Source organism: Chiloscyllium plagiosum, unplaced genomic scaffold, assembly GCF_037043375.1.
Source record: "Chiloscyllium plagiosum isolate Xiang-an unplaced genomic scaffold, Cpla_swu_hap1 HiC_scaffold_19, whole genome shotgun sequence".
NCBI classification, from domain to species: Eukaryota; Metazoa; Chordata; class Chondrichthyes; order Orectolobiformes; family Hemiscylliidae; genus Chiloscyllium; species Chiloscyllium plagiosum.
Genome location: NW_028270157.1, coordinates 65,355,332 through 65,427,420, shown reverse-complemented (window position 1 = coordinate 65,427,420; position 72,089 = coordinate 65,355,332). Strand labels below are relative to the sequence as shown.

The 72,089-nt window shown below is 46.3% G+C and overlaps 1 protein-coding gene across 1 annotated transcript; it reads left to right on the top strand.

Moving 5' to 3' along the window:
• The first annotated feature begins 21,779 nt into the window (after positions 1-21,779).
• Positions 21,780-62,905, top strand: LOC122559488 (uncharacterized). The gene is made up of 3 exons (XM_043708990.2): positions 21,780-21,848; positions 48,390-54,418; positions 62,754-62,905. The coding sequence occupies exons 2-3, from the start codon at positions 48,451-48,453 to the stop codon at positions 62,765-62,767; spliced, it is 5,982 nt and encodes a 1,993-aa protein (XP_043564925.2). The 5' UTR covers positions 21,780-21,848; positions 48,390-48,450; the 3' UTR covers positions 62,768-62,905.
• The last annotated feature ends 9,184 nt before the right edge of the window (positions 62,906-72,089 follow it).

Below are 72,089 nucleotides of genomic sequence, written 5' to 3'. Positions count from 1 at the left end.
CTGTGAGAGGGCACTGTACAGAGAGCAGCTTTCTGTGAGGGATACAGTACAGAGAGCAGCTTTCTGTGAGGGGGCACGGTACAGAGAGCAGCTTTCTGTGAGGGGCACTGTACAGGGGGCAGCTTTCTGTGAGGGGTACTGAACAGAGAGCAGCTTTCTGTGACGGAGCACTGTAGAGAGAGCAGCTTTCTGTGAGGGGGCACGGTACAGAGAGCAGCTTTCTGTGAGGGGACACTGTACAGGGGGCAGCTTTCTGTGAGGGGTTCTGTACCGAGAGCAGCTTTCTGTGTGGGGTACTGTACAGAGAGCAGCTTTCTGTGAGGGGGCACTGTACAGAGAGCAGCTTTCTGTGAGGGATACTGTACAGGGAGCAGCTTTCTGTGAGGGGTACTGTACAGAGAGCAGCTTTCTGTGAGGGATACTGTACAGGGAGCAGCTTTCTGTGAGGGATACTGTACAGAGAGCAGCTTTCTGTGAGGGGGCACTGTACAGAGAGCAGCATTTTCTGTGAGGGATACTGTACAGAGAGCAGCTTTCTGTGAGGGAGCACTGTAGAGAGAGCAGCTTTCTGTGAGGGATACTGAACAGAGAGCAGCTTTCTGTGAGGGGATACTGTACAGAGAGCAGCTTTCTGTGAGGGAGCACTGTAGAGAGAGCAGCTTTCTGTGTGGGGTACTGTACAGAGAGCAGCTTTCTGTGGGGGGGCACTGTACAGAGAGCAGTTTTCTGTGGGGGGTACTGTACAGAGAGCAGCTTTCTGTGAGGGATACTGTACAGAGAGCAGCTTTCTGTGGGGGGGGCACTGTACAGAGAGCAGCTTTCTGTGAGGGATACTGTACAGAGAGCAGCTTTCTGTGAGGGGATACTGTACAGAGAGCAGCTTTCTGTGAGGGAGTACTGTATACGGAACAGCTTTCTGTGAGGGATACTGTACAGGGAACAGCTTTCTGTGAGGGATACTGTACAGAGAGCAGCTTTCTGTGAGGGAGCACTGTACAGGGAGCAGCTTTCTGTGAGAGATACTGTACAGGGAGCACCTTTCTGTGAGGGGTTACTGTAGAGAGCAGCTTTACTGTGAAGGGGTACTGTACAGGGAACAGCTTCCTGTAAAAGGTTCTGTAGAGAGAGCAGCTTTCTGTGAAAGGTTCTGTAGAGAGAGCAGCTTTCTGTGAGGGGTACTGTACAGAGAGCAGTTTTCGGTGAGGGGGCACTGAACAGAGAGCAGCTTTCTGTGTGGGATACTGTATAGAGAGCAGCCTTCTGTGAAAGGTACTGTAGAGAGAGCAGCTTTCTGTGATGGGCACTGTACAGAGAGCAGCTTTCTGTGAGGGGTACTGTACAGAGAGCAGCTTTCGGTGAGGGATACGGTGCCGAGAGCAGCTTTCGGAGAGGGATACTGAACAGAGCAGCTTTCTGTGAGGGGGTACTGTACAGGGAACAGCTTTGTGTGAAAGGTACTGTAAAGAGAGCAGCTTTCTGTGAGGGGATACTGTACAGAGAGCAGCTTTCTGTAAGGGATACTGTACAGAGAGCAGCTTTCTGTGAGGGATACTGTACAGAGAGCAGCTTTCTGTGAGGGATACTGTACAGAGAGCAGATTTCGGTGAGGGAGTACTGTACAGAGAGCAGCTTTCTGTGAGGGGGCACTGTACAGAGAACAGCTTTCTGTGAAAGGTACTGTAGAGAGAGCAGCTTTCTGTGAGGGATACTGTACAGAGAGCAGATTTCGGTGAGGGAGTACTGTACAGAGAGCAGCTTTCTGTGAGGGGGCACTGTACAGAGAACAGCTTTCTGTGAAAGGTACTGTACAGAGAACAGCTTTCTGTGTGGGATACTGTACAGAGAGCAGCTTTCTGTGAGGGATACTGTACAGAGAGCAGCTTTCTGTGGGGGGGGGGCACTGTACAGAGAGCAGCTTTCTGTGAGGGATACTGTACAGAGAGCAGCTTTCTGTGAGGGGATACTGTACAGAGAGCAGCTTTCTGTGTGGGATACTGTACAGAGCGCAGTTTTCGGTGAGGGATACGGTGCCGAGAGCAGCTTTCGGTGAGGGATACTGAACAGAGCAGCTTTCTGTGAGGGGGTACTGTACAGGGAACAGCTTTGTGTGAAAGGTACTGTAAAGAGAGCAGCTTTCTGTGAGGGGATACTGTAAAGAGAGCAGCTTTCTGTGAGGGGATACTGTACAGAGAGCAGCTTTCTGTGAGGGGTACTGTACAGACAGCAGCTTTCGGTGAGGGGTACTGTACAGAGAGCAGCTTTCTGTGAGGGGTTACTGTAGAGAGCAGCTTTCTGTGAGGGGGTACTGTACAGGGAACAGCTTTCTGTGAAAGGTACTGTAGAGAGAGCAGCTTTCTGTGAAAGGTTCTGTAGAGAGAGCAGTTTTCTGTAAGGGGTACTGTACAGAGAGCAGTTTTCGGTGAGGGGGCACTGAACAGAGAGCAGCTTTCTGTGTGGGATACTGTACAGAGAGCAGCTTTCTGTGAAAGGTACTGTAGAGAGAGCAGCTTTCTGTGAGGGGGCACTGTACAGAGAGCAGTTTTCGGTGAGGGATACGGTGCCGAGAGCAGCTTTCGGTGAGGGATACTGAACAGAGCAGCTTTCTGTGAGGGGGTACTGTACAGGGAACAGCTTTGTGTGAGGGATACTGTACAGAGAGCAGCTTTCTGTGGGGGGGGCACTGTACAGAGAGCAGCTTTCTGTGAGGGATACTGTACAGAGAGCAGCTTTCTGTGAGGGGATACTGTACAGAGAGCAGCTTTCTGTGTGGGATACTGTACAGAGAGCAGCTTTCTGTGAGGGGATACTGTACAGAGAGCAGCTTTTGGTGAGGTACTGTACAGAGAGCAGCTTTCTGCAAGGGATACTGTACAGAGAGCAGCTTTCGGTGAGGGGTACTGTACAGAGAGCAGCTTTCTGTGAGGGGGTACTGTACAGAGAGCAGCTTTCTGTGAGGGATACTGTACAGAGAGCAGCTTTCTGTGAGGGGATACTGTACAGAGAGCAGCTTTCTGTGAGGGATACTGTGCAGAGAGCAGCTTTCTGTGGGGGGGGGCACTGTACAGAGAGCAGCTTTCTGTGAGGGATACAGTACAGAGAGCAGCTTTCTGTGAGGGAATACTGTACAGAGAGCAGCTTTCTGTGTGGGATACTGTACAGAGAGCAGCTTTCTGTGAGGGATACTGTACAGAGAGCAGCTTTCGGTGAGGGGTACTGTACAGAGAGCAGCTTTCTGTGAGGGGGTACTGTACAGAGAACAGCTTTCTGTGTGGGATACTGTACAGAGAGCAGCTTTCTGTGAGGGATACTGTACAGAGAGCAGCTTTCTGTGGGGGGGGCACTGTACAGAGAGCAGCTTTCTGTGAGGGATACTGTACAGAGAGCAGCTTTCTATGAGGGGATACTGTACAGAGAGCAGCTTTCTGTGTGGGATACTGTACAGAGAGCAGCTTTCTGTGCGGGATACTGTACAGAGTGCAGCTTTCTGTGAGGGGTACTGTACAGAGAGCAGCTTTCTGTAAGGGATACTGTACAGAGAGCAGCTTTCGGTGAGGGGTACTGTACAGAGAGCAGCTTTCTGTGAGGGGGCACTGTACAGAGAACAGCTTTCTGTGTGGGATACTGTACAGAGAGCAGCTTTCTGTGAGGGATACTGTACAGAGAGCAGCTTTCTGTGGGGGGGGCACTGTACAGAGAGCAGCTTTCTGTGAGGGATACTGTACAGAGAGCAGCTTTCTGTGAGGGGATACTGTACAGAGAGCAGCTTTCTGTGTGGGATACTGTACAGAGAGCAGCTTTCTGTGCGGGATACTGTACAGACAGCAGCTTTCTGTGAGGGGTACTGTACAGAGAGCAGCTTTCTGTGAGGGGGTACTGTACAGGGAACAGCTTTCTGTGAAAGGTACTGTAGAGAGAGCAGCTTTCTGTGAAAGGTTCTGTAGAGAGAGCAGTTTTCTGTAAGGGGTACTGTACAGAGAGCAGTTTTCGGTGAGGGGGCACTGAACAGAGAGCAGCTTTCTGTGTGGGATACTGTACAGAGAGCAGCTTTCTGTGAAAGGTACTGTAGAGAGAGCAGCTTTCTGTGAGGGGGCACTGTACAGAGAGCAGCTTTCTGTGAGGGGTACTGTACAGAGAGCAGTTTTCGGTGAGGGATACGGTGCCGAGAGCAGCTTTCGGTGAGGGATACTGAACAGAGCAGCTTTCTGTGAGGGGGTACTGTACAGGGAACAGCTTTGTGTGAAAGGTACTGTAAAGAGAGCAGCTTTCTGTGAGGGGATACTGTACAGAGAATAGCTTTCTGTAAGGGATGCTGTACAGAGAGCAGCTTTCTGTGAAAGGTACTGTAGAGAGAGCAGCTTTCTGAGAGGGGGCACTGTACAGTGAGCAGCTTTCTGTGAAAGGTACTGTACAGGGAACAGCTTTCTGTGAAGGGTACTGTACAGAGAGCAGCTTTCTGTGAGGGATACTGTACAGAGAGCAGCTTTCTGTGAGGGATACTGTACAGAGAACAGCTTTCTGTGAAGGGTATTGTACAGAGAGCAGCTTTCGGTGAGGGATACGGTGCAGCGAGCAGCTTTCAGTGAGGGATACGGTGCAGAGAGCAGCTTTCTGTGAGGGGTACGGTGCAGAGAGCAACTTTCTGTGAGGGGGTACTGTACAGGAAGCAGCTTTCTGTGAAAGATACTGTAGAGAGAGCAGCTTTCTGTAAGGGGGTACTGTACAGGGAGCAGCTTTCTGTGAAAGATACTGTACAGAGAGCAGCTTTCTGTGAGGGGTACTGTACAGAGAGCAGTTTTCGGTGAGGGGGCACTGAACAGAGAGCAGCTTTCTGTGTGGGATACTGTACAGAGAGCAGCTTTCTGTGAAAGGTACTGTAGAGAGAGCAGCTTTCTGTGATGGGCACTGTACAGAGAGCAGCTTTCTGTGAGGGGTACTGTACAGAGAGCAGCTTTCGGTGAGGGATACGGTGCCGAGAGCAGCTTTCGGTGAGGGATACTGAACAGAGCAGCTTTCTGTGAGGGGGTACTGTACAGGGAACAGCTTTGTGTGAAAGGTACTGTAAAGAGAGCAGCTTTCTGTGAGGGGATACTGTACAGAGAGCAGCTTTCTGTAAGGGATACTGTACAGAGAGCAGCTTTCTGTGAAAGGTACTGTAGAGAGAGCAGCTTTCTGAGAGGGGGCAATGTACAGTGAGCAGCTTTCTGTGAAAGGTACTGTACAGGGAACAGCTTTCTGTGAAGGGGACTGTACAGAGAGCAGCTTTCTGTAAGGGATACTGTACAGAGAGCAGCTTTCTGTGAGGGATACTGTACAGAGAGCAGCTTTCTGTGAGGGATACTGTACAGAGAGCAGCTTTCTGTGGGGGAGCACTGTACAGAGAGCAGCTTTCTGTGAGGGATACTGTACAGAGAGCAGCTTTCGGTGAGGGGTACTGTACAGCGAACAGCATTCTGTAAGGGATACTGTACAGAGAGCAGCTTTCGGTGAGGGGTACTGTACAGAGAGCAGCTTTCTGTGAGGGGGTACTGTACAGAGAACAGCTTTCTGTGTGGGATACTGTACAGAGAGCAGCTTTCTGTGAGGGATACTGTACAGAGAGCAGCTTTCTGTGGGGGGGGGCACTGTACAGAGAGCAGCTTTCTGTGAGGGATACTGTACAGAGAGCAGCTTTCTGTGAGGGGATACTGTACAGAGAGCAGCTTTCTGTGCGGGATACTGTACAGAGAGCAGCTTTCTGTGAGGAGTACTGTACAGAGAGCAGCTTTCTGTAAGGGATACTGTACAGAGAGCAGCTTTCGGTGAGGGGTACTGTACAGAGAGCAGCTTTCTGTGAGGGGGCACTGTACAGAGAACAGCTTTCTGTGTGGGATACTGTACAGAGAGCAGCTTTCTGTGAGGGATACTGTACAGAGAGCAGCTTTCTGTGGGGGGGGGCACTGTACAGAGAGCAGCTTTCTGTGAGGGATACTGTACAGAGAGCAGCTTTCTGTGGGGGGGGCACTGTACAGAGAGCAGCTTTCTGTGTGGGATACTGTACAGAGAGCAGCTTTCTGTGAGGGATACTGTACAGAGAGCAGCTTTCTGTGAGGGGTTACTGTAGAGAGCAGCTTTCTGTGAGGGGTACTGTACAGAGAGCAGTTTTCTGTGTGGGATACTGTACAGAGAGCAGCTTTCTGTGAGGGATACTGTACAGAGAGCAGCTTTTGGTGAGGGGTACTGTACAGAGAGCAGCTTTCTGTAAGGGATACTGTACAGACAGCAGCTTTCGGTGAGGGGTACTGTACAGAAAGCAGCTTTCTGTGAGGGGGCACTGTACAGAGAGCAGCTTTCTGTGAGGGGGCACTGTACAGAGAGCAGCTTTCTGTGAGGGATACTGTACAGAGAGCAGCTTTCTGTGAGGGGATACTGTACAGAGAGCAGCTTTCTGTGAGGGATACTGTACAGAGAGCAGCTTTCTGTGACTGGGTACTGTACAGAGAGCAGCTTTCTGTGAGGGGGCACTGTACAGAGAGCAGCTTTCTGTGAGGGGGCACTGTACAGAGAGCAGCTTTCTGTGAGGGATACTGTCAGAGAGCAGCTTTCTGTGAGGGATACTGTACAGAGAGCAGCTTTCTGTGAGGGGATACTGTACAGAGAGCAGCTTTCTGTGAGGGATACTGTACAGAGAGCAGCTTTCTGTGAGGGATACTGGACAGAGAGCAGCTTTCTGTGGGGGGGGGGGGGGCACTGTACAGAGAGCAGCTTTCTGTGAGGGATACTGTACAGAGAGCAGCTTTTGGTGAGGGGTACTGTACAGAGAGCAGCTTTCTGTGAGGGAGTACTGTATAGGGAACAGCTTTCTGTGAGGGATACTGTACAGGGAACAGCTTTCTGTGAGGGATACTGTACAGAGAGCAGCTTTCTGTGAGGGAGCACTGTACAGGGAGCAGCTTTCTGTGAGAGATACTGTACAGGGAGCACCTTTCTGTGAGGGGTTACTGTAGAGAGCAGCTTTACTGTGAAGGGGTACTGTACAGAGAGCAGCTTTCTGTGAAAGGTACTGTAGAGAGAGCAGCTTTCTGTGATGGGCACTGTACAGAGAGCAGCTTTCTGTGAGGGGTACTGTACAGAGAGCAGCTTTCGGTGAGGGATACGGTGCCGAGAGCAGCTTTCGGAGAGGGATACTGAACAGAGCAGCTTTCTGTGAGGGGGTACTGTACAGGGAACAGCTTTGTGTGAAAGGTACTGTAAAGAGAGCAGCTTTCTGTGAGGGGATACTGTACAGAGAGCAGCTTTCTGTAAGGGATACTGTACAGAGAGCAGCTTTCTGTGAAAGGTACTGTAGAGAGAGCAGCTTTCTGTGAGGGGGCAATGTACAGTGAGCAGCTTTCTGTGAAAGGTACTGTACAGGGAACAGCTTTCTGTGAAGGGTACTGTACAGAGAGCAGCTTTCTGTAAGGGATACTGTACAGAGAGCAGCTTTCTGTGAGGGATACTGTACAGAGAGCAGCTTTCTGTGAGGGATACTGTACAGAGAGCAGATTTCGGTGAGGGGTACTGTACAGAGAGCAGCTTTCTGTGGGGGAGCACTGTACAGAGAGCAGCTTTCGGTGAGGGGTACTGTACAGAGAGCAGCTTTCTGTGAGGGATACTGTACAGAGAGCAGCTTTCGGTGAGGGGTACTGTACACCGAACAGCTTTCTGTAAGGGATACTGTACAGAGAGCAGCTTTCGGTGAGGGGTACTGTACAGAGAGCAGCTTTCTGTGAGGGGGCACTGTACAGAGCACAGCTTTCTGTGTGGGATACTGTACAGAGAGCAGCTTTCTGTGAGGGATACTGTACAGAGAGCAGCTTTCTGTGGGGGGGGCACTGTACAGAGAGCAGCTTTCTGTGAGGGATACTGTACAGAGAGCAGCTTTCGGTGAGGGGTACTGTACAGAGAGCAGCTTTCTGTGAGGGGGCACTGTACAGAGAACAGCTTTCTGTGTGGGATACTGTACAGAGAGCAGCTTTCTGTGAGGGATACTGTACAGAGAGCAGCTTTCTGTGGGGGGGGGGCACTGTACAGAGAGCAGCTTTCTGTGAGGGATACTGTACAGAGAGCAGCTTTCTGTGAGGGGTTACTGTAGAGAGCAGCTTTCTGTGAGGGGTACTGTACAGAGAGCAGTTTTCTGTGTGGGATACTGTACAGAGAGCAGCTTTCTGTGAGGGATACTGTACAGAGAGCAGCTTTTGGTGAGGGGTACTGTACAGAGAGCAGCTTTCTGTAAGGGATACTGTACAGACAGCAGCTTTCGGTGAGGGGTACTGTACAGAAAGCAGCTTTCTGTGAGGGGGCACTGTACAGAGAGCAGCTTTCTGTGAGGGGGCACTGTACAGAGAGCAGCTTTCTGTGAGGGATACTGTACAGAGAGCAGCTTTCTGTGAGGGGATACTGTACAGAGAGCAGCTTTCTGTGAGGGATACTGTACAGAGAGCAGCTTTCTGTGACTGGGTACTGTACAGAGAGCAGCTTTCTGTGAGGGGGCACTGTACAGAGAGCAGCTTTCTGTGAGGGGGCACTGTACAGAGAGCAGCTTTCTGTGAGGGATACTGTCAGAGAGCAGCTTTCTGTGAGGGATACTGTACAGAGAGCAGCTTTCTGTGAGGGGATACTGTACAGAGAGCAGCTTTCTGTGAGGGATACTGTACAGAGAGCAGCTTTCTGTGAGGGATACTGTACAGAGAGCAGCTTTCTGTGGGGCGGGGGGGGGGCACTGTACAGAGAGCAGCTTTCTGTGAGGGATACTGTACAGAGAGCAGCTTTTGGTGAGGGGTACTGTACAGAGAGCAGCTTTCTGTGAGGGAGTACTGTATAGGGAACAGCTTTCTGTGAGGGATACTGTACAGGGAACAGCTTTCTGTGAGGGATACTGTACAGAGAGCAGCTTTCTGTGAGGGAGCACTGTACAGGGAGCAGCTTTCTGTGAGAGATACTGTACAGGGAGCACCTTTCTGTGAGGGGTTACTGTAGAGAGCAGCTTTACTGTGAAGGGGTACTGTACAGAGAGCAGCTTTCTGTGAAAGGTACTGTAGAGAGAGCAGCTTTCTGTGATGGGCACTGTACAGAGAGCAGCTTTCTGTGAGGGGTACTGTACAGAGAGCAGCTTTCGGTGAGGGATACGGTGCCGAGAGCAGCTTTCGGAGAGGGATACTGAACAGAGCAGCTTTCTGTGAGGGGGTACTGTACAGGGAACAGCTTTGTGTGAAAGGTACTGTAAAGAGAGCAGCTTTCTGTGAGGGGATACTGTACAGAGAGCAGCTTTCTGTAAGGGATACTGTACAGAGAGCAGCTTTCTGTGAAAGGTACTGTAGAGAGAGCAGCTTTCTGTGAGGGGGCAATGTACAGTGAGCAGCTTTCTGTGAAAGGTACTGTACAGGGAACAGCTTTCTGTGAAGGGTACTGTACAGAGAGCAGCTTTCTGTAAGGGATACTGTACAGAGAGCAGCTTTCTGTGAGGGATACTGTACAGAGAGCAGCTTTCTGTGAGGGATACTGTACAGAGAGCAGATTTCGGTGAGGGGTACTGTACAGAGAGCAGCTTTCTGTGGGGGAGCACTGTACAGAGAGCAGCTTTCGGTGAGGGGTACTGTACAGAGAGCAGCTTTCTGTGAGGGATACTGTACAGAGAGCAGCTTTCGGTGAGGGGTACTGTACACCGAACAGCTTTCTGTAAGGGATACTGTACAGAGAGCAGCTTTCGGTGAGGGGTACTGTACAGAGAGCAGCTTTCTGTGAGGGGGCACTGTACAGAGCACAGCTTTCTGTGTGGGATACTGTACAGAGAGCAGCTTTCTGTGAGGGATACTGTACAGAGAGCAGCTTTCTGTGGGGGGGGCACTGTACAGAGAGCAGCTTTCTGTGAGGGATACTGTACAGAGAGCAGCTTTCGGTGAGGGGTACTGTACAGAGAGCAGCTTTCTGTGAGGGGGCACTGTACAGAGAACAGCTTTCTGTGTGGGATACTGTACAGAGAGCAGCTTTCTGTGAGGGATACTGTACAGAGAGCAGCTTTCTGTGGGGGGGGGGCACTGTACAGAGAGCAGCTTTCTGTGAGGGATACTGTACAGAGAGCAGCTTTCTGTGAGGGGATACTGTACAGAGAGCAGCTTTCTGTGTGGGATACTGTACAGAGAGCAGTTTTCGGTGAGGGATACGGTGCCGAGAGCAGCTTTCGGTGAGGGATACTGAACAGAGCAGCTTTCTGTGAGGGGGTACTGTACAGGGAACAGCTTTGTGTGAAAGGTACTGTAAAGAGAGCAGCTTTCTGTGAGGGGATACTGTAAAGAGAGCAGCTTTCTGTGAGGGGATACTGTACAGAGAGCAGCTTTCTGTGAGGGGATACTGTACAGAGAGCAGCCTTCTGTGAGGGATACTGTGCAGAGAGCAGCTTTCTGTGAGGGATACTGTACAGAGAGCAGCTTTCTGTGAGGGGATACTGTACAGAGAGCAGCTTTCTGTGTGGGATACTGTACAGAGAGCAGCTTTCTGTGCGGGATACTGTACAGACAGCAGCTTTCTGTGAGGGGTACTGTACAGAGAGCAGCTTTCTGTGAGGGGGTACTGTACAGGGAACAGCTTTCTGTGAAAGGTACTGTAGAGAGAGCAGCTTTCTGTGAAAGGTTCTGTAGAGAGAGCAGTTTTCTGTAAGGGGTACTGTACAGAGAGCAGTTTTCGGTGAGGGGGCACTGAACAGAGAGCAGCTTTCTGTGTGGGATACTGTACAGAGAGCAGCTTTCTGTGAAAGGTACTGTAGAGAGAGCAGCTTTCTGTGAGGGGGCACTGTACAGAGAGCAGCTTTCTGTGAGGGGTACTGTACAGAGAGCAGTTTTCGGTGAGGGATACGGTGCCGAGAGCAGCTTTCGGTGAGGGATACTGAACAGAGCAGCTTTCTGTGAGGGGGTACTGTACAGGGAACAGCTTTGTGTGAAAGGTACTGTAAAGAGAGCAGCTTTCTGTGAGGGGATACTGTACAGAGAGCAGCTTTCTGTAAGGGATGCTGTACAGAGAACAGCTTTCTGTGAGGGGTACTGTACAGAGAGCAGCTTTCGGTGAGAGATACGGTGCAGAGAGCAGCTTTCTGTGAGGGATACGGTGCAGAGAGCAGCTTTCTGTGAGGGATACTGAACAGAGCAGCTTTCTGTGAGAGATACTGTACAGAGAGCAGCTTTCTGTGAGGGGGCACTGTACAGAGAGCAGCTTTCTGTGAGGGGTACTGTACAGAGAGCAGTTTTCGGTGAGGGATACGGTGCCGAGAGCAGCTTTCGGTGAGGGATACTGAACAGAGCAGCTTTCTGTGAGGGGGTACTGTACAGGGAACAGCTTTGTGTGAAAGGTACTGTAAAGAGAGCAGCTTTCTGTGAGGGGATACTGTACAGAGAGCAGCTTTCTGTAAGGGATGCTGTACAGAGAGCAGCTTTCTGTGAAAGGTACTGTACAGGGAACAGCTTTCTGTGAAGGGTACTGTACAGAGAGCAGCTTTCTGTGAGGGATACTGTACAGAGAGCAGCTTTCTGTGAGGGATACTGTACAGAGAACAGCTTTCTGTGAAGGGTATTGTACAGAGAGCAGCTTTCGGTGAGGGATACGGTGCAGCGAGCAGCTTTCAGTGAGGGATACGGTGCAGAGAGCAGCTTTCTGTGAGGGGTACGGTGCAGAGAGCAGCTTTCTGTGAGGGGGTACTGTACAGGGAGCAGCTTTCTGTGAAAGATACTGTAGAGAGAGCAGCTTTCTGTGAGGGGGTACTGTACAGAGAGCAGCTTTCTGTGAGGGAGCACTGTACAGAGAGCAACTTTCTGTGAGGGGTTACTGTAGAGAGCAGCTTTACTGTGAGGGGTACTGTACAGAGAGCAGCTTTCTGTGAGGGATACTGTACAGAGGACAGCTTTCTGTGAGGGATACTGTACAGAGAGCAGCTTTCTTTGAGGGGGCACTATACAGGGAGCAGCTTTCTGTGAGAGATACTGTACAGAGAGCAGCTTTCTGTGAGGCGGTGAGCAGCTTTCTGTGAGAGATACTGTACAGAGAACAGCTTTCTGTGAGAGAGTACTGTACAGGGAACAGCTTTGTGTGGGGCGGTACTGTACAGAGAGCAGCTTTCTGTGAAAGGTACTGTAGAGAGAGCAGCTTTCTGTGAGGGGTACTGTACAGAGAGCAGCTTTCTGTGAGGGGTTACTGTACAGGGAACAGCTTTCTGTGAGGGATACTGTACAGAGAGCAGCTTTCTGTGAGGGGTTACTGTACAGGGAACAGCTTTCTGTGAGGGGTACTGTACAGAGAGCAGCTTTCTGTGAGGGGTTACTGTACAGGGAACAGCTTTCTGTGAGGGATACTGTACAGAGAGCTGCTTTCTGTAAGGGATACTGTACAGAGAGCAGCTTTCTGTGAAAGGTACTGTAGAGAGAGCAGCTTTCTGTGAGGGGTACTGTACAGAGAGCAGCTTTCTGTGAGGGGTTACTGTACAGGGAACAGCTTTCTGTGAGGGGTACTGTACAGAGAGCAGCTTTCTGTGAGGGGTTACTGTACAGGAACAGCTTTCTGTGAGGGATACTGTACAGAGAGCTGCTTTCTGTAAGGGATACTGTACAGAGAGCAGCTTTCTGTGAAAGGTACTGTAGAGAGAGCAGCTCTCTGTGAGGGAGCACTGTACAGGGAGCAGCTTTCTGTGAGAGATACTGTACAGAGAACAGCTTTCTGTGAGGGGTACTGTACAGAGAACAGCTTTCTGTGAGGGGTACTGTACAGAGAGCAGCCTTCTGTGAGAGATACTGTACAGAGAACAGCTTTCTGTGAGGGGTACTGTACAGAGAGCAGCTTTCGGTGAGAGATACGGTGCAGAGAGCAGCTTTCGGTGAGGGATACGGTGCAGAGAGCAGCTTTCTGTGAGGGATACTGAACAGAGCAGCTTTCTGTGAGAGATACTGTACAGAGAGCAGCTTTCTGTGAGGGGGTACTGTACAGAGAACAGCTTTCTGTGAAAGGTACTGTAGAGAGAGCAGCTTTCTGTGAGGGGATACTGTACAGAGAGCAGCTTTCTGTGAGGGATACTGTACAGAGAGCAGCTTTCTGTGAGGGGGTACTGTACAGAGAGCAGCTTTCGGTGAGAGATACTGTACAGAGAGCAGCTTTCTGTGAGGGGTACTGTACAGGGAGCAGCTTTCTGTGAAAGGTACACTATTCCTAAATGATCCTTTTTTTTAAAAAAAGGAGGGTCATAGTGACAAAAATGTTAGCAAGAAATGCCCTGGTGATAAAATTGTGGGAGGTGAAGATAGGATATAACACTGGAAGAGAAGCTCGATATTATAAAACCTTTGGAGCATAAGGAGAGAATATGTGATACAGATCACTTAACAGGAATGAGGGAGTCTAACTAATGCAAATGATAACCCTCTGTCTCTGCGTGAACAATATTTGTTAAATGTACTGTGTTAAATTTACTTTTGTTTCATTGATAAATATGATACATACCTTCATTCGGGTTGTGCAGTTCTTTGTGTTAGGCGTTTAGGTGATTTTTGAGCAATTGTGAATGATATATTTTCGTGGTCTGACCCTAACCCCACTTTTCCTACAAGCCCGATTATGTATATTAAGCAATCTTCTATTAAGCAAGGTTACGCTGGAATGCAACTGCAGCATTGTAGCAGAACTACCTGTACTTTTGTTCATCTACAAAGTGACATAAGGTGTCATTGACAGTGCTATCAAATGGCAATTATTCAGCAATGGCATTTGCCCTGATGCTCAGCTTGGATTCCACATGGGCCATTGGATTCCACACCTCAATCTAGCCTTGATTCAAAGATGAACCAAAGAGTTGAATTTTGTGGATGCATTGAGAATTTTAGCATTGAGTTGTGATGTAAAGGAATCCTGGAGTCAATAGGTACCAGGAGGGAAGCTTGTCACTGATTGTATTCATTCCCAATACAATGGAAAATGGTTGAAGCTGTATCCGTAGCACTCACACAGCAGTAGTTTAAGAAGGCAGCTCACAACCCACATTCTCAAGAATTATTAAGGATAGGCAATCAGCATTAATATACCCTGAACAAAACAAAAAGTTACAGGTTGGTACATGAATTATAATGCTGCCATTTGTGAATATGCAGTCGGGTACCCTCATCCAACTGGCTGTTTCCCTTTGAAATTGACATTTTATGCGCGAAACAGCCATTTCCTACTGAAGGGAGCATGGCTCTTAGAATGTATACAAAAACAAAAATTGCTGGTAAAAGCTCAGCAGGTCTGGCAGCATCTGTGGAGAGAAAACAGAGTAAACCTTTCGAGCTAACCCAAAACCATTGAGCTTTTCCAGCAATTGTTTCTGATTTACATTATATAGTTCTAGTCTCCAGGATACCTCTCACATGAAGTGTTAAAAGAGATAGCATGGATAGATTTAAGAAACTTAATGCCAATATGCAGGAGAAAGGAATGGTGGGGTATGTGGCTAAGGGTAGGGGTAGGGGTGGGTGTCATAGAGTCTAGGGATGTACAATACGGAAACAGACCCTTCGGTCCAACCCATCCATGTCGACCAGATATCCCAACCCAATCTAGTCCCTCCTGCCAGCACCTGGCCCATTTCCCTCCAAACCCATCCTATTCATATACCCATCCAGATGCCTTTTAAACGTTGCAATTGTACCAGACTCCACCACTTCCTCTGGCAGCTCATTCATAACAATGCAACAGCATATAAAACAGTAATTGCTGCTCCTGGAATTTGAAGAAATCACCTCCAACACCTAAAATACCTCAGAACAGGAGCAGCTGTTACAGCCAGAAATGTTTCCCATCCTCCATCTTGGATTACCCAGAATCCTTAGTTCATGGATCACAAATAGTTGAGCCAAATAGCTTTTTATCTGTGCAGATGAATTTCTGTAAAATTTTATGTAAATTCTTTGAAGGTGACAATGAACTGATTGCTTCTTGCCAACATTAAACCTCCCTCATGGCGATTTTCAACAATGCACTGAATTCCCTTGTCCTGGAGTTTGATTACTCAGTCCAAGCCTCTTCACTCAGTTTGCAGTTGAAGCTGTACTTGGCCTGTTAAACAATCAGGACCACCCAGGCCATTTTAAACAAAAAAAAGCACATGAACTTTCACCCTCATGGGTATTTTCTCCACATACAGAAGAGACAAAGCAGTGAAATGTTGCTTATACAAGGGAGGCTCAGAAGGCAGCATCTGTGCAAGTGATCTTAACAGAAGGAATGTAAGGTCTGGAATACTGTGAAGAGGACAATCAGTGTTTGGATACACATCTTTGTGCTCTACTGCTTTCCACAGTCATATGTCCTCTGATAATGTAGGATAGGTAAAGGCTGTAAGATGGTGCAAATTTCTTAAATCACATGAAATGTGTAACAAATACAAAGTGCTGGGGAAAACACTGCAGATCGGGGAGCATCTGTACAGAGTACATCAGAGTTAACATTTTGAGTCTAGTGACCCTTCGTTGGAACTGAAAATAGCTGGGAAAGGGTAGGACAACAAACTTTTGATTAATCGGTACCTATGGGACCAAGAGTGGACCTGATTGGTCAAATAATCTGGTTGATCAAGAGTCATAGAATTTTGTATAGCATGGAAACAGACCCTTCAGTCCAACTCATCCACGCTGACTAGATATTCTAAAGAAATCTAGTCCCACTTGACCAGTATTTGACCCATATCCATCCAAACCCTTCTTATTCATATACCCATCCAGATGCCTTTTAAATGTTGCAATTGTACCAGCCTCTACCACCTCCTCTAGCAGCTCATTCTATACGCGCACCATCCTCTGTATGAAAAGGTTTCCCCTTATGTCCCTTTTAAATCTTACCCCTCTCACCTTAAACCTATGCTTTCTAGTTCTGGACTCCCCCACCCCAGGGAAACGACTTTGTCTATTTATCCTATCCATGCCCCTCATGATTTTATAAAGGTCACCGCTCAGCCTCCAATGCTCCAGGGAAAACAGCCCCAGCCTATTCAGCCTCTCCCTATAGCAAGGAGACCAGAATTGCACACAATATTCCAAAAGTGGTTTAAACAATGTCCGCAACATGACCCCCCAACTCCTAATCAATATAAAACTCACACCAAGTTAATAGAAACGTAATGCGGTAGTATGCATATTCATTTTATATCTTACATACAAATAAACCACTTAAATAATAATGCAACTTTGCCTCAAATAAAACTTACCGGCAGAGAGCTTTCTCATTGACACCCTCAACTGACTACTCGGACATCACAGAGATTGCGATACAGTAAACGTCCGGTATTTGAATCGTATAATTTTCGCCAGTTTATCGAAAAGCTCAGTTCATTAAGGTGCCAGTTAAAACAAAGTTGGCTGTATTTATGCTGATGATGGGGTTGGGAGAGAGACTGAATAGAGTGCATGGAAACAGACTCCAGAGAGAGAAAAACAGAGGGCAAAACAAGGATAACCAAACAAAGAGATAACTGATGATAAGCCAAGGGAGCGAGAAATGCTACACAAGTTAAGTGTAAGTGTAAAGTAATTGAAAACGGGTTTGCCTGTACTGGAGTAACCCATGCAGGACAAGACCTGGGGCCACAGGGGGAGGGTAACAGACATGGAGCAGGATGATCACATTCTGAAATTGTTAAATCCAATATTGAATCCTGAAGGCTCTAAGATACCGAGATGGAAGATGAGATTTTGCTCTTCCAGCTTGCACTGATCCTCACTGGAGCCCTACAGCAGGCCTGAGACAGAAATGTTGATCAGGGAACACAGTGGTGTGTGGAAGTGAAAGCTCAGGGTCATTTTTCCAGACAACATATTCTACAAAGTAGTCACCCAGTCTGTGTTTGGTCTGCCCAGTATACAGAAGGTCACATTGTGAGCAGCGAATACAATAGGCTAGATTGAGTGAAGTAAATCACTGCTTCACCTGTTAAAGAGGTAAACAGGCAAGTATTGCACTTTCTGTGATTGCATGGGTCAATGCCTTGGGGAGATGTTGAGAATGGAGGAAGAGTGGACCAGAATGTCCCAGAGGGAACAGTCCCTGCGGAAGGCTGTTAAGGAGGGGAGGGGAATATGTGTCTGGTGGTGGCTTATGGTCCTTTGGATGTTGATACTGATGATAGGTGAGGACAGGGGGACCCTATTGTGGCCATAGGAGGGAAGAGAAGGGCTGAGAGCCAAAATGCGGGAGATGGGTCGGACATGGCTGAGGGCGCTGTCAACCATGGTGTTGGAGAATCCTCAGTTCAGGAGAAAGATGGACATTTCTGGGCCTGCCCACCCCCCCACAGATGGTAGCATCATCAGAACAGATACGATAGAGAACTGGGAGAATGGAATGGAGTCCTTACAGGATGCAGGGGGTGAGGATGTTACAGCCAAGGCGGAAGTGGGTACTGCAGATGTTAGAGATTAGAGTCAAGCATCTGAGGAGCAGGAAAATCAACTTTTCGGTCAAAAGCCCTTCATTAGGAATGTTACAGCTAAGTTTGCCAGAGCTGCTGTGTCTCTCCAGCACTCCAGAATTCCAGAATCTACAGTCCTTTCTATTCATTTTAAATGGATTGTGCAGCCAGGATAGAATGGATTCTGATAGTTATAAAAGAGCTAGGAGAAAGTGAGGACTGCAGACGCTGGAGATCAGAGTCAAAAGGTGTGGTGCTGGAAAAGCACAGCCGGTCAGGCCAACATTTATAAAAACAGTAAAGAATAACTAAAACCTTACTCTACTTACTTTTATGGGACATCGACTGCAAAATTGTAGTTATAAATAATTCAGTCCCTGCCCCTCAGGAGAAGAAGAGAAATTAGCAATTATTCCAGTCTCAACATCAGAACCAGGAGATTGCCACAAAATTAAAAATGAAACCTTAACAAATAAGAGTAGCCAAATAAAAATGGAAAGCACAGTGGGAACTGGAAATCAGAGACACAAGCAGAAATTGCTGGAAAAACTTGGCAGGTCGAGCAGCATCTGTGGAGAGAAAGCAGAGCTAATGTTTTGGGTCCTTTCTCAGAACTCAGAAATCAGGAGGGAATGCTACAAGCTGGATTGCACCCTACACCTCGCTAAGGGGCAGAAAAGTCAGATATGTGAAGTGTTTAGACCATAAAGAGCCCCTACTAATAGTAACTTAATGAACATTGTGGGTTTGGTTCTACCAAAACTGGCTAAGAGTCAATCTTGGCGAGCTTCTCTCCATGTGAGCTTTCTCAGACAACTTCCCCAACTTGCTGCATTTCATATACACCAAACCCCAATGGCATGGCACACATCATGGTCTCCCAGACCCCACTGCCAGGATCTCCTGGGATCCCTAATCACAGTACCATCTTTACAGTCAATCCACTGAAGTGTTGGCAGGCCTGCCCGGTTCCAGTCAATTGCCCCAGACCAATGAGACAGAGGGAAATTGGCATCTGTTTGAGTCATAGAGTCATAGAGACGTACAGCACGGAAACAGACCCTTCGGTCCAAACCATCCATGCCGACCAGATATCCCAACCCAATCTAGTCCCATCTGCTAGCACTTGGCCCATATCCCTCCAAACCCTTCCTATTCATTTACTCATCCAAATGCCTCTTAAATGTTGCAATTATACCAGCCTCCACTACTTCCTCTGGCAGCTCATTCCATACACGTGCCACCCTCTGCATGAAAAAGTTGCCCCTTAGGTCTCTTTTATATCTCTCCCCTCTCACCCTAAAGCTATGCCCGCTAGTTCTGGACTCCCCGACCCCAGGGAAAAGACTTTGTCTGTTTATCCTATCCATGCCCCTCATAATTTTGTAAAAGCCTGGATCCTGGATAGATCCTGGAGGACTTGGTGGATGGGAGTTAAGGGTTAGGGAATGCCACCACTGCCCACGGAGCATGCCCTGAGATGTTGGCACCTAGGAGCCAAGACCTCAGGGCTGGAGGAGTAAATGCTGGGCTGGAGTCACCAGTTACCTTTCTCACTTTCTTGTTGGGAATCGCCGCTGTCCCATTTTTATCCTGCGGGTGGAAGAATGGGAAACCACGCATCAACAAGGTGAGATGCTATCATAATGTTAATGCATGATAATGCATTCACATAGGCCTCTCACATCATGGTGGTCAGCTTGGTGGTGGAGAGGGGCATTTCATTGTGGGGGAGTGATGCTACACCTAAATCCTGTTGCATTCTCATCTCGATCTGAATAATGTTCTCCAGGCTGAAAGGAAACCAACCAACTGCGAGTGCTGAAAGTCAGAAACAAAAAAGAACTCAGTTCTGACGAGAGGTCGCTGGACCTGAAACATTAATTCTGCTTTCTCTCCACAGACGCTGGTCAGATCTGTTGAGCTTTTCCAGCAATTATGTTCTCTGGGGGTTGCCCCATGCTTGACCTTTTAGGCCACCATCAAATTAGGCCCTTAAAATGACCACTTAAAGACCAGGATGTGGTCACTTTACAATCGTGACTCCTCGTTTGGAGCCTTAAGAATCGGATGATTCTCACAATTAATTTCCCTCAACTTCAGCCAGAGAGATTTGTGGGTTTCCTCCGGGTGCTCCGGTTTCCTCCCACAGTCCAAAGATGTGCAGGTCAGGTGAATTGGCCATGCTAAATTGTCCGTAGTGTTAGGTAAGGGGTAAATGTAGGGGTATGGGTGGGTTGCGCTTCGGCGGGGCGGTGTGGACTTGTTGGGCCGAAGGGCCTGTTTCCACACTGTAAGTAATCTAATTTAATCTAATTAGACTTTAGGATTCTACTCTTGAAAAGTTAAGGCTGGCTAACAGTCAAGTTGACCAATGTGTTTGGTCAAGGTACCACATCCAGTGAGATTAGACAATTTGGGCCTGATTTCTACTTATCAGATTGTGGTTTTACTTACCTGAGTTAGTATTGTATCCTGGTGCTAGTTGGCATCTAGGGGATCTTGGGATGGCGCCACTTAGCATGTGTAATTTCACATTAGTGATGATGCTATATCTGGAGAATTTTGTCCTAAGAAGGAATCATCTTGCTGTAGGTTTTACTGAGAAGTAACGTTTAGGTGAATTTCTCGCACCCTTCCAATTTCTTTCCACCTTTATTCTTTCACATCAGGTGTGCTGCCTCTTGAACTAACCCAGTTGCAGGAAGGTCCTGTTTCTATTCAGCATTCTTAATGGCTGCTAATCTTCAGGCAGCTGTGGGGCTGATGAGCATTAGGTTGGAGAGCTGTATGATGGATGGAGAGGTTCAAGAATTTCATAGAATCATAGAATGCCTACAGTGTGGAAACAGGCCATTTGGCCTAACAAGTGACATCGACCCTCCAAAGAGTAACCCATCCAGACCCATTCCCCTATGCAATTAATCTACACTTACCCCTGACTAATGCACATAGCCTGCACAATCCTGAACACCATGTGCAATTTAGCATGGCCAATTCATCCTAACCTGCACATCTTTGGATTATGGGAGGAAAGTCGAGAGAGTGGTGCTGGAAAAGCACAGAAGGTCAGGTAGCATCTGAGGAGCAGGAGAATTGATGGTTCAGGCATAAGCCCTTCACCAGAATGAATCACATGATTCCTGATGAAGGGCTCATGCCCAAGATGTTCTCCAGCCCTCACTTTTTCCCATTGTGGGAGGAAACCCACACAGACACAGGGAGAATGTGCAAACACCACACAGCCAGTTGGCCCGAGGCTGGGATTGAACCTGGGTCCCTGGTGCTGTGAGGCAGCAGTGCTAACCACTAAGCCACCATGCTGCCCCTTTCAGAGAAGAGTCATCGTATGTTAGGAGGTGTCAAGGGGGTTGCTAGGAGGTGGTGTTGACAGGGCATGTTTTGCAGATAGGAGTTAACGACAAGAGCAGAGTGGAGGTGGGAAGGTGCCACCGTGGGCGGCACGGTAGCACAGTGGTTAGCACTGTTGCCTCACAGCGCCAGAGACCCGGGTTCAATTCCCGCCTTCAGGCGACTGACTGTGTGGAGTTTGCACGTTCTCCCCGTGTCTGCGTGGGTTTCCTCCGGGTGCTCCGGTTTCCTCCCACAGTCCAAAGATGTGCAGGTCAGGTGAATTGCCCGTAGTGTTAGGTAAGGGGTAAATGTAGGGGTATGGGTGGGTTGCGCTTCGGCGGGTCGGTGTGGACTTGTTGGGCCGAAGGGCCTGTTTCCACATTGTAATGTAATCTATACGAATCTAATACCCCCTCCCGCCATCGAAACACCGCACGAAAGGGCACAAGTCTGCCCCCCAACAGGCTGAATGTGCACATAGCGCTTATGATATTGGAACTATCTTTGAAATAAAATTCTCTTCCTCAAAAGGCAGCGCAGCCTTTGAATAATTTTAAGACGAAGGTGGATGGATTCTCACAAAACATGGTGGGGACAGAGTGAAATGTTGTCAGGGATAGGCAGGCATGTGGAATTGAGGTTACAGCCAGACCCTCTCCAACCAGTGGTGCAGCCGGCAGTTCCGGTGAATTGAATTGAATTTATTGTCACATGTACTGAGGCACAGTAAAAAGCTTTGTGTTGTGGGCAATCCAGGCAGATCACATAGTTAAGTAGCATAGGTAAGTGATTAATAGGCAAACAGAGGCAAAAACAAAAAACATAGGTACAGGTGAATGTTAAGAGTTTGTGAGTCAATTCAGTATTCTAACAACAGAAGAGTAGAAACGTGTTGATTATCCTTCTGCACTGTACCTGTGGGGCAACTGGCAAATGCTAAGAGAGATGTTTGAATAAATCTCTCTGGCTTGCCACAGTCATGTGACATTTGATGTCACGACGGGGAAATAAAGGCTTCAAAGCAGTAGACATTTCCCAAACCATATGGAACAGGCAATAGGATCCGGTAAGAATTGGGCTGATTGTTACATCCATATAAAAGTTGCATTATTTATTGTGTGTTTGGTTTGTAAATTGCTATAAACTATTGCCAAGTGAAGCCAATGTATAAAAGAAGTTGCAGCGGATTTGTAAAAAACAAAATCTTCAGATTGGCAAGAGAGCTGGGGTTAAAAATGGAATTGTTAAATTTCGAGATAACTTGCCTTTATGGTTTGCAGTGTGGGATTAGGGTACAGGTCTCCAATTTTTCAAAGTAATTGCAGCTCCCCTCTGTACTGGTCCGTATCTGTAGGTTGAGGTGTGGTGCTACAGTAAACCTGAGATTGCTCTCCCTTACTTTAATGCACTGGTTTGCTCGTTTTGTTTCTTTTATTTTTTAAAAAAATATATTTTTAAGACAAAAGTGATTCTGAATGCAGGGGTGACCGATGTCCTTGTCACCGGAGGCTCTGGGGCTGAGATCTGTGTGTATTTCCGTGTGTTTGTGGGAGATTGCAATAAAAATATAAGCTCCACTGTTACGGGCGCAGTTTGTTACCGACTGAAGGAGTCAGTTTCTAAAAGGGCGAGTGCTGAGGGGTTGTCGTGCACAAATTAAAGCCAATGCACACAAGTAAAATCAATGCAGGATTAAGTTCGGGCTGACCTCCCAGCCAAACCAGCGGGGCTTCTTGATAGGTATCTCTCGCCCCCTGGAGATCCTGTTGTCTAAGGGAGAGCTGAGTGGGGGAGAGGGGTTTAGACTGGCTTGCAGGTTTCTTTGGGCTGTGTTCCCACTATTGCCTGTGGAACCTGTTGTGGGATGCCAGGCTGTGTGTTTTAGTGGAGATCGATCGGACTGTTGGGGGACCAGCAGTTTCGAGGCCAGGAATGATTGGAGTGGGTATCTCTCAGTCACCTCTGATCCATGATTTTTGAGCAGAGTTTAGACAGGGGTTTTTGGGGAGAGGGTATGGTGGTGGGCGTGGGGTTCGGAAGTCTCACCAGATGGCATCGTTCCATCTTGGTAATTTGCGTTAAGATGACAGAGCAATCTCGTGTCAAATAGCTGAGCGAAAAGCAGTGTTTAGTGAGCCAAGTTTTGTTGTTAGTTTCTGTGAGGGCCAATTGCAAAAGCTGTTGTCTGCAAAAGTCAGAAGGGCTGAATCATGAAGGGGGGAGGGGGGTTGTAGGTTAAGCTAGATATGCTTGTACAAACAGTTATAAGCATCTGTTTCCCGCTTCTGCAAAAACAAAAAAGACCACAATCAAGAGGTCATAAGGCTCAGTGTGGGCAAAGAATGGGAGGAAATGTTGCTTCAGCAATCAAGGAAGCAGCTGGCAGTGAAGGAGGATATACGCTAACAGTAGACCACAGAGGGATGTGTCAGGCACAAGGCCGGATGAGGCAAAAGATAAACAAGAGTAATGGGCGCCGGGTTTAGAGTAGTGGGAGATGTAAACAGGGGAGGAGCAATGGGAGGAGGGAAAGAGAAATGAATTGTGTAAAAGTTGTACACTTGTTAAACTCAGGGTGCCTACTAGTAGACACCCCCCTCTTGCAAGAGTGTAATAAACGATACTGCTGCTTCAGATCTTGTCTCGGGACTGAAATTATTGATGTGAGTGAGCTTAGTTTCTCACAGAGGCCAGGAATGATTGGAGTGGGTATCTCTCAGTCACCTCTGATCCATGATTTTTGAGCAGAGTTTAGAGAGGGGTTTTGGAGAGGGGTGGGTGGTGGGTGTGGGGTTCAGAAGTCTCACCAGATGGCATCGTTCCATCTTGGTAATTTGCGTTAAGATGACAGAGCAATCTTGTGTCAAATAGCTGAGCGAAAAGTTTAGTGAGCCAAGTTTTGTTGTTAGTTTGCCATCTAACTCTGTTGTGATGTGCCGTCTACAAACCTGGGTGTGTGTTTGACGATCTGACTTCTGTTTATTGAACAAAAGCACCCCTGCCCCAAACTCTCAGATTTTTCTTCTCAAAACTCTCTGAATTTTCTTTCTCTCCAACCCCTTTCTCCATTTTCCCCCTCCAACCCTCTCATTCTCCATTCCTCCCACTCCCAGGCTTCTCTCTCTGTCTGTCTTTTCTCTGATATTAGGGAGCTTCTCCCACGGTTCTCTGCCTGTACTGAAGACTCAACACTACATCTCCCAGGCCAGCCTCTCTGTTGCTATCACTAGTTGAATTGAATTGTTGGACCTGTGTTGATATCACTGGTTTGCTCTCCAAGTCAGACCTTACTGAGATGTTATACTATGTTTGGGAACAAAGAGATGTGGGGGCAGGGTGAAAACATGAGGAATTTGCACTGGGAGAGGGCTCCAATGGATTGCAAAAGTCACTGAGCCCAAACACTTTAGGATTTATTGCCTGCTCCATTTCCTGTCAGAGTGAGGAACTATGTGTTCACTAATGAAAGCATTATCTTGCACTTTAATGTATTTTCTGACATAGGGCCTGAATTCTATCCCAGTAATAATCAGAAACCCCTGTACAATCATCACAGACACTCACAGCCACTCCTAATTCTCCTAATTTGTGTCTGACGAACCTTTCCAAATACCTTCAAGTCTCTGAACACTCTCAGTTCCTGGAACCCCTGTTGATGGACTCCCTGATCAATCCACAGATTACAAACATAAATAGGAGCAGGAATTGATCTAATTGCTTGTGGAGCCTACTCCACTGTCCAGCATGACTGTGACTGGTCTTCACCTTTGACTCCATTTTCTCTCTGCTTCCCATATCCATTGATTTCCTCCAAGAGACCAAACATCAGTTCATCGCTGGGTGGCATAGTGACTCAGTGGTTAGCACTGTTCCCTTGCAGCACCAGGAACCCAGGTTCGATTCCACCCCTTGGTGCCTGTTTGTTTGTGTGGAGGTTATACATTCTCCCTGTGTCTGCTTGGATTTCCTCTGAGTGCTCCAGTTTCCTCCCACAGTTCAAAGATGTGCAAGTTAGGTAGATTGGCCATGCTAACTTGTCCAAAGTGTCCAGGGATGTGCAGATCAACCAAACCGCCCCGTGGCCCAACATTTCAACTCCCCCTCCCACTCTGCCGAGGATATGGAGGTGCTGGGCCTCCTTCACCGCCGCTCCCTCACCACCAGATGCATGGAAGAAGAACGCCTCATCTTCCGCCTCGGAACACTTCAACCACAGAGCATCAATGTGGACTTCAACAGCTTCCTCATTTCCCCTTCCCCCACCTCATCCTAGTTTCTAACCTCCAGCTCAACACTGTCCCCTTGTCTTGTCTGGACTTGTCCGACCTGCCCAGCTCCTTTTCCACCTATCCACTCCACCCTCTCCTCCCTGACCTATCATCTTCATCTCCTCCCCCACTGACCTATTGTACTCTATGCTACTTTCTCCCCACCCCCACCCTCCTCTAGCTTATCTCTCCACGCTTCAGGCTCTCTGCCTTTATTCCTGATGAACGGCTTTTGCCCGAAACGTCAATTTTTGCTTGTCCTCGGATTTTGCCTGTTCTCGGATGCTGCCTGAATTGCTGTGCTCTTCCAGCACCACTGATCCAGAATCTGGTTTCCAGCATCTGCAGTCATTGTTTTTACCTTTTAGATATGAGGAATGCAGGATCATAGGGTTAGGGGAGTGCGTCTGGGTGCGATGCTCTTTGGAGGGTGGGTGTGGACTTAATGGGCCAAATGGCCTGATTCCACTCTACAATTCTGTTCTATCTCAGAATTAAAACTTTCAATGAAGGAGCAATCATAACCCTCTTCAAGAAAGCAGTCCACAGACGGGCAACCTCATAAAGTCATACAGCACGGAAACAGACACTTCAGTCCAACTACTCCATGCCAACCATAATCCTAAATTAAACTAGTCTAACCTGCTTGCTCCTGACCCTCCAAATATTTTCTATTCATGAACTTATCCAAATGTTTTTTAAGTGTTGTAATTGTACTCGCATCCACCGCTTCCTCAGGAAGTTGGTTCCACACATGAACCACCCTCTCTGTAAAAGATTTGCTCCTCATGTCTTTTTTTTAATTCTCTCTCCTCTCACCTTAAAAATGTGCCCCCTAGTCTTGAAATCCCCCATTCTAGGGAAAAGACGATCTATGAAGAATCTTCCCCAACTTGGTTCGAAATAATCAGCCTCTGTTGTGTTGGACTTTAAAAATGATATGGCATTAAGTGTTCATTGGACGTGATTAATAAAATGGAAAAATACTGTTTAAAAACAGCCTGTTCGAGGTGGGAGATAATGGAATGACCTTGGCTGGCTTGAAAACAGAATACATTGAAGTTAACATGGGGCCACCTGGAAGTGTTTTTCAATTTGTTTACTGGAAAAGGGCTGAAAGTACTATGAAGTGGTGATCCAGTCCCTAACTTTATATTCACAATAATAATAATGCAGGGGGCTTTGCCCCACTCTCTGGACTTTCACTATAATGCTGGGGTTCACAAGGCCAGTGCCATGGTATCAGATACAGAGCTCCATGTGCCTCCATCACCAAAGTTCCCAAAAAGCCAAAGGCATGTTGAGACTCAATGGTTTGGTAGTTTAACCCAACTACTTAACTGAATATATATCAACTGTATAAACTAACAATTCATAATTCATATATGTATTTAACTATTCTAACCCAGTAAATTAGCTAATATATTAAAGTGCATGTGTCTTCTTCTAATCATTTTGATCAGACCTTAAAGACCACATTAAGCCTAATGTTGCAGCCTCTTATCGTCAGACTGTGTTCCCATATTCCAGTTCCTCCACTAAGGAAGCAATCTCTCATTGTCTATCCTGTTCAGCTTCTTCAGAATTTTGAACATTATGATGAGTCCACATGTAATTCCAAAGTGTACACACTCAATTTACTCAATTCACCCAATCCCGGGAGCAATCGTGTTACTTGCCTTTCTTTATCTACTTGTCAATCTTTTGTTTCCTCATCACTTACAGCTCCCCATGCCTTTATCAGCAGACTTGCTATCCTTGACTTTAACTTATTAACACAGACTGTAAATAGCTGAGGCTCCAGCACTGGTCATTGTACACTCCAATATTTACTGCCTGCCAACTTAGAAAGACCCAATTATCTCTATGCTTGGCTTCCTATCCATTTGCTAATCCTCTACCTGTGCTAACAGTTTACTCCCAACTCCATGAGCCCTTGTATCTTTCTTTACTTTGATGCTTAATTGAATGCTTCTTAGAAATCAGAATGTACTAAATCGATTAGATCGCCTTTATGTAGCCGACTAGTCTCATGTTATAAGAACAAAAGAACGAGGAGCAGGAGTAGGCCGTCCGGCCCTTCGAGCCTGCTCCGCCATTCAGTAAGATCATGGCTGATCTTTGCATGGCCTCAGCTCTACTTACCCACCCTCTCACAAGGCCCTTAATTCCTTTATTGTTTAAAAAAATCTATCTTATCTATGGCCAACTACTTCACTGGGCAACCCTCTGGCTGAAGAAGTTCCTTCTCAATCTGCTCCCCCTAATCTTGAGCCTATGTCCTCTTGTCCTAGTTTCACCTGCCAGTGGAAACATCCCCTCTACATTTATCTTATCTGTTCTGTTCGTAATTTTGTATGTTTCTATAAGATCTCCCCTCATTCTTCTAAATTCCAATGAATATAATCCCAGTCTGCTCAGTCCCTCCACACAAACAAACCCCCTCAACTCCAAAATCAACCTAGTGAATCTCCTCTGCACCCCCCCCCCCCCCCCCCCAGTGTCAGTACATCCTTTCTCAAGTAAGAAGACCAAAACTGCACGCAGTACTCACCAGCACCTCATACATACCTCCCTCCTTTTAAACTCAATCCCTTTAGCAATGAAGGACAAAATTCCATTTGCCTTCCCAATTACCTGTTGTACCTGCAGACCAACCTTCTGTGATTCATGCACAAGGACACCCAGGTCTCTCTGCACAGCAGCATGCTGTAACTTTTTACCATTCAACTAATAGACCTTTTTACTGTTATTCCTACCAAAATGGATGACTTCAAATTTATTAACATTGCATTCCATCTGCCAGACATTTGTCCAATCACTTAAAGTATCTGTGTTTCTCTGGAAAGTTTCACAGTCCTCTGCACACTTTGCTCTGCCACTCATCTTAGTGTCATCTGTAAATTTTGGCACGCTACACGTAGTCCCCAACTCCAAATCATCTATATGCACTGTGAATAATTGTGGTCCCAGCACAGATCCCTGAGGCACACCACTAGTCACTGATTGCCAAACAGAATAGCACTCATTTATCCCCACTCCTTGTTTTTTGTTAGTCAACCAATCCTCTATCCATGCTAATACTCTACCCCTAAAGCCTGCATCTTTATTTTATGCAGCAGTCTTTTGTGCGGTACTTTCTTGAATCTTCTCAAAACAGAATTTTACTTTTGTAAAGTCATGTTGATTTTGTTTGATCATTCTATATCTACTATAGGAGCAGCATGGTGGTTAGCACTGTTGCCTCATAGGACCAGGGACCCAGGTTCAATTTCACCCTCAGGTGATTGTGTAGAGTTTGCACATTTTCTGCATGGGTTTTCTCTAGATACTCCAATTTTCTCTCTCAGTCCAAAGATGTGAACAGGGATGTGCAGGGTTACGGGGATAAGGAGGTGGGTCTGGGTGGGATGCGCACAAAGGGTCAGTGTGGACTTGATGGGGCGAATGGCCTTCTTCCATGCTGTGGGGATTCTATATTTTTCCTAAAGAAGACTGTCTTCCCCAACGACTGACACCAGTTTCGGAGTTTGACATTTCTGTTTTTCCTCTCCCTCCTTCAACAGCGGTGTTCCACTAGTTAATTTCCAATTTGCTGGTACTATTCCAGAATGTAGTGAACTCTGGAATATCATAACCATGGCTTCCACTATTCCTACAGCTCTCTCTTTTTGAAACCCTAGGAGGAAGGGCTTTGGGGATTTGTTGGGTTTTAGTTTCTTGGGATTCTCATTTGCAGTTTGATATTAATTACCTTTAATTTCCAAACTCATATCAGCTTTTGGGTTCCCTTCTGCTTCTGGAAGGTGTCTTGTGTCTTCTATTGTGATGCCAAAGACAAACTCGTTGTTCAGTGTCTTGACATTTCCTTACTCCTGATTTCTTACATGATTTCTCCTGTTCCTGATTCCTTTGACCCAATGTTTACTTTCAAAATGATTTCTACCTTGTAAAGGCTCTTGTTTTTTTTTTAATTCCTGGCCTGCTTACACTCATTTTATTGTTCCCACTTTTATCTACATTTTGATAGCCACTTGTTAGTTTCCAATCCTCAGACTTCCTCCTAATCTTTGCAGCATTTACAAGTCTCTTATTTTAATCTAAAACTAATCTTAACCTCTTTCAGTAGAACATGGGTCGATTGTTCTTTGCTGACTTTTTACTTTTCAAAGGAATGCATTTTATTAGTACATTTTTAAACTGTTTCTAAAATACTCCCCGCTGTTTAATTAGTGCCATATCTTTTAATCCATTCAGCAGTTTCTGCTAGTTTTTCACTTCAATTGATATAATGTAATTGGCTTTGCTTAAGTTGAAGACTTTTATTTGGAATTGCAGTGTAGAATCATAGAGATGTACAGCACGGAAACAGACCCTTCTGTGCAACTCGTCCATGCCGACCAGATATCCAAAATTAACCTAGTCCCATTTGCCAGCATTTGACCCACATCCCTCTTAAACCCTTCCTATTCATGTATCCATCCAGCAGATGCCTTTTAAATATTGTAATTGAACCAGCCATCATCACTTCCTCTGGCAGCTCATTCAAGCACCACTCTTTGCATGAAAAAGTTGCCCCTCAACCTTTTTGTTAAAATCTTTCCCTTCTCACCTTAAATTTATGTCCTCTAGTTCTGGACTCCCCCACCCCAGGGAAAAGACTTTGGCTATTCACCCTATCCATACCCCTCATGATTTTATAAACCTCTATAAGGCCACCCCTCAGCCTCTGACGCTGCAGGGAAAACAGCCCCAGCCTGTTCAGCCCCTCCCCGTAGCTCAAACCCTCCAACCCTGGCAACATCCTTGTAAATCTTTTCTGAACCCTTTCAAGTTTCACAACAACTTTCCTACAGCAGGGAGGCCAGAATTAGATGCAGTATTCCAAAAGGGCCTCACTAATGTCCTGTACAACCACAACATGACATCCAAAACCTCAGCAGGTCTGGCAGCATCTGTGGAAAGAAATCAGAGTTAACCTTTTCAGGTTGAGGGACACTTTGGCAGAACACCTCCCAACTTCTATACTCAATGGATTGATCAATACAGGCAAGCGGTTTTATTTCATTGATTTTTAGGGCTACACACAGACTTAGATCTTGTATCTAGAAACCCCATGTATAAAGAACACCTGAGGGATTATGAACATTCCCTGTTTCGTCAGCTCATCGTGCCTCCCCTTGAAGGCAATATTCTGTGACTGTTTTTCATACAAGCCCTGTTACAACAAAGTAGTCCTTTGTCTAATTCTTGCTGAATTTTAATGTTATCTATGCAACCTTTGTCTCTAGAGGTAATGTCAAGAATAACTTGCTTTCAAGGAAGCATAATTAATCAGGGTTGTCTTATTCATTCACAGAATTTTGATGTGGCTGGCTGGGACAATAGTTATTGTCCATCATTTATTGCTCTCGCGAAGGTGCTGATGAGCCCCAGCCTTTGAAGTGGTGTAGACATACTCTGTTGTCAGAGAGGAATTCTAGGATTTCAACCCAGCGAAAAGTGTTGGAATGGCGATTTCTTTTTGTTAGGTCCAACTCTAGATGGTGTGTGGCTTGGTGGGGATCGCACAGATTGTGGTAATGTTCCAATATATCTGTTGCCCTAGATGGTAGATGGTTTGGAAGCTGCTGTCTAAGGCGCTTTGAGTTCTGGCAGTGATTTTTACAGATGGCACTCACTTCTACCATTGTTGGTCGTGGAGGGAGAGATTGCTGAAGGTGGTGCCTGCCAAGCCGGTTAGATTGAATCAAGTTTCTTGAGTGTTGTTGGAGCTGCACTCATCTAGGCAAGTGGGGAGTATTCCATCACATTCCTGACGTGTGCCTTGTGGATGGTGGACAGGTTTTGGAGAGTCAGGAGGTGAGTGAGTTGTTTTTCACGCACTAAAACTAGCACATTTTGTTAGCTAATCTGGGTAAGACTCAACTCACTGGTGCACAGCATGCCTCTGGGAACCAACGCTCAAATGTCCTTGTGTACAAGGTCTGCCGTTGTGAAAGTCAAGGTGGATAGAGTGATCAGTTCACATCTCCCAGTCTCTTAAGTAGTCGATAAGCCTACTTTGTCATGAACCAGCCTTTTTTTTTGTAAACTATCAATATTTTCTAAAACTCTGGAGTAGTTGGGACTTGAACCTGGGTGTCCTGGCTCAGAGGTAGGGACACTACACCAGCGCCACTAGAACCCTAATAATTTAGTTGATTCCTTCAGGCATATAGATATTTTTTATCAAACTATTCAGATGTGTCTAGAGCAGCTAGGATTTGAACCCAGACCATTTAGCCTAGGGGCAGAGACACTGCCATTGTGCCAGAAAAGCCCCAGTCCTGATTGGTCTTCTCAGGACACAGTATGTTATACAATACTCAGTGCTTGCTACTCACGTAATCTGCTGTGGGTGGTCTGGACTTGCTTTCTTGAGCCTTGGTCATTGTCTCTAAGTTAAAAATCACACAACACCAGGTTATAGTCCAACAGGTTTAATCGGAAGCACTAGCTTTTGGAGCGCTGCTCCTTCATCAGGTGGTTACTCCTTCATCAACCACCCGATGAAGGAGCGACGCTCCAAAAGCTGGTGTTTCCAATTAAACCTGTTGGACTATAACCTGGTGTTGTGTGATTTTTAATTTTGTACACCCCAGTCCAACACCGGTATCTCCAAATCATTGTCTCTAGGCTGCCTCCTCATGGTTTTGATCATCTTGCATACTTTGTAACTCCAATTCTGACAAAGGGTCCCTGCACTCAAATCATTAACCGTCTATCTCCCTCTATAGATCTGCTGAATTTCAGATTTCCAGTATCTGCAGTTCTTTGTTTTATCTGCATGGTTTGTTCTCTTTTTCTCCAGTTCTCACGTGATTAACAAGATAAACTCATCTTCTCAGTTCCCAAAGACCACCTCCCTTGTATATTTGTAACAATACCGTTATTTATCAATTTAACATTCAATCTTATGTAGCGCATCATCTTACAGCATTCGTTGTGTACCTTTCCCAATAGGATGGTTAAAACGCATTAATCATGTTAGGTTCAGAATCAAGGTAACCAGACCTTTGGAATTAAAAATCACTTCACGACTGAAGTCATTTGAAGTCTAAAAGTTAATAGGATCAGTTGAGCTCTGCATTACAAATTCAGCATACTCCACGCCTCCTCCCACCCTCACTCCAACTTCTACCTCAGATATTTCTTTGTGTTCTGAGGAAGGGTCACTCAACCCGAAAAGCTAACTGTAATTTCTCTCCTCAGATGCTGCCATTTCTGTTTTTATTTCTGTCTCTCAATTATTTGTTATTTTATTATTTATATGCATCAGTTCCCTCTTTCCCAGGGTCCATTATAATTTGTGGGTCAATGGGTAAAGAAGACTTGGGAGAAATCATGAACATGCCGTCTATATTTATATGGCTAATCCAGTACAGTTTCTGATCAATGGTAACCCCTAGGATCTTGTAGTGGGAACGTCAGTGATGTTAGTGTTATTGAATGTCAACGGAAGATCGTTAGGTTCTCTCAATGGAGATGACCTGGCATCTGTGTGGTGTGAATATTTCTTATCGCTTATCAGCCAAAGCCTGGGTATTGTCCAGATATTGTTGAATTTGAGCATGGACTGCTTTAGTATCTAAGGAGGTGCAGGTGGTGCTGAACGTTGTGCAATTATGGGCAAACATCCCCACTTCTGCCCTTATAAAGGAGGGAAGATCAGTGATGAAGCAGCTGGAGATGGCTGGGCCTAGGACCAATGCTCCCCTAGTATTTTTTTCACTGTGAAATTTAGTGTTTTGGTACATTCAATGTGCATAGAACCTCCCAGCAGCTTGGATGGGAACAGGGGTTAGCACTGCTGCCTCACAGCGTAAGGGACTCTGGTTCAATTCCAGCCTCTGGTCACTGTCTGTGGGGAGTTTGCACATTCTCCCTGTGTCTGCTTGGGTTTCCTCCAACAATCCAAAGATGTGCAGGTTAGGTGAATTGGCTAAATTGTCCATAGTGTTCAAGGATGTATGGGTTAGGTGCATTAGTGAGGGGTAAAGGTAGAGTAATAGGTTAGGGAAATGGGTCTGGGTAGGTTACTTTTTGGAGGGTCATTGTGGACTTGTTGGGCAAAATGGCCTGTTTCCACATTGGGGATTCTATGAATACCCTGAGAAAGACCTTAAGAGAAGCCCAGGAGCTGAGTTGACTGACTTCCCATAACCACCATCCTCTTCCCATGTTCTAGGTAATGATATCAAACAGTGGAGAGATTACCCCCGATTCCCATTAATTCCACTTTTTCTGCTAAGCAGTTGGCTTACTGAAAAGAGTGGAAAATTATATTTTTATGACACATAATTCATTATCCAATATTAAAAATGGAAGTACCTTTATTTTAAAGTACAGTAGTTTGAAATAATTCTAAAAAAACGATACTTCATTGTATTCCTTTGTAAGCATGTCAGCTTCTTCCCAGCAGGTTGATTTGACTGCATTGTCCTGTGTTGATCTTATGCATCCTTCACAGATCAACTGCACCCAGCCCATGATATCCATTATCTAAACCCAGTTTTAGGTTTTAGATGACCAGTGCAGGTATCCAAAGCTGTTCCAAGTATGCTCTGTGCTGAGATAGCTGTCCTGTTCTGCCCAGGGACTGTAGACACAATTTTGTGTGACATCGTCCATGGATACCCAGTTCACCATCTGGCAGAACTGTGTTGTTCCATTCCAATCATGGCCAAGTCTGGAGTCTGTGGGATATCTCACAGCTCCTCGAAGCAGCAGCAGCAGCAGCAGCAACCTTCACAATTTTGAGTATTTCCCAGCTAAGGCAGGCCCTCATCAGCTGTCCTTCTTTGGCATTTTGCTGTTTCTGTTGCGGCCTGTTTCCTGCATTTCATCATCAATTTTGACGGTATTAGGCAAGAACTTTTGAAAGCTGATTGGAGGCAGATGTTCGCAGGTAAAGTGACGGCTGGAAAATGGGAAGCCTTCAGAAATGAGATAGCAAGAATCCAGAGAAAGTATATTCCTGTCAGGGTGAAAGTAAAGGCTGGTAGGTATAGGGAATGCTGGATGACTAAGGAAATTGAGGTAAAAACAATGACTGTAGATGCTGGAAACCAGATTCTGGGTGCGTAGTGCTGGAAGAGCACAGCAGTTCAGGCAGCATCAGAGGAGCAGTAAAATTGATGTTTCGGGCAAAAGCCCTTCATCAGGAATAAAGGCAAAAAACCTTAAGTGTGGAGAGATAAGCTAGAGGAGGGTGGGGGTGGGGAGGAAGTCGTATAGAGTACAATAGGTGAGTGGGGGAGGGGATGAAGGTGATAGGTCGGGGGTGGGGGGAGGGTGGAAAAGAAGATAGGCAGGTAGAATAAGTCATGGGGACAGTGCTGAGCTGGAAGTTTGGAACTGGGGTGAAGTGGGGGAAGGGGAAATGAGGAAACTGTTGAAATCCACATTGATGCCCTGGGGTTGAAGTGTTCCAAGGCGGAAGATGAGGCGTTCTTCCTCCAGGCGTCTGGTGGTGAGGGAGCGGCGGTGAAGGAGGCCCAGGACTTCCATGTCCTCGGCAGAGTGGGAAGGGGAGTTGAAATGTTGGGCCACGGGGCGGTGTGGTTAATTGGTGCGGGTGTCCCAGAGATGTTCCCTAAAGCGCTCTGCTAGGAGGCGTCCAGTCTCCCCAGTGTAGAGGAGACCGCATCGGGAGCAACGGATACAATAAATGATATTAGTGGATGTGCAGGTAAAACTTTGGATGTGGAAGGCTCCTTTGGGGCCTTGGATGGAGGTGAGGGAGGAGGTGTGGGCACAGGTTTTGCAGTTCCTGCGGTGGCAGGGGAAAGTGCCAGGATGGGAGGGTGGGCTGTAGGGGGGCGTGGACCTGACCAGGTAGTCATGGAGGGAACGGTCTTTGCGGAAGGCGGAAAGGGGTGAGGAGGGAAATATATCCCTGGTGGTGGGGTCCATTTGGAGATGGCGGAAATGTCGGCGGATGATTTGGTTTATGCGAAGGTTGGTAGGGTGGAAGGTGAGCACCAGGAGGGTTCTGTCCTTGTTACAGTTGGAGGTGTGGGGTCTGAGGGCGGACGTGCGGGATGTGGACAAGATGCGTTGGAGGGCATCTTTAACCATGTGGGAAGGGAAATTGCGGTCTCTAAAGAAGGAGGCCATCTGGTGTGTTCTGTGGTGGAACTGGTCCTCCCGGGAGCAGATACAGCAGAGGCGGAGGAATTGGGAATACGGGATGGCATTTTTGCAAGAGGTAGGGTGGGAAGAGGTGTAATCCAGGTAGCTGTGGGAGTTGGTGGGTTTGTAAAAAATGTCAGTGTCAAGTCGGTCGTCATTAATGGAGATGGAGAGGTCCAGGAAGGGGAGGGAGGTGTCAGAGATGGTCCAGGTAAATTTAAGGTCAGAGTGGAATGTGTTGGTGAAGTTGATGAATTGCTCAACCTCCTCGCGGGAGCACGAGGTGGCGCCAATGCAGTCATCAATGTAGCGGAGGAAGAGGTGGGGAGTGGTGCCGGTGTAATTACGGAAGATCGACTGTTCTACGTAGCCAACAAAGAGACAGGCATAGCTGGGGCCCATACGTGTGCCCATGATTACCCTTTTGGTCTGGAGGAAGTGGGAGGATTCGAAGGAGAAATTGTTAAGGGTGAGGACCAGTTCAGCCAAACGAATGAGAGTGTCGGTGGAAGGGTACTGTTGGGGCGTCGGGAGAGGATAAAACGGAGGGCTTGGAGGACCTGGTCATGGCGAATGGAGGTTTAGAGGGATTGGATATCCATGCTGAAGATGAGGCGTTGGGGGCCGGGGAAACGGAAGTCTTGGAGGAGGTGGAGGGTGTGGGTGGTGTCTCGAACGTATGTGGGGAGTTCCTGGACTAGGGGGGAATAGGACAGTGTCGAGGTAGGTAGAGATGAGTTCAGTGAGGCAGGAGCATGCTGAGACAATGGGTCGGCCAGGGTGGTCAGGCTTGTGGATCTTGGGAAGGAGGTAGAACTGGGCAGTGCGGGGTTCCCGGACTATAAGGTTGGAAGCTGGGGGTGGGAGATCTCCTGAGGTGATGAGGTTCTGAATGGTCTGGGAGATGATCTTTTTTTGGTTTGGTGATGGGGGGGTGGGGTCATGGTCGAGGGGGCGGTAGGAAGAGGTGTCCTCAAGTTGGCGTTTGGCTTCAGCGGTGTAGAGGTCAGTGCGCCAGACTACCACTGCGCCCTCTTTATCTGCTGGCTTGATGGTGAGGTTGGGATTGGAGCAGAGGGATTGGAGGGCTGCACGTCACAGACCATACAGAACCTCATCACCTCAGGAGATGTCCCACCCACAGCTTCCAACCTCATAGTCCGGGAACCCCGCACTGCCCGGTTCTACCTCCTTCCCAAGATCCACAAGCCTGACCACCCTGGCCGACCCATTGTCTCAGCATGCTCCTGCCCCACTGAACTCATCTCTACCTACCTCGACACTGTCCTATCCCCCATAGTCCAGGAACTCCCCACATACATTTCAGAAACCACCCACGCCCTCCACTTCCTCCAAGACTTCTGTTTCCCTGGCCCCCAACGCCTCATCTTCACCATGGATATCCAATCCCTCTACACCTCCATTCGCAATGGCCAGGACCTCCAAGCCCTCCATTTTTTCCTCTCCCAACGCCCCAACAGTACCCTTCCACCGACACTCTCATTCGTTTGGCTGAACTGGTCCTCACCCTTAACAATTTATCCTTCGAATCCTCCCACTTCCTCCAGACCAAAGGGGTAACCATGGGCACACGTATGGGCCCCAGCTATGCCTGTCTCTTTGTTGGCTACGTAGAACAGTCGATCTTCCGTAATTACACCGGCACCACTCCCCACCTCTTCCTCCGCTACATTGATGACTGCATTGGCGCCACCTCGTGCTCCCGCGAGGAGGTTGAGCAATTCATCAACTTCACCAACGCATTCCGCCCTGACCTTAAATTTACCTGGACCATCTCTGACACCTCCCTCCCCTTCCTGGACCTCTCCATCTCCATTAATGACGACCGACTTGACACTGACATTTTTTACAAACCCACCGACTCCCACAGCTAGCTGGATTGCACCTCTTCCCACCCTACCTCTTGCAAAAATGCCATCCCATATTCCCAATTCCTCCGCCTCTGCTGTATCTGCTCCCAGGAGGACCAGTTCCACCATAGAACACACCAGATGGCCTCCTTCTTTAGAGACTGCAATTTCCCTTCCCACGTGGTTAAAGATGCCCTCCAATGCTTCTCGTCCACATCCCGCACCTCCGCCCTCAGACCCCACCCCTCCAACCGCAACAAGGACAGAACGCCCCTGTGCTCACCTTCCACCCTACCAACCTTCGCATAACCCAAATCATCCGCCGACATTTCCGCCACCTCCAAAAAGACCCCACCACCAGGGATATATTTCCCTCCTCACCCTTTTCCGCCTTCCACAAAGACCGTTCCCTCCGTGACTACCTGGTCAGGTCCACGCCCCCCTACAACCCACCCTCCCATCCTGGCACTTTCCTCTGCCACCGCAGGAGCTGCAAAACCTGTGCCCACACCTCCTCCCTCACCTCTATCCAAGGCCCTAAAGGAGCCTTCCACATCCAAAGTTTTACCTGCACATCCACTAATATCATTTGTTGTATCCGTTGCTCCCGATGCGGTCTCCTCTACATTGGGGAGACTGGGCACCTCCTAGCAGAGTGCTTTAGGGAACATCTCTGGGACACCTGCACCAATCAACCACACCACCCTGTGATCCAACATTTCAACTACCCCTCCCACTCTGCCGAGGACATGGAGGTCCTGGGCCTCCTTCGCCGCCGTTCCCTCACCACCAGACGCCTGGAGGAAGAACGCGTCATCTTCTGCCTCAGAACACTTCAACCCCAGGGCATTGTGGTGAAAGGGTTAAAATTATGTCCCAATACATGTGTGAATCTAACCGGAATGGAGGTGTTGCTTAGTCCCGTGTGAATCTTATTACACACCTCCCCGTGTGAATCTTCTTATCTGTATGTAACCAGAATGGAATGTGTTTTTTAGCCTTGCTCTGCTGTTCACATGAATGTTTATATCTGGAAAAGAGTATATCAGCTGGAAAAGTCTCCAGTTCGGTGAGTCTGCTCCGGGGTTACGTTTAACCGCCGAGCGTGGGTTGTTGGCAACCGCTCTACGAGAACTGACGGCTCCCAGTTCCGGTAACATGTAGAGTGAGTATAAGCCAGACCCGTTGTAAGTATGAGACCTGGTTGTGGCGACGCTGCGGGGAATAAAATGCTCATATTCTAGCAGACTCGCCTCTTGGTCGTTTGTTCTGTGTCAGACTACTCTCCTACGAACCTGACCTTGAGAATTTTTTAAAACAGGCATCAATGTGGACTTCAACAGTTTCCTCATTTCCCCTTCCCCCACCTCACCCCAGTTCCAAACTTCCAGCTCAGCACTGTCCCCATGACTTGTTCTACCTACCTATCTTCTTTTCCACCCTCCCCCCGCCCCCGACCTATCACCTTCATCCCCTCCCCCACTCACCTATTGTACTCTATGCTACTTTCTCCCCACCCCCACCCTCCTCTAGCTTATCTCTCCACGCTTCAGGCTCACTGCCTTTATTCCTGATGAAGGGCTTTTGCCCGAAACATCGATTTCGCTGCTCCTTGGATGCTGCCTGAACTGCTGTGCTCTTCCAGCACTACGCATCCAGAAAAACAAATTGAGGGTTTGGTTAAGAAAAAGGAAGCATATGTCAGGTATAGACAGGATAAATTGAGTGAATCCTTAGAGTATAAAGGAAGTAGGAGTATACTTGAGAGGGAAATCAGGAGGGCTAAAAAGGGACATGAGATAGCTTTGGCAAATAGAATTAAGGAGAATCCAAAGGGTTTTTACAAATATATTAAGGACAAAAGCGTAACTAGGGAGAGAATAGGGCCCCTCAAAGATCGGCGCTGCCTCGTGCTCCCACAAGGAGGTTGAACAGTTCATCCACTTTACCAACACCTTCCACCCCGACCTCAAATTCACCTGGACCGTCTCAGACTCCTCCCTCCCCTTCTTAGACCTTTCCATTTCTATCTCGGGTGACCGAATCGACACGGACATTTACTATAAACCAACCGACTCCCACAGCTACCTAGACTACACCTCCTCTCACCCTGCCCCCTGTAAAAACGCCATCCCATATTCCCAATTCCTTCGTCTCCGCCGCATCTGCTCCCAGGAGGACCAGTTCCAAAACCGTACAACCCAGATGGCCTCCTTCTTCAAGGACCGCTATTTCCCGCCAGACGTAGTCGACGATGCCCTCCACCGCATCTCTTCCACTTCCCGCTCCTCCGCCCTTGAGCCCCGCCCCTTCCAACCGCCACCAGGACAGAACCCCACTGGTCCTCACCTACCACCCCACCAACCTCCATGTACAATGTATCATCCGCCACCATTTCCGCCACCTCCAAACGGACCCCACCACCAAGGATATATTTCCCTCCCCTCCCCTATCAGCGTTCCGAAAAGACCACTCCCTCCGTGACTCCCTCGTCAGGTCCACACCCCCCACCAACCCAACCTCCACTCCTGGCACCTTCCCCTGCAACCGCAAGAAATGCAAAACTTGCGCCCACACCTCCCCCCTTACTTCTCTCCAAGGCCCCAAGGGACACTTCCATATCCGCCACAAATTCACCTGCACCTCCACACACATCATCTATTGCATCCGCTGCACCCGATGTGGCCTCCTCTATATTGGGGAGACAGGCCGCCTACTTGCGGAACGTTTCAGAGAACACCTCTGGGACACCCGGACCAACCAACCCAACCACCCCGTAGCCCAACACTTTAACTCCCCCTCCCACTCCACCAAGGACATGCAGGTCCTTGGACTCCTCCATCGCCAGACCATGGCAACACGACGGTTGGAGGAAGAGCGCCTCATCTTCTGCCTGGGAACCCTCCAACCACAAGAGATGAACTCAGATTTCTCCAGTTTCCTCATTTCCCCTCCCCCCCACCTTGTCTCAGTCAAATCCCTCGAACTCAGCACCGCCTTCCTAACCTGCAATCATCTTCCTGACCTCTCCGCCCCCACCCCACTCCGGCCTATCACCCTCACCTTGACCTCCCTCCACCTATTGCATTTCCGACGCCCCTCCCCCAAGTCCCTCCTCCCTACCTTTTATCTTAGCCTGCTGGACACACTTTCCTCTTTCCTGAAGAAGGGCTTATGCCCGAAACGTCGATTCTTCTGTTCCTTGGATGCTGCCTGACCTGCTGCGCTTTTCCAGCAACACATTTTCACCCCTCAAAGATCAGCAAGGTGGCCTTTGTGTGGAGCCACAGAAAATGGGGGAGATACTAAATGAATATTTTGCATCAGTATTTACTGTGGAAAAGGATATGGAAGATATAGACTGTAGGGGAATAGATGGTGACATCTTGCAAAATGTCCAGATTACAGAGGAGGAAGTGCTGGATGTCTTGAAATGGTTAAAGGTGGATAAATCCCCAGGACATGATCAGGTGTACCTGTGAACTCTGTGGGAAGCTAGAGAAATGATTGCTGGGCCTCTTGCTGAGATATTTGTATCATCGATAGTCACAGGTGAGGTGCTGGAAGACTGGAGGTTGGCTAACGTGGTGCCACTGTTTAAGAAGGGCGGTAAAGACAAGCCAGGGAACTATAGACTGGTGAGCCTGACATCAGTGGTGGGCAAGTTGTTGGAAGGAATCCTGAAGGTCAGGATGTACATGTATTTGGAAAGGCAAGGACTGATTAGGTATAGTGAACATGGCTTTGTGCGTGGGAAATCATGTCTCACAAACTTAATTGAGTTTTTTGAAGAAGTAACAAAGAAGATTGATGAGGGCAGAGCAGTAGATGTGATCTATATGGACATTAGACATTTGACAAGATTCCCCATGGGAGACTGATTAGCAAGGTTAGATCTCATGGAATAAAGGGAGAACTAGCCAGTTGGATACAGAACTGGCTCAAAGGTAGAAGACAGAGGGTGGTGGTGGAGAGTTGTTTTTCAGACTGGAGGCCTGTGACCAGTGGAATGCCACAAGGATCGGTGCTGGGTCCTCTACTTTTTGTCAGTTACACAAATGATTTGGATGCGAGTATAAGAGGTACAGTTAGTAAGTTTGCAGATGACACCAAAATTGGAGGTGTAGTGGACAGCGAAGAAGGTTACCTCAGATTACAACAGGATCTTGACCAGATGAGCCAATGGGCTGAGAAGTGGCAGATGGAGTTTAATTCAGATAAATGCGAGGCGCTGGATTTTGGGAAAGCAAATCTTAGCAGGACTTATACACTTAATGGTAAGGTCCTTGGGAGTGTTGCTGAACAAAGAGACCTTGGAGTGCAGGTTCATAGCTCCTTGAAGATGGAGTTGCTGGTAGATAGGATAGTGAAGAAGGCATTTGGTAAGCTTTCCTGTATTGATCAGAGTATTGAGTAAAGGAGTTGGGAGGTCATGTTGTGGCTGTACAGGACATCGGTTAGGCCACTGTTGGAATATTGTGTGCAATTCTGGTCTCCTTCCTATCGGAAAGATGTTGTGAAACTTGAAAAGGTTCAGAAAAGATTTACAAGGTTGTTGCCAGGGTTGGAGGATTTGCACCAAAGGGAGAGGCTGACCAGGCTGGGGCTGTTTTCCCTGGAGTGTCGGAGGCTGAGGGGTGACCTTATAGAGGTTTACAAAATTATGACAGCCCTGGATAGGATAAATAGGCAAAGTCTTTTCTCTGGGGTCGGGGAGTCCAGAACTAGAGGGCATGGGTTTAGGGTGAGAGGGGAAAGATATAAAAGACCTACAGGGCAACTTTTTCACACAGAAGATGGTATGTATATGGAATGAGCTGCCAGAGGAAGTGGTGGAGGCTGGTACAATTGTAACGTTTAAGAGGCATTTGGATGGGTATATGAATAGGAAGGGTTTGGAGGGATATGGGCTGGATGCTGGCAGGTGGGACTAGATTGGGTTGGGATATCTGGTCGGCATGGACGGGTTGGACTTTTGAAGTCTTGGGAAAAACAGAAAGCAATCAGACAGGGACCATAAGAAACAGATAAGGTTCATAGTTCCTTGAAAGTGGAGTTGCAGGTAGACAGGGTGGTGAAAAAAAGCATTTGATATTAGGTTAGATTCTCTACAGTGTGGAAACAGGCCCATCGGCCCAACAAGTCCACACCACCCCTTCGAAGAGAAGCCCACCCACTATGGGCAATTTCGCATGGCCAATTCACCTGACCTGCACATCTTTGGATTGTGGGAGGAAACCTGTGCACCTAGAGGAAACCCACACAGACATGGGGAGAATATGCAAACTCCACAGAGACAGGCAGGAATCAAACCCAGAGCCCTGGTGCTGTGAGGCAGTAGTGCTAACTATCAAGCCACCGTGCCGCCCAAATGCTTGCCTTTATTGGTCAGTGCATTGAATGTAGGAGTTGGGAGGTCATGTTACGACTGTACGGGACAACGGTGAGGCCACTTTTGGAATAGTATTCAGTTCTGGCCTCCCTGCTATAGGAATGGTGTAATTAAACTTGAATGGGTTCAGGATAGATTTGCAAGGAATATTGCCAGGGTTGAGCGAGTGAGACTGATTATTTTCAGGGTTATTAGTGTCAGAGGCTGAGGAGGGAACTTATAAGGTTTATATAATCATAAGGGCATTAATCGGCTGAATAGTCAAGGTATTTTCTTCCCAGGGTAGAGGAGACCAAACTACTGGCCATGGGTTTAAGATGAGAGGGGAAAAATTTAAAAGGACTGAAAGGGCAACTTTTTCATGCAGAGGGTGGTGTGTATATGGAATATGCTGCCAGAGGAAGTGGTGGGGTCTGGTATAATTACAACATTTAGGAGGCATCTTGGATAGGTACATGAATGGGAAGGATATGGGCTAAATGCTGGCAAATTGGACTAGATTAATTTAGGATATGTAGTCAACATGGACGAGTTGGATCGAAGGGCCTGTTTCCAGGCTGTACATCTCCATGATCAGATAATAAACTCAGAGAACCCCAGCTGGTCTGGCACTATCCACGGAGGGAAAAAAAAACAGAGTTAATGTTTCACATCAGTTAAACCATTGTCAAAAATAGAAAGCTTAGGTGTAACTGGTTTTTTGAGCAGGAGGCAGAAAAAATGAGAAGGGTGGAAAAACAGAAGGGTGGAAAGCAGAGGAATTGAATAACAAAAGGCATAATAGCACATGGAGGCAGCAGAGTGGTTTGTGAATAGATAGACCACCTTGCAAAAGAATGGCTAATCATTGCATTCACTGGACAGCAATCTGTACCAGTGAGCTGAAATGCATGTTAATGGAGCCTTTCCTGCATGAAATGCACGAATTTCAGACAAGACAACAATTTAACTTAATCTCATTTTAGCAGAGCTTCACGAATACAGAATACAGTACTGCATATTCACCCAATTTAAAGCACAGTGGCAATACCATTTCTCCCTGCTATTCACGATAACTGGTGTTTGGGATCTCAGTGCCATTATCTGCTAATTTCCCACTCTGAATCTGTTTAATTTAATGAATTATAACTTCAAAAGGTCAGCATCCTGCACAGTAATTAATAGTGCACATTTCCTCCTTCTTGGTGAAATGATATGTTTAATTGTGCTAAGTTGCAAATCCAACTCTGCAGCAGAGCATAGTGTTTGATGTAACTGTGATTTTGGGTGCTGGAAGAGCACAGCAATTCAGGCAGCATCCGACGAGCAGCAAAATCGACGTTTCGGGCAAAAGCCCTTCATCAGGAATAAAGGTAGAGAGCCTGAAGCATGGAGAGATAAGCTAGAGGAGGGTGGGGGTGGGGAGAAAGTAGCATAGAGTACAATGGGTGAGTGGGGGAGGAGATGAAGGTGATAGGTCAGGGAGGAGAGGGTGGAGTGGATAGGTGAAAAAGGAGCTAGGCAGGTCGGACAAGTCCAGACAGGTCAAGGGGACAGTGTGGGCTGGAAGTTTGAAACTAAGATGAGGTGGGGGAAGGGGAAATGAGAAAGCTGTTGAAGTCCATATTGATGCCCTGGGATTGAAGTGTTCCGAGGCGGAAAATGAGGCGTTCTTCCTCCAGGCGTCTGGTGGTGAGGGAGCGGCGGTAAAGGAGGCCCAGGACCTCCATGTCCTCGGCAGAGTGGGAGGGGGAGTTGAAATGTTGGGCCACAGGCGGTGTGGTTGATTGGTGCGGGTGTCCCGGAGATGTTCCCTAAAGCGCTCTGCTAGGAGGCGCCCAGTCTCCCCAATGTAGAGGAGACTGCATCGGGAGCAACGGATACAATAGATGATATTAGTGGATGTGCGGGTAAAACTTTGATGGATGTGGAAGGCTCCTTTAGGACCTTGGATAGAGGTGAGGGATTTTGGGTGCTCTGGTGTTCAGAACTAAGCTCTTTTCTTAAACCACAAGAGGAGGCCATTCAGAAATTGTACATGTGGTGATTCTCTCACCACCACCCCCTCCCCCAGCCCAATGGGAGGCAAGTAAATAGACTTGATAGGCTGAATGGTCTCCATTTCATAATTTTCTTAAAATTCTGTCTCTTAAGAAACAAAGCCCAGTGTGTGGTTTGCTCTGAAGTCAGTGGGATCCGGTGGGTTGTTCTGGTCTGGTTAATGTGGCTGCCATCTCCTACTCATTATAAAGTTGGTGCAACCCTATAAAAACAGTCTCCATAAGAGGACTAACCCTGCTCCTTCGAGGTGATTCTGGCCACAGCAAGGAGCATTTGTGTCACAGACTGTAAACCTTTCTGCGAATCCTTCCACTGGTTCACACTATCTCAAAAGTTGATCGACTAAACTGGAAGAGGCGAATGCTCCCACTGCAACTCCCAGGTCATTTCCTCAGCCCTGAAGCTCTTCAACCATGTCCTGAAACAAACTCGATCACCTTCATCTCCTTCCCCACTGACCTATTGTACTCTATGCTACTCTATCCCCACCCCCACCCTCCTCTAGCTTATCTCTCCACGCTTCAGGCTCTCTGCCTTTATTCCTGATGAAGGGCTTTTGCCCGAAACGTCGATTTTGCCTGTCCTCGGATGCTGCCTGAATTGCTGTGCTCTTCCAGCACCACTGATCCAGAATCTGGTTTCCAGCATCTGCAGTCATTGTTTTTACCTCGTTGAATGTAAATTAACCCCTATTGTTCCTGTAATGTAGCGCTGGGAGCTGGCTACATCTTGTCAGATCAGTAATCTGTGAATATTATCATGGAAATTGGGAGCTAATAGCAGATACATTTCTGATGTACCAAAGGTCTAATTGTGCCCATGATAAATGTCTTTTTGAGCAGTGAATTTTTTTTTGTGTATTACAATGCTCTGTGTAACAAACAGGATGTAGTGCTGTGGTTGCTTTGTCAGGCAAGTTCTTGGTGTAGTGCAAACTTTGATCTTTGACTTGCGTGCAGAGATCGTTTTGGAAAGGGCTGAAGCAAGTTAAACTGTCTCTCCCATGTGTTTTGAACCAGAAGTGCGGGATGGCAGGGTGTCTCAGTGGTTAAAACTGCTGCCTCACAGCGCCAGGGACCTGGGTTTGATTCTAGCCTTGTGTGAACTTTGTATATTGTCTCCATGGGTTTCCTCTGGGTGCTCAGTCCAAAGATGTGCAGGTTAGGTGGATTGGACATCCAGTCCCTGTACACCTCCATCCCCCATCACGAAGGACTCAAAGCACTCCGCTTCTTCCTTTCCCGCCGTACCACCCAGTACCCTTCCACCGACACCCTCCTTCGACTGACCGAACTGGTCCTCACCCTGAACAACTTTTCTTTCCAATCCTCCCACTTTCTCCAAACAAAAGGAGTAGCCACGGGCACCCGCATGGGCCCCAGCTATGCCTGCCTCTTCGTAGGGTATTTGGAACAATCCACCTTCCGCAACTACACTGGCCCCACCCCCCATCTTTTCCTTCGCTACATAGATGACTGTATCGGCGCTACCTCGTGCTCCCACGAGGAGGTTGAACAGTTCATCCACTACACTAACACCTTCCACCCCGACCTCAAATTCACCTGGACAGTCTCGGACTCCTTCCTCCCCTTCCTAGACCTTTCTGTTTCTATCTCAGGCGACCGAATCAACACGGACATCTACTACAAACCAACCGACTCCCACAGCTACCTGGACTACACCGCCTCCCATCCTGCCCCCTGTAAAAACGCCATCCCATTCTCCCAATTCCTTCGTCTCCGCCGCATCTGCTCCCAGGAGGACCAGTTCAAAATACGTACAACACAGATGGCCTCCTTCTTCAAGGACCGCAATTTCCCCCCCGACGTGGTCGACGATGCCCTCCACCGCATCTCTTCCACTTCCCGCTCCTCCGCCCTTGAGCCCCGCCCCTCCCACCGCCACCAGGACAGAACCCCACTGGTCCTCACCTACCAATCTCCATGTACAGCGCATCATCCGCCGTCACTTCCGCCACCTCCAAACAGACCCCAACACAAAGGATATATTTCCCTCCCCTCCCCTATCAGCTTTCCGTAGAGACCACTCCCTCCGCGACTCCCTTGTCAGATCCACACCCCCCACCGACCCAACCTCCACTCCTGGCACCTTCCCTTGCAACCGCAGGAGGTGCAACACTTGCGCCCACACCTCCCCCCTCACTTCTCTCCAAGGCCCCAAAGGAAACTTCCATATCCGCCACAGATTCACCTGCACCTCCACCCACATCATCTACTGCATCCGCTGCAGCCGGTGTGGCCTCCTCTATATTGGGGAGACAGGCCGCCTACTTGCGGAGCGATTCAGGGAGCACCTCTGGGCCACCCGGACGAACCAACCCAACCAACCTGTGGCACAGCATTTCAACTCCCCCTCCCACTCCACCGAGGATATGCAGGTCATTGGACTCATCCACCGCCAAACCACAACAACGCGACAGTCGGAGGAGGAGCGTCTTATCTTCCGACTGGGAACCCTCCAACCACAGGGGATGAACTTGGACTTCACCAGTTTCTTCATCCCCCCCCTCCCCCCACCTTGTCTCAGCCGAATCCCTCCAGCCCGGCACCGCCTTCCTGACCTGCAGTCTTCTTCTTGACCTCTCCGCCTCCATCCTACTCCGACCTATCACCCTCACCTTGACCTCTTTCCACCTATCACATTTCCAACGCCCCTCCTCCAAGTCCCTCCTCCCTACCTTTTATCTTCTCCTACTGAACACTCTCTGCTCATTCCTGAAGAAGGGCCTGTGCCCGAAACGTCGAATCTCCTGTTCCCTGGATGCTGCCTGACCTGCTGTGCTGTTCCAGCAATAAAGTTTCAACTTAGGTGGATTGGCCATGCTAAATTGCCCATAGTGTCCAGGGTTGTGTGGGTTGGCCACAGTAAAGGCGAAAGTGAGGACTGCAGACACTGGAGGTCAGAGTCGAGAGTGTGATGCTGGAAAAGCACAGCAGGTCAGGCAGCATCCAAGGAGCAGGAAAATCGATGTTTCGGGGATAGTAAAGGCAGAGTTATTAGGATGGGGGGGGGTGGGGGGAGTGGTTTGGGTGGGATACTCTCTGGAGGATTGATGTGGACTGCTTTGCACTGTATGATTCTATATATGACCTTGCTGTTCTCTACACTGAACTGCATCTGCCCCCAGTCTATCAAATTGTTAATATCTTTTTTTTGAAGTTCTGCACTTCCTTGATTGCAGTTTACAATTCTCACCTGAACAAGTGTCATCTGCAACCTTTGAAATTATCCCCTATTTACCAAGATCAGGAAAAGCAAGAACCCAATACAGTATCGATCCCTGGGGAACTCCATTGCAAACCTTCTCCAGCCCCCAAAAAAACACCTATTCACCATTGCTCTCTGTTCACTACCTCTTTCTCAGCTAATTTTGTATCCATACTGCTACTGCCCTTTTTTTATTCCATGGCCTTGGTTGGGTCCGGTGTCGATAGTGGAGAGAGATGGCGGCGCAAGTATCGTCGATAGTGAGTTGGCTCAGGATTGATGAACTCTCTCCCTTTTATACCTTAAACAGTTAGGTACTTGGAGCTGAGTAAGGTCAAGCTGGGAGGAAGCTCATGGGAGTTGCTTCACACTGTCATCTTGTGGCCAAAGCCTGTAACTACAGTGTAATTGGTCAGAACGAAAATGAACATGTGCTGAGTGTTGACCTCAACACCAAAAACTGTGAAAACATTGGTTATTGTGGCAGGATCCATATTTTAATGAGGATTGTTCTGAGGAAACATTGGGTCTGATTTCTCTCCACAGACACTGAGCTTATCCAGCCGTTTCAGTTTCTGTTTCAATTTTTCTTTTCTCTCTTAATTAAAGTTCTGATTTATTCTTCTTCACAGGAAGCCTTCAGATCAGAACAAAAAGAGCAAGCTGATCCGGTGCAAGTTAAAACAGCAAAAGATGCAAAGTTGGGTACCAAATAACTGTTTTCACCAGGCTTTTGACAATCAGAATGAGCTCATGGCATCAACTCCACTATCGCACCAGACTGTTTGGAGATCTGGGTGTGCCAATAATGGATCATCCTCATCTAATCACCAGTCTTGGAAGGTCTGTGGCGGACCTAACTATTTTGCAGATGAATTGGCAGCAAGCAACTCAAATGAAGACACCAGCAAACTTGCCTCTTCTTCAGCTGAACTATCATCACCTTTCAGTGACACCACATTCTATCGTTCGCCTATACTGACTACGTTAATTGAGGGTTCCCAAACTAAAAGTCGATTCCGACCTGCCTATCCACAATGCCTGCCAACTGAGAGCCAATCTAGCTATTTGCAAGATCGATCAATGTGGTCAGACCCAGCCTCAGTTCAAACTCCATTGGAGTTTGTCCCTTCTCAGAGAGGGCCAGTGTGCTGGAACCAAAAGACCCATGCAACCATCAAGAATTTCCCATCATCCCCAAGCCCTGCTTCTACTGGTGTACAGCCTGGAACTCCAAGCTCGCTCGCCTCTTGGGCGACACCACCTCTCCTAAACCACAAGAGGTGGCCTCTTTCAGAGCAACTTCCTGGGCAGTCAGACAGTAGGGTGGTATTTGCGTCTCGGCCCACGGAGAATTGTTGGGATAACTGCCCAAGTGCCGAGTATCAACAGGCTCCTGAATCTTTCATGCATACTGCAAATCAACAGGCTTCCGATGTAAGCTATTGTGATTCGGGCCCATTTCATAACGTGCGTACGAAAGTTTGCAAAGTGCCCATGGACAGACGTATGTTTGCGATAAGACAGCAGGGAAAGGGAATGCAGGCACTGAGTAGGGACAATATCTCAGCTCCAGAGTCATCAACTGGAAAGCACTTTATGAACCGTGGACATGAAGCAACACTTGGCCATACTCAGAGCATGACGTCAAGTGGAGGTGGACTTTGTACTCGGATTCCTGGTCAAGATTGTTGGCAGGGCACTTCTGACCTGCCAACAGATCCTCATTTCAACAGTTTTAGTCACAGAACGTCTCAAAATCACCAGATAGATTCTGAATTTGCTTCCCGGGCACAATACCTGTCCAGTGTGTATTCTCAAAAGAATTCCCAGCCTTCCCGGAAGAGGAGGAGTTATGACGTGCTAAGGTTTCTTGAAGAACTTACATTTGGAGAGTTGAAGGCCTTGCTTTTTGCATTTGAGGTTATGGATAGAAGGAAAAGAATAGCATGCGCGAATTTACGGGCAGGTCAAGTGAATGTGTCACCCCAGCAAAATCCTGCAATCGTGCAATCCTGTCCGATCGCCGCACAGAACACAAACTCTGCTAGTTATGTAAATGGCAGGAATCTGAGCAGCAGTTCATCATTGAAATATCAGTGTACGCAAAACAGAAACGTGGGTGGCCATTCTCTTTTTCCCGAACAAAGTGAGCAACAGGTTTTATCTCCCCATGTGCTAAAACACTACCAATGCCACTCATCGATCGAACAAATCAGCTCATCTCTGCAAGGCTGTGAAGAGAAAAGCTCCATTTGTCTGGATAGTACAGGGAATTTGTATCCCCACACTCACCGTGGGGCTATAGGTGTTGAGCGTAACATGCAAGATTACTCATTTAACTGTTTAAAGAGTCCCAAGCCTTTCGGTTCTGGGTCTGTCGACCCCAATTATTTTGGACCAAACCAACAAGATGGACCACACAAACATTCATTTCAGTCACTGGACACCTCAAGTGCATCAAACATGAATCAAACCAACCCTCCAATAAATACTTCTCAGCGCGACGAGCAACGTCGAAAAGACATCAAAGCCTTGTATGATATGTTGCGAACTTCTTACGGAAATAAAATGAATAGAAATTCGAAACGTCAAAAGCTGGAAGATTCTACAAAGCGTGTTCAACCAGCTTCTGAATTGGGTCAAATTAATATCAATGCTGTACAGTCCGCTTGTGACAACCAGTCTTCCCAAAGGGCTGATCACCAGGATATTTGGGATGCGAGTGCAGATTTATTGCTAAATTCGCAGAACGCTGCAGCAGCACGACAATTTACGCATGATGAATCTCCCCCACTTGTTAAATGGAATGCATCGAGCCCTGTCACTCACCTTCATTCAAGAGTTCAACGCAGCCAAAGTGCAGAAGCTTCCTCTTCACCTGAGACCTTTGACAACAAGAAAGCTGCACTTCTCCTCACACAATCCGCAGACAAAACTGAGGGACCACTGATATCACCTCCACATGCAACCTCAGTGGTTCAAGAGAAGCTTGCATCTTTCCCGAGTGCCATGAGGTCTCCAACGACAAAACCCGCCGACACACTGCACTGGCCGAGATGTTCAAGCCAAGGATCCGGAAGCCTGTCACCTGCGGACAAAGCATGCAACCCATTGTCTCCCCATTGTGCACGGGCGGAGCCGATCATGGAGAGCCACCTCACCAATGCAACTTCGAAAAGCTTCCAAGGGAACTTAACTCTAGCAGTGAGGGCTGAAGAATTCAGCAGAGTGCAAGAGGCTGCCTCTCGTGTGGGTGTCCACGTCTCAAATGCAACCTCAAATGATCAAAAGGGTGATGCTTCAGTTCCACCTTCGGAGGGTCTTCCAGAACAACTCATTGCCTTGCCTATTGAATCATCTAAACTGTTCAGTGCTCCATCAAACCTAATTGATCAGGCAGGGCTCCAGTGTAAAGCCAGCAATGAGGTATCTGCAGGAATCCAGGCAGTAAATGGATTTCCATCCTCTGATATCTACACGACAAATGGTAACAAGGTAAGTAACACATCCCCAGAAAAGGTGGTTGAGGAACTCCACTCAATACCAAATTCTGAGAGTGTTTTGACAAAAGAATCGGATACCTTAGAATTCATTTTACGTTCTTTAGGTATCATTCCAGAAGACAATGAAGGACCGAGTGTGGCAATTCTAACTTCTTCGTCTCCTGATGTAACCAGTCCAGAACAGAACACAGCTCCCTCTTTGTCAATTGATCCATCTGGTCCAGAAGTAAAACAGAAGCTAGACTTCACTCTCCCGTCGTTTAATACAGTGGTATCGAATAATAAGGAGCAAGTGTTCGCCACACTTGGTCTCGGTTCTACAGGGCCCAAACAAACCAGAGCCTCCTCAGACATTCCTTTCAGTCCTGGAAAAAGACTGCAGACTGCAGAGGTTAACACTCCTTTCCAGGAATACCAAAGCACCTCTGCAGTCAGTAAACAAAATCCTGCGGACGTAAACCACTCGAGCTCCGTTTATCAAACAAACCAGCAAGGGAGGAATGTTCAGAGTCCGGTGGTGACCAGGGTTCAGAGGACGGAAGAGAACAAATTGCAGGAAACTGAGCTGCCCAATGTGGTGCCCTGCTCAGTCAGCGGCTCAGTTCCAATGAGCTTTGGGGACACTCAGGAAGTCAATGAAAAATTCGCCCATAATCTCACTTGTGCCCCAACAGCACGTCACCCACATGCAGATGTTGTGATCAAGTTAGAACATGGTGTTGCAAGCAGCAAAGGGAGTAATCCTTCGATGAGTCTCCACACTGCATGCAAATCAAACCAGTCCCCCTCTTCGGTTTCACATGTTTCAGCTCTGGATGGACCTCCGTTAATTGCGCACGTTGAACAGATGCAGGGAACTCTATCTCTGTCTGCTGCGGGCGGTGATGGTCTGCTATCCTCACCCTGCAGCACACCCTATGTGCCATCGGCGCGTTCGACACCGTTAATAAATCCAGTTGCCGATCCATGTTCTGTGGGCTTAGTTCAAAACTGCAGACCTGCACCGAGGAGTGAGGCAGATGGTTCATCTCTTCAGCAAGTTCCAGCCATACCTGCACGCTTAAGCAGCAATGCATCTGATCGAAGTGTAGTGAGAAACAAACACCATGTGGCCGATGGACCTTTTGTTCTGTATAGAGGATTGAGGAAGCAACCAGGCATTAAGAATGGGACCTCTGGGAGTGTGGGGACTTTGTTTTCAATGGCCTGGGGCTGCCAGGGGAGTCCAATGCCAGGCAGCGAAGAAAGTTCTGAACAGCCAGGGCTCTTCCCTCAGGCCGGGAATGTCAAGAGCTCGGCAGGAGCTGAAAGTTCACCAGTCTGTGTGTCAAGCAGTACGGATAGCTATCACCCTCTGTCTGTGGTACGCGGTGTTCTAACCTCAAGATTCACACTGAAATGTCAAAGGCCAGTTCGGGGAATCCATGCTCTCCCTCCGAGTAGCAACGGGGAAGTAACGGCTGTTGGGCAGACATCGCATGGAGGTGGCTCCCTGCTCCGAAAAGAAGGCTGTAGAACAGTGGCCGTCTCAAATGATGCTGACGCAGATTTGCTATCAGGGATCAGGATCAGTTTTGTATTCTCACTCTCCAAGTACTGGGAGCACTGGAAAATCATCAATGGCGTGCATCTCGCTTCCGACTCGTTGGTAACAACAGGCCGTGAGCTTGTGCAATCCGTTGGCAAAGCGAGTAATTTCTCCACGATGCAAGTAGAACATGACTCACGTGAGGTGAATGGACCAATCCGGGCTGGAACTAGAGCTGGCTCACGTCTAGATGAGGGCAGACAGAGAGACTTCATTACTGACTCCCCTCCCAGTCAGAATAATGTGCCTTTTGTAAGTGATCCTTTTGTCCAAATGGCCGATACAAAAACCTTCAGCACAGTGCCTGATCATTCCGATAATGTTTACCGATTCGAGGTAAAATTGAACCAAAACCCTGAGCGTGTTAAGCATGCGAGCAAAACTACCACAATCGTCTCTGCAGAACTCTCCAAGTTGCCGGCTGGAAGTGGGTGTTCTAATGAAAATCCCGCTGAGGTAAATGATACCTCAAGTGGACAAGATGAAACAGCAGCTGCCCTCTGTTGTTTCAATTCCAAAGACCTGATGACACAGAACTTTTTCGGCAAAAATGAATTCCCAAATGTGGCTGAGTTGGAAACCACCACCGAGTCCATTTTCCGTTTCTGGTGTCCTTCAGGGGACGGCTTTGAACAGCACCATGAGGAGATGGAGAAAGGATTTGATTTTAAGTCTAGTGTTGAATGGATCCACAGTGGACTCAACCTGTACACCGTAGCGAGTCCTGCAGAGTCAATTAGTAGCGTGCACACGTGGAATGCACACTGTCTCCATTTTGGGTTCACTGCAACAGTTGACAGGGGGCAACGTCATAAAGAAAGATCTCAGCCAAGAAAATTAAGTAACTGGTGCAGTACAACAGACGATATTGTGTTTGAGGAACGTGAATCGGAGCTGTTAGAGAGTATATTGAGGTCCCACCCCCTGCTGACTGATGAAGGCAGCAATGGTAACTGGGCTGACATTGCTTCACATAATACAGCACTCGAAACCTACAGGCCAAACGCTTGCCTCAAAAATAGCAGTAGCCAAATAACTCAACGATATGGGGGCAAACAGTTTGAAGCTGACAACACAAAGATGACCCTACCATCTCTGAGAATGGGGAGCAAATGCATGAGTAGCAATGATTGGCGTGCAGTCCTAAATCAGGATGCACCACACCCTGATGATTCAACACAACTTTTCAATGGGCAAGCGAGTTGGAGGAAATCTGAGCCTAGCGTGGCCGACTGCACCGAAATAGAAATGAAAGGAGTGGGTCACCAAAAATGCAAAACCATTCTCTCTGAGTTACCGAATACGTTATCAACAGCTTTAACCCACAGTCCAGCATCTAAAGTGGTCAATGAAACTTCTGAAGTGACAAGCCCGGGAGCTGATTGGAAAGCCTTTTGGGACTGCGGCAGTAGTGATGTAGACGTTGCACGTGAAGAAATGGAGACCTTTGCAACAGACTGTTCTTCAATCTCAGCCGAGTCTCAGCTGTCTCTCTGCGGAGTTGGCAGCAGCCCGCAGCAGTCATCATTGCGGATCAAAAACTCACCGTGTTTGGCTGCACAGAATGGTACGTGAAAATATAACCTGCAAATGCTTCCAGGAGTCTCCTGGAGAACTTCCTGTCTGCTATTTCAACATCACAAGCTCTAGCAGCAAACAATGGAGATTGCTGTTTTTGCACCAAGAAATTTGCAATTGGAGGGGGGGGGGGGGGGCGGGGGGTGATAGCTTCAGCACTTTGATTTGATTAATAAGGAATGAAGGTCATGATATCTTGAACCAGATCTGCATATTGTGAAAAGCACAAAGTGACAAAGTAGAACATGAAATGAGTCCTTCAGCTTGATTTTCACTGACTGTGTTAACATTGTCTCCGATCTCATGAAGCAGAGATCTTTCAGTGAATGTAGTGTTGTGGATAAATTACCACAAGCAACCTGTAATCTGGCTACTTATTCAGGAATTTCACAGTCAAGTGCTGAAACAATTATTTAAACTTTATTGCATGTAGCAACCAAAATAAGAGCCCTCAAGTAAGCAAGTTAAGCCTCACAACCCAATTTAACTATTATCCAATTAATGGTGTAAATTAGCTGTAATTCCCACTGACAGTGTCTATCTCTCTGGATGTGTCCAGGGTTCAATCCTTGTGCAGTGTTCTCTAAACTTCTTCCCTCATGAATCCTAGAGTTCAATTCCTGTACAGTTTTTCATCCTGCAAGTTTGTGGTGTGATGACATTATTGATGGTCCTTTAGATTATTTCTTCCAAAGTAGTGCCAGTCTGCCTTCTTATCAGAAGCAGCTTCCTTTGTTCCTTGTTACATTTGGTGTTGACTGTCTGTTTGAAGACACAGCTTTCCCATCATTAACTCCTTAAGTTCTGCAAGGCAACTGTTTGTCCTTGTGGCACAGGGCAGCCATTTAACAAGGAGTTGTTAAAATAGTTTTCTTTATATAGCTTTGTCTCCTCCTTTTCCCAGGCACAGCTAATTGCTTTCAATTCCTGGATAAGTTTGTTCTTCCCCTTTAGTAGCTTCTCCCGAACAGAGTTATCACTACGTCTTTCAGTCTATGAGCAGTTATTTAAGTTGTGAAGTTTACACTAGCATAATATATTTATAAGCCAGCCTACATTAATTAACTGTGCTGCTGGGGTTTGATATTTTTATGATTACAATTATTAGAATTCACCTTTTAGAACATGGAACAGTACAGCACAGTACAGGCCCTTCAGCCCACAATGATCTAAGATCAACCTAACCTACACACCCCTCAATTTACTGTCATCCATGTGCCTATCCAAGAGTCACTTAAATGTCCCTAATGTGTTTGATTCTACTACCACTGCAGGCAGTGCATTCCACGCACCCACCACTCTCTGCGTAAAGAACCTACCTCTGATATTTCCCCTAAACCTTACTCCAATCACCTTAAAATTATGATGCAGCTTTTTCTGCCCTGGGGAAAGGCCTCTGGCTATCTACTCTATCTATTCCTCTTATTAACTTGTACACCTCTATCAAGTCACCTCTCTTCCTTCTCTCTAATGTGAAAAGCCTGAACTCACCCAACCTTTCTTCATACGACATGCCCTCTAGTCGGGGCAGCATTCTGGTAAATCTCCTCTGCACCCTCTTTAAAGCACCTACATCCCTCCTGTAACAAGGCGACCAGAACGGGATACAATGTTCCAAGTGTGGTCTAACTGGGGTTTTATAGAGCTGCAGCAAAACCTCACGGCTCTTAAACTCAATCCCCCTGTTAATGAAAACCCAAACACGAAACACCTTCTTAATAACCCTGTCAACTTTGAGGGATATATGTATGTGGACCCCAAGATCCCACTGTTCCTCCACACTACCAAGAATCCTGTCTTTAACCCTGTATTCAGCATTCAAATTCAACCTTCCAAAACGAATTACTTCGCATTTATCCAGGTTGAATTCCATCAGCCACTTCTCAGCCCAGCTCTGCATCCTGTCAATGTCTTGTTGTAGCCTGCAACAGCCTTCAACACTATCTACAACATCACCGACCTTTGTGTCATCAGCAAAATTACCAACCCACCCTTCCACATCTTCATCCAAGTCATTTATAAAGAGAAGAGGCCCAAGAACAGATTCCTGCGGGACACTATTAGTCACTGACCTCCAGGCAGAATACTTTCCATTCATTACCACTTTCAGCCAGCTAATTCTGTATCCAGACAGCCAAATCTCTCTGTATCCCATACCTCCTCACTTTCTGAATGAGCCTACCGTGGGGAACCTTATCAAATGCCTTATTGAAATCTATATACACCACATCCACTGGTCAACCTTCATCAACTTGTCTTGTCTCATCCTCCAAAGAACTCAATAAGGTTTGTCAGGCATGACCTGCCCCTTACAAAGCCGTGCTGACTATCTTTAATCAAATTGTTTTTCCAAATAACCATAAATCCTATCTCTCCGAATCCTTTCCATAACCTTGCTTACCACAGATGTAAGACTGACTGACTGGTCTGTAATTCCCATTCCTTTTCTTGAACTGAGGAACAACATTTGCTTCCGCCCCCCCCCCCCCCCCCACCCCCAAAATCATCCAGTACTACTCCCGTGGAGAGTCAAAATGCAAAGATCATCACCAGAGGTGCAGCAACCTCATTCCTCACTTCCTGTAGTAACCTTGGATACATCTGGTCCGGCCCTGGGGATGCTTCCCTGAATTTCTAGCACATCCAGTTCCTTAATATCAATCTGTACAAGCCTATTAATTTGGTCCACGGTGTTCTCACTATCAACAAGGTCCCTCTGTCTAGTGAATACTAGTGTCATTAAAGGCCTCCCTTAACTCTTCAGACTCCACGCATAAGTTCCCTCCACTATCCCTGATCAACCCTACCCTTTCTCTGGTCGTCCTGTTATTCCTCACGTAAGTGTAGAATGCCTTTGGGTTTTCCCTAATCCTTGCCGCCAAGGCTTTTTCATGCCCTCTCCTAGCTCTCCTTCGTCCATTTTTGAGTTCTTTCCTAGCTACCCTGTATTCCTCTAAAGTTGTGCCAGATCCTAGTTCCCTTCTTCCTCTTGACAAGAAGCTCCTCTTCTCTTGTCATCCAAGGCTCCTCCACCTTACCATTCCTCACCTGCCTTAGTGGGACAAAGTTATCCAACACTCTCAACAAGTGCTCCGTAAGTAGCCTCCACATTTATATTGTGCATTTCCCACAGAACAATTGTTCCCAATTTACACTCCACAGCTCCTGTCTGATAGCAATATAATTTTATCTCCCCCAATTAAATACCTTTCCATACTGTCTGTTCCTATCCCTTAACTTGGTGGCATATTTGTGGCAAATTAGCAAGTTGTACAGGCACAAGTTAATTGTATGAAACATCATGAATCCCACGTGTGTGTGTGTGTGTTTGAAATATATGTAAAGTTATCAAAGCATCAGCCTGAAGGAGTGAAGAAAAGAAGATTGATCCATATTAGCCTTCTACATCATCATATCTTCATAATGGAAAATCATATATTAAGTTTTGTCCAATTAACCCTGTTAGTTTGCCCCCTACGTTAGTGATTATTCTTTATGCCAGTATGATTAGTCCCAAACAGGAGATTCAGACCTTTAGGGTTTAGCATTAAGTCCAAGAATCTACAATAATCTAATAAACCTTGTATGAATAAATAAATAAATGCCAATGAGGTACTCAAAAGAAAAGGCATTTTCAGGGAGATCATTTATGATCAGCTATTACCACAGTAAAATACCCAATTCTGAGAAAAAGACTTCCTTCCTCGCCCTACGGCAGAATTTACAAGTTACAAAGTTTAGCTGGTCCCACTTTGCCTCCTGTGAGTTTGCCAATCCTGCATTTGGGATAAATAGGTCCATTTTATTTAAACTGAGGGTTCAGAAAAAATTTACAAGGATGTTGCCAGGGTTGGAGGATTTGATCTACAGGGAGATGTTGAATAGGCCGGGCTGTTTTCCCTGAAGCGTTGGAGGCTGAGGGGTGACTTTATCGAGGCTTATAAAATCATGAGGGGCATGGATAGAGTGAATAGACAAAGTAGTTTCCCTGGGGGTGGGGGGAGTCCAGAACTAGAGAGCATAGGATTAGGGTGAGAGGGGAAAGATATAAAATGGAGCTAAGGGGTAACTTTTTCACACAGAGGGTGGTTCATGGTATGGAATGAGCTGCCAGAGGAATTGGTGAAGGCTCGTACATTTTGCAGCATTTAAAAGGCATCTGGATGGGGACATGAATAGGAAGGATTAAGAGGGATATGGGCCAAGTACTAGCAAATCGGATTAGATTAGGTTAGGATATCTGGTCGGCATTGATGGGGTGGACCGAAGGGTCTATTTCCATGTTGTACATCTCTGACTCTATGACTTATGAAGCTGTAACTACCGAAATCAGAGCTGAGGCCTCTGTTATTTACAATCAATATTAATAGACTTAGATAAAATAATGGGGTTTAATTGTCGCCAAATTTGCTGCTGTCACAAACATAAGTACAGGCCGACCGCTGTATCCACGGGTCCAGTTACCGCAGTTTCGGTTACCCGCAGTTTACCACAGCCCAAACATATTACATGGAACATTCCAGAACCTGGGACCAGGGGGCTGCCGGGGAGGAAAGTTATCCATTTAACTGGTTTCAGGCATCCGTGATAGATCTTGGAACGTATCCCCCGCAGATATGTGGGGACTACTGTATAGAAGCAAGTTGTAAGGAGGATGTAGCCTATAAAGGGAAATACATTGGTGGAATGACTGGGCAAAAATTTGCCAGGTGAAATTAATTTTTATTTATACATGGGATGGGGAGCAGGAGCTAATATGGCATTTAATGCCCATTCTTAGTTGCCTGTGAGAAAGTGGTGGTGAGCTGCACTGAACTATACGATTAAAGAGCATTTTGACCCAGGGACAGGGCAGGGGGTGATGATATTTCTCCAGTGAAGAGGATGAGTGGCTTGAGTGTTGCCATGTATCTATTGCCCTTGTCCATTGAACGTTGAGGGGTTGGAAGGTGCTCTTGAAGGAAATGTAATATGGGATAAGAGCAAAGTACAGCTGCAACTCAGCAGGACTGGCAACATCTTTTAAAATACAATGTGAGGCTGCTTACATTGGTAAAGAAAACAAAATATTACTAAAATACAGACTACAGATTGGGACAGTACAGAGGGATCTATGTAAATTAATTGCAAACATGCACCGGTACAGTAAGTAATTGGGAATGCAAGTGGAACTTCGGCTTTTATTGTAAGGTTGGAGTATAAATGTAAGAAATATCATGCTGCAAAGATACAGAACATTGGTAAAACCACATCTAGATAACTGAGTACAGTATTGGGGCTCAGTATTTAGAAAGGGACAAATATTTCTAATCAACCTGCTCAGTGACATTATTGCACGCCTCTGGAGCAGGCAGGACTTGAACCGAGCTCTTCCAGGTAGGCACACTGCCACTGCCCCACGAAAGCCCTTCAGGGGGCAATATGCATTGCATCTGAAGCAGCTCAGTGATGGTTCACTAGGCAGATTCCTGAAAGGAAAGGCTTCGCATGTTTATATCAATTGAAAATTAGGAAAATTGAGGCTGATCACATTAAAATGTAGGATTCAGATAGGTTTATGGGGTGGAGGCTGAGACGATGTTTGCTCCATGGGAGAGTCTAGAATTGGGGCACAGAGTGTCCAGAAATGTGCACAATACTCCAGTTGTGGCCTCACCAGTGTGTTATACCATTATATCCTTTTTTAATATTCTATACCTCTGCCTTCCAGGAGAGCATTCTATATGCCTAGTACTGGTAACTTGAGGGACTTTTGCTCTTGCACACCAAGGTCCCTCACTTCATCTCCCCATCTCAGTGCATTCCTGTTTATTATGTATTTCTTCTTCCTGTTTGTCTTCGCACTTGAATTCCAACAGCCACATTCCTGCCCACTGCACTATCCCAGCTGTATCATTTGAGCTTACAACTGTCCTGTACACTATCCACTACATGGCCTAATTTCTGTGTTGCCTGCAAATTTCTCAATTGTGCTCCCCCCATTCAAGTCCAAATGTTAATGTGTAAAACAAACAGCAGAGGTCCCAACACTGAGCCCTGCGGTATACCACTTGAAACAGTTTTCCACTCGCGAGGTCAGCCATTAACCTTGTGTTTCCTGTTACTAAGCCAAATTTGGATCCAACTTGACACATCACCTTGTATCCCGTGGGCTTTTACTTTTGCAACCAGGATCTCTCCAGTCACCTAACTGGCAACCAGAAAACCTTTTGAGTCGCTGACAGGAATTTCTCCAGTTGCCTGGCTCCCAACCTCTGCAGTCACAGATCATTAATATACATCAGGAAAAGGAGGAACCGCACTGAGTTCCTTCCTCGAATCACCATCGACCACAGTTTCCTGTTTCTCAGCCAGCTTCATTTTCATACTGCCCCAGTTTTACTCCATGGGATTTCACTTCAATGACTCAATACTTTTGTCACAGTGTTGCTTATTTGGTTTTGAGCAGAGAAACGTCAGCCCTTCCATCGTGTCTCAATTTGGAAGGATGTGCATCTTTTTTATCTGGACCCTAATCCGACAGTACAAAGTTCACTCTTAATACCACTAAGTTTAAATATCTGAAAGCTCTGCAATCATACAGCTAACAGACATACAGAGCTTGCATTTCTGTAGCGCCTTTCCTGACCTCAAGACATCCCAAAGTGCTTTCCAGCTAATTGGAAACTTTTTAATTGTGGTCATGCCTGTAATGTGGGCAATATGTCCACAGCAAGTTTCCAAAAAACAGCAGGAAGGCAATGAAAAAGAGCTCTTGTTTCAGTGACCTTAGTTGAGAAATAAATAATGGCCAAAATACTCATCAGATCCTTTATGGACAGATCAAAAAGGACAGCATTTCCAACAATGCACACTTTATACTATGCTGGAGTGTGGAGATTTTGTGTTTCAGTCTATGGGTATTATTGCTACTAATGTAACTCTATCACTTGACCCTGGCAACTGGAGTACAGAATTGAGCCTTGCTATTACTGTCCAGTTTGATCTGGGCAGTCTTGGTAGGGTATTAAGGGTGGTTTGTTGTTTAACCATTGATAACTAAACAAGAGCAGCACTTAACATTGGAAATATTACTACCATGCTTACCTAGTTAGATCCCACCGCAACCTTATGTGAAATTGGTCCTGTGCAGCCAGCGCAAAACAAACAATGTGTCAGGGTTTGCAGGAGCAATGGTTTGTGTTGATGTAACATCTTTGACACAGTAAGATAATCTCACACCATTTAGCAATGCCTTAAGCAATGCATCAAGGTGACAGATCAAGTACCTTGTTCCTGTACTGTCTTGCCTTTTTTTTTGTTTGGAATTATTCCTTGGTATGTGGCTGTATCTAACAATGCCAGCATTGATTACCCATTCCTTCTTCTCCTTTGAGACCAGTTAAAGAGTCTGCTACGTTGCTGTGGATCTGGAACCACAGACAAGGCAGACCAAGTAAAGATGGCACCTCTGTGTATGGTCTTCCCCCTGAAGTGGCTATACTTTCTCTTCATCTGTCCTCTCATGTTCAAGACTTTAAAGGGAAAATAAACCCACACTGTACAATCCTCCCTGATAGCTAAAATGTGTGTTTCTGATCAATGTAGTATCATTCTTTTTATCTTTTATGTATCTTTTTATTTATATCAGTTTACTGCACCTCCTACAGTGTGTTAAAACCTTTTTTGGTAGTCAGAGGGAGACCAAACTGAAGTCCTGCATAAAATGGATATAGCATCCCTGATTTTCAATTCTATCTTTTGAGCCTTAATAATCTACTGAGAGCAAATGAGGACTGCAGATGCTAAAGACCAAAGTTGAGGTTGTGGTGCTGGAAAGAATCATTCCTGATGAAGAGCTTATGCTCGAAACATCAATTCTTCTGCTCCTCGAATGCTGCCTGACCGGCTGTGCTTTTCCAGCACCAAACTCGCGACCCTTAGTTATCTGCATTAGTACTTGGAGTGATTTGGATATCTGTACCCTGGAATCCTTTTCATCCTCAACTTCACTCAGATGAGCGTACAAGCTCACATTTCTACATTGACATTTAATTGGTCTATATGAAAACATCAAACACAGAGGGTTGACAAAGAAATTCCAAAGCTTTTATGCCTGTTCATGTGAAAGTATGTTTACCATTGATGGAATGATTAAATCCTTGAATTTGCAAGAGGTTGAAATTTAAGGAGCACAGAAATCTTAAGAAGGTTGTGGATTGAGTGGTCACACAGAATGAGATATTAGTAAACACACAACATGCTTGATTTTAGAAAGGGATCAAGTTTGTTTGCAAAATGTGCATGTACACTGCTCATTGCATGTAACAATCTCCTTCCATTAGTTACAGGTCACTGAGGAAATGGCGAGGAAAACCCAGTCGCTACATCCACAAATCAGACCCGTGGATGTGATGTGGCAAGGTGCCTGCGAACTCTGCAGCAGAAGCCAACAGAGGAGACAACTACCTCCAGCTGATGCCCGAAATTTTGAACGCGTTTACCATCTTTTTGCTACCGCACTCACTCTTGAGTACCCTCAATGTTCCGCTCACTTTCAAAGAAATCTCAGAGTGCCTTGAGTGTGCAAAGTGAGAATCTGTGCAATCCCAGAAAACACCACCATTATGTTTTCCACTGGCGAGAGGAAATTATCGTACTGCGCGGGAATCGATGGTGAGCTGAGAGGATTTCATCTCAGAGGACTTTGTCTGCCATTTTATCAGAGACAGTGCGAGTTAGCACTGGGACAAGCCTACCCACTAACACATAGGGACATTCGTATATATTACAGATCGATAAACAAAATTGTGTTATTGTAAAGATAATTATTAATCAATGCTTGGCTGAAATAAAAACAGTCTTCATTATATACTTCTGTCGTGAAATAATGATCTGAATATGAGTAAACCTAGTTTTGTTAGACCGACTACAAGAATACAAAGATGAAGCACAACAGTTTAAAATGATGGGACATTTTGGGAAGTACTGATATGAAATTGGTGTGATTCTGGGTTGAAAGAGACAGTTTGAGGGTTAATGGAGTGTGACGAGAGCTTCACCACATAAAGGTAGTTCACATTTAACTGAAAATTTCAGTTTTGAAAATGAATACAATGCAGCAAATAAATAGAGATGTCCACGCCACAGATTATTATTCTAAAATAAAATTCTGAGATGAGCAGTTAGGAACTGGATGTGATGAAGGCAGGCTCAGGTGTGGCTTTCAAAAAGGGATTTGATGAGAGTTAAGGGAAAATGTATATGGCGAGAGGGCGATGGTGGGGATCTTGCAGAGAACCGCCAAGGACTTAATGGACAAACTGTCTTCTACTTATAATTGTTCTCTTTTTTTTGTGGCACATTGTTGGCAAGATTTGTGGGCGGCACGGTGGCACAGTGGTTAGCACTGCTGCCTCGCAGCGCCAGAGACCCAGGTTCAATTCCCGACTCAGGCGACTGACTGTGTGGAGTTTGCACGTTCTCCCCGTGTCTGCGTGGGTTTCCTCCGGGTGCTCCGGTTTCCTCCCACAGTCCAAAGATGTGCAGGTTAGGTGAATTGGCCATGCTAAATTGCCCGTAGTGTTAGGTAAGGGGTAAATGTAGGGGTATGGGTGGGTTTCGCTTCGGCGGGGCGGTGTGGACTTGTTGGGCTGAAGGGCCTGTTTCCACACTGTAATCTAATCTAATCTAAATCTAAATTATAATCAGTAACCTGCTTGTCCAGTTTAATTTCAGGTGTTATCAGAACCATTTGACCCAAAGGCTCAGCTTAATGTGTCACATGACAGAAAGGATCAAGAATGGGAGGGCAGGGATTTAAAATAATTGACAAATGTGTTGTGAGAAGAACGTTTTTCATGCAGTCAGTGAGTGAGATCTGGAATGCAATGCCCGAGAGTGTGACAGAGGAACATTGATATATGAAGGTTCTGCTTGAGATTTAAACGCTCAGTTCAAGCTATCAATAGTCTGCTTGTCAAAAACTCAGTGTTGAAGGAATCGCCATCTTCTCCAGTTAAACACTGGGGAAAGCAAAGCTGGTGTCTTCAGTCCCTGTCTCCTACTCTATATCAAGCAGCTCCATGGCTGGAGGAATCAGATCTTACAAACCCAAGGTGGGCTTGTGCCCGAGTTAAGTGCAAATAAATCTTAGGGCTTCCTACAGCACGATGGCTCAGTGGTTAGCCCTGCTGCCTCACAGCGCCAGGGAACTGGGTTCAATTCCAACCTTGGGTGACTGCCTGTGTGGAATTTGCACATTCTCCCCGTGTCTGAGTTTGTTTCCTCCGGGTGTTCCTCCCACAATCTAAAGATATGCAAGTTAGGTGGATTGGCCATGCTAAATTGTTCATGGTGTTCGGGGATGTGTAGGTTAGGTGCATTAGCCATGGGAGATATCGGGTAGGGGGATGCATTGGGGTGGGATGCTGTTCGGAGGGTTGGTGTGGACTTGTTGGGCCAAATGGCTTGTTCTACGTTGTAATTTTCCACACTGTAGGGATTTTGTGAATAAGGTTTCATGGACCAACATCACATTATCATTTTTCACAAAGAGCAGGGATTAACCTTCATGAGGTAGAAGGTAATCTCACGTTACCATCCGAACGTTAAAACTATCACTGTACTGATGTAGAGTTGACAGAAAAGACTCTACTTAGTGTGGAGATTGGTTCTTCTGATATCCAGAAAGAATACAAAATGCCGTTTACAGGATAAATGGGTGCAAACTCTAAATCTGAGGCTGGCAGCCTGTGATTCTCATTGGGATACACAAAAATAAATACAAGCTGTTGTCAGCATAAAGTGAGTGAATGTCTTATGTTGTGCTGAACCTTAGTCTGTTTCTGAATCTGTTCGCAACAGTTCAACATTCCAGCACCTTCAGCAAGAGTCCCATTTCGAGCAGTTTGTGAAGTGATTGCTGTATGTGTTTTGTAATGATCTAAGCTGATGTTATTATTGAACTATGACAGATCCCAAACTGAAATATGGCTTGCAAGATTTTTAAAAAGTTTTAACAAGGTGGTCCTTCATTAAATGTAAGCATACAACACTGGCCATTTGGTTTTAAACAATAGAACATAAATTTTTCTGCAAAAGAAATTAATATAGAATGAACTGAAGTATTTTCATACCACATGATTTGAAAACTTTCAAACTGTAGTAAAAACTAACCTATCTATCCCATCACCATCACTTTACAGTATTTCAGCAACAGACTCCCTTCTCTACCACATCTATACATATGATACATTTATTCCTTTAATTTCTGAGAGTTTGGCAGCTTCTGCCTTGATTATTCCACACAACTTAGCTTAGACTTTCTCAACTTCAAATAAGCCCTTCAGGGTACTGACCAAACACTCCTTTCAATGGGTGCTGTCAATGAGTGGGATGTTAATGGTGGATGGAGTGCTGCCAATAGGTGGGGTCTTGCCAGTTGGGGAGGAACTTAGAGTAGGTGAAGTCTTGACGGTGTGTAAGGTGCTGCCAATCAATAGGCTGCTGCCTGTGGGTGAGATGCTGGCTGCTAGGTAATGGTAGTGAATGAAATGATAGCCGCAGGTTGAAAGGTATTGGGAGAGTCCTATTCTGTGATAAACAATGTGAACATGGCCAGACCTACGAGAGTCCTCACAGATAATAGGGCTATGGCCTCCTGAGCCAGAGAGGCAGTGAAAATCTAATAACAACCTGCTTTCAGTCACACACAAACAGATGTGTTTCTTTGACCGTTCTTTGGACCAGCTGACTGGGAGGATGCTGACCAAGGAACAATATTTGCAATGAAAGCAAAGATTGTTTGCCAACTGCTTATGAGAAAGAAAACTGGCCTGAGAGACCTCTAAGGTCTGAGTGAAGTGCATGTGTCTATAGCTGATTAGACCTCAAGTCTGCTGCCCCATTCAATATGATCTTGGCTGATCATCTAACTCATTCCCCTGTTCCCCACTTCTTCCTATACCTTTTGATCCGTGGTCTTTAAGAACAGAGGGGCTCGTCCAGCCATCATGTGCTACCTATGAATTTGCAACATGTGAGGCTGACGTCAAAGGACAGCACCTTGCGAGCAACATGACCTGTGTATTGTGCAGGATACTGAAAAATGATTAGTCTGGAATCCCACACAGAAAAATACTGGGGAACATGTGTGGTGAGGAAGACTCAAAGACTTTGCAGGGGGGTTATAAACAGGTTAAATGAGTGGGCAAAAACTCAGGAAATGGTATATAATGTGGGAAAATGTGAGGTTTTTCACTTTAGCAGAAAGAATAGGAGAGATGAGCATGATTTAAGTGGAGGAAGATTGCGGAACAGAAGAAGTTGGGGGTCCTTGTGCATAAATCACATAAAGCCATCATCCAAATTCAGAAGGTAATAGGGAAAGCAAATGGAATGTTGGCCTTTATATCAAAAGGAGTGAAGTCTAAAAGTAGGGAGGTTTTGCTAAAACTATACAAAGTACTCAGCAGACCATGGCTGGAAAACTGTAACCAGTTTTATCCCCTTACCTAAGGAAAGATATACTGACAGTTTGAGACAATCCAGAGAATTTTCACTATGTTGATTCCAGATGTACGAGGATTTTCTGATGAGATTGAGTCAGTTGGGCCTGGACTCATTGACATTTGGTAGAATGAGAAAAGACTTTGTAACCTGGTGAGTGCTGGTTCAAAGGCATCATCACACTCCTGAAGGGTGTGCAACTGAGAATGTGTGCGCTGAGGCAGAATCTGATCCAGCTCCTCCAGAAGAGACCGTGGAAACAGCTGACAGCGCTAACACATGCATTGCTTGATATGCCGTAGTGTCAAGTTGCTCAGTGAAGCCAACCTTTCTTGCTGAGGGTGAAGAGAGGTGACAGTCGAGCAACATGTTTCTCATGAGACTGGAGTGATGGCGTAAATCCAGTCAGTGACATCAGTCAGAGTATTTAGCTTGGCCTCGCTTTTCACACTGATCCTGAAGGAAGAAAGAACAGTTCATGTGCATGTGTCATAATGACTGCTAAATCATCAGATAGGATCATCTTGATGAAATCTATGGCAGACATGTCATTCATCCCAAGGTACCACAAAGAACATTGCCACTTTCCACTCTGCACGGGCTAGAGGAAGGATAAGAGAAATAAACAGCAGTGTGGTAGTCACCAACTAGCACTAGGCATTCAGCTGGTTATATCACTGGTTGCCATAAATGCGATGGCTGCAAAGGCAAGGTCTGGTAAAATTTGGCTAATTGGATCGGCAGTTGGGTTGAGTGGCAGGAAGCAGAGATGATGGTCAAGGGTATTCCAATTGGAAGTCTGTGTCCGGGGTCCCACATGGGTCAATATTGGGGCCCTTGCTGTTAAATGTTTATATAAATGATTTAGACTTGAATGTAGGAGGGTTGATCAGTAAACTCACAGATAATTGGTGGGGTCGTGAAGAATGAGAAGGACAGTCTTAGACTATGAGAAGATATTGACAGCCTAATTGATGGCAAATGGAATTCAAATCAGATATATGTGAGGCAATGCACTTGGAGAGGACAAACAAGGCAAGGAAATACATGAAGACTGTTTGGACCCTGGAGAGTGCCAAAGATCAGAGGGACCTTGGTGTGTATGTCCACTGATCCCTTTAGGTAAGTGGATAACATGGTTAGGAAGTCAAATGGTATAGTTGCCTTTATTAGTTCAGGCACAGAGCTGAAGACTGTATAAAATGTTGGTTAGACCCAGCAAGAGTGTGTGTTCAGCTCTAGAATCCACAAAGTAGGAGGGATATGACAGTAGGAGATTTACCGGATGTTGTCTGGGCTGGAGAGTTTCTACTAAATAGCGAGACAGAGAGAGTGGACAGACTAAATTGTTTTCTTTAGAGTAGAGGTGATTGAGAGGGTAATGATTGTGATGTATAAAATGATGAGGGGCATAGACATTGTGGGCAGGAACAAACATTTCCACTTGGACAAATGACTGAGAAGCATAGATTTAAGGGTGGGAGCAGGAAGTTTAGAGGGGATGGGTCGTTTTCATCCAGAGACTGGTGGAAATCTGGAACTCACTGCTGGTAAGAGTGGTAGAGGCAGAAACCTTCATAACATTTAAGAAGTGGTTAGATGTGCATTTGTGATGCCAAGGTTTACAGGCTTGGGCCAAGTGTTGGAAAATGTGGTGGGAACAGTTAGGTGTTTGGTTTTGACTGGCGCAGACATGATGGGCCAAAGGGCCTTTTCTGTGCTAACCGCCTCTATGACTCTATGATTTTAAAGGCAAGGTTGGAATGATCTCTGAACAGACAGGTGTGTTTCACCAACAACTATGAGTCCAGTGAGCAAATTGGAATGAACTCATTGGGATACTAAGACACAAAGCTGTGGAAGCAGGAACTATGTTGCCAATGGTTTCACCATCAATGGTCACCCCAATAACATGGTGTTTGCAGAATAGTTCCTCATAGGGCGACTGGCGAGGATGGACACAAAGTGCAGCTGACTCCTCTGTCGAAACATGTTGCCTTCATTGTCCAAAATAGCAGCCATCCAATAAGCTTTGACCATGTCCTAGCAGCGTTGACCTGGCAGAAAATGTTATTTGCTGGGAAAACCTTTATGCAGTCAGCCTGCTTTTGTTACATATATGAAGGAGGGGAATTATGGAGACTGGTTTTGTTAAGTGAGGGTGACACTCCTGGAAGGAGGAAGGGTCAGTTCAGACAGCCTCCGCATTAGCATTGTGAATCATATCAACCAGCAAACATGAGGCTTGGGAGATCCCTGGCATCACAAATGCCAGGGAGCATGATCTGAACTCAGAGCTGATCCTCTGTTTCACTAGACCTGGTCAGATAGGGCGAATGGATTGTAGCCAATGTAGAACCACCATGTTCCTCAGTGAGGGGGTGACATCCCCTCATCCTCATCAAGAGGTCACCATGAGGACTGTGCCCGGCTGCTTTTAAGAGGTCAACCTCAAAGATGGCCATCAGACATTAATACAGATACGAGCTGAAAATGTGTTGCTGGAAAAGCGCAGCAGGTCAGGCAGCATCCAAGGAACAGGAGAATCGACGTTTCGGGCATAAGCCCTTCTTCAGGGATGATACAGATACCCATGCCTCTTGTCTGATTGCAATTGGAAACAGGTCAAAAAAAAGGCTCTGGGTTAGTGATGCTGGAAGAGCACAGCAGTTCAGGCAGCATCCAAGGAGCTTCGAAATCTGCCAATGGCCTGAAATGTAGGCAGATGGTCTGCCATATTGAAGCAAGTCACATAGATACTTTGATTAGAGAATTGATATAAAACAGTAATGTGCTATCTGACCAAGCATCGGGTCTAGTAAACTTTCGTTGGTCAATGGAGCAAGATTATTAGAGATATGCAGGATTGTAAAGTTGAGGTTAAAATCAGATCAGCCAAGATCTTATTGGGGTATTGGAGGCTTGTAGGGGCAAGTGGCCTACACTTGTTCCTTGGTTATGTGTTTGCATGTTCATATGAGGTGTTAGGTACTGATAGAATTAATGCATCATGTATAACAGTTATTAAACACTGCCTGATATCATTATGTCAGACAGACTTCAGTTGAATAACAGCTCATATTTCAATGGAGTCACATAGGCCTCCCTATAGTCTTAATAACAGTCATAGTCTACCATACCAATATAACTTGTAACCTAGTTGCTAGTCTACAGTAAACTGTATTTTTTTAAATATAGGAGCCTCCACTACCCAGAGGATTTCCTGTATCATACTAGAACAGTCTGACCCAGTTGATCCCAACCTAAAAGGCAGAAAAACTATCTGAACATCTTTTATCAAGGTGTTTGTGGTAATGATCCACCATACAATGTGGATTCCACTGAGATTTTACAGGCACAGTTCTAAGAAGAGTAACTTATGGCAAGATTTGACAAAACAGAATGTACAGTCAGTGGGAGAAAGCCAGACCTGGTAAGAGAAGTGCAGAAGTTAGTTTGGGCTTGAACCGGAACACTAACCACACTTAGGAAATATAATTGTGTTGGGTATCGATGAAATGTAGGAGCATTTAGCAGGCGAGAACAGACATTGGAGGTTCTGTGGCAAAAATTGAAATTTCTGGTGGACAAGGAAGTAAACATTGTGCAATTACAGGCTGAGGAAGTAAATAATAATTCGAGTACTTATTGCTTAGTGCCAGTGTTACCACCTTTGTGGGTGGGCATGACAAGGCAGGGCTAGATTAAGGACTGTAGAAGTAATTTTAAAATGAGTATTAAGGGGTGGAAATGCCATAAAGGCATAATTACAGTGATACTGCGGCAATTCAGAAGCAGATGAAATCTAAAAGAAGAGGAAAGTTCAGATACCATTGATATCATAGAAATAAGCAGGAGATCTATTAGTTAAACTACAGTGAAGGAGGGAAGTGTTTATTAAGACTACTGACAGCAAGACTCGTTCAGGAAAAACATACTGTAATGTAATTATTAAGATTGATTCCACAGGTCGGCGTAACATTGAGGGCCAAAGGGCCTGTACTGCGCTGTAATGTTCTATGTCCTAATAACATTGTAGGAAGCATCAAATAACCTCGGAAAATCCATTAAAGAGAATGAGATTCATCTGAATGAGCCACAAACAGTGGAATTCATTCAGTAAAGACATGGGGAGGACGAAATTCTTTTAAAGATGCAGACAGATGGATTTGTTCAATAAAACCATTAAGCAAACAGGAACAAGTTATTAGACTGTCATAAGGTTAGAATTGTTCACTGTACTAGCAAGAAAGCAGAAAATATTTATTTCACACACAGAAGGCAAGAATCCTCCATATTGACTACATGCAGTACAGTAGAATTGAAATCTTTTAAAGGGGAATGAAGTGACATTGCTATACGGAAGAATTAAAAGCCTTTAAAGTAAGGATAATAAATGATCACAAGAAGACAAGATAGCAGAAATAATATTGCCACAAAGATTTAATTTCACAGATAAATCAAGTAGAATGCTGGAGAAATCAGCCCTTAAGATATCAAATTGCTTCTAAGCCAGTTACAAAATCAGAAGCTGAACAAGTAAATTCCCTTTTGAATTCAATTGGTACTGTAGTTGATTATCTCACAGCTCACCAAGGCATAACAGCAACATAGAATAATTCTAAGAGAGGAGAAAGATTTAAAAGGGACTTAAGGGGCAAATCTTTGACACAGTGGATGGTGTGTGTATGGAATGAGCTGCCAGAGGAAGTGGTGGGGGCTGTTACAACTGCAACATTTAAAAGACATCTGGATGGGTATATGAAGAGGAAGGGTTTAGAGGGATATGTGCCAATTGCTGGCAAATGGCACTAGATGAATTTAACATATCTGTTCGGCATGGATGAGTTGGACTGAAGGATCTATTTCTGTGCAGAATAGCTCTATGACTCTATCAGTTCATGATGATTCATTCTAACATCTTCCCATGGCAGACACCAAGCCAACAGGCCCATGGTTTCCTATTTTCTGTTTCCTTCTTTTCTTAGACGAGATACATTTGCTACTTTCAAATCTGGTGAACTTTGGGAAAATTAATGCCATTACATCAATTCATTTACTAGTCATTTTTTTAAGATCCCAGGATGAAGTCCATCAGGAGCCTGGGACTGTTCACCTTACAGCTCCATCATTTCGCTCATACCACTTCCACTCTGGTTGTACCTTTACCA

Coding starts and splice junctions, on each gene's coding strand:
- LOC122559488 (XM_043708990.2), top strand. CDS start 48,451: ATGCAAAGTTGGGTACCAAATAACTGTTTTCACCAGGCTTTTGACAAT.